Source organism: Hoplias malabaricus, chromosome 8, assembly GCF_029633855.1.
Source record: "Hoplias malabaricus isolate fHopMal1 chromosome 8, fHopMal1.hap1, whole genome shotgun sequence".
NCBI classification, from domain to species: Eukaryota; Metazoa; Chordata; class Actinopteri; order Characiformes; family Erythrinidae; genus Hoplias; species Hoplias malabaricus.
Genome location: NC_089807.1, coordinates 45,492,115 through 45,563,452, shown reverse-complemented (window position 1 = coordinate 45,563,452; position 71,338 = coordinate 45,492,115). Strand labels below are relative to the sequence as shown.

The following is a 71,338-nucleotide window of genomic DNA, read 5'->3' as shown; positions in this document are numbered from 1 at the left end:
GGCTGAAAATAATCACACCTTTGTGTAAGTCAGGACTTGCCTAATCAACACCGTGAGTTTGGAAGAAATCTGAGACGGTCAAAAATTTAGTCTAAAAAACACAAATGGGTACCCCTTAGTGTTTTTTTTGGGTGAAATATGTGACCTCCTCAGCTCTTCTTCAAACCCACACCGTGTGTCAGAGAGGTCCTGACGAAGACAGTGGTGTGGTAATTATTGCCCTACCACATCCCAAAGCTAAGATATAGGGACATGCTGTGCTGCATAAAATGTATAACTGTAAATTTCATGATGGGATTCCTACTTTCAGTGAAGCTACGTAAACACAAGAGTAGAAGGGTGCGATCAGAAAAGCCTAGGCAGTCCAATATATCCTACATTGCATCTGTATTTTGCTTTATTGGACATATAACAAGCTCATAAATTTAATTCCAATATATTCAACACCAATAAACCTATTGAGAGAAAATCCCAGTTATGTTTGTCTTCATATCTCAGCTTTGGGATGAGATAGGCTGAAAATAATCACACCTTTGTGTAAGTCAGGACCTGCCTAATCAACACCGTGAGTTTGGAAGAAATCTGAGACGGTCAAAAATTGAGTCTAAAAAACACAAAGGGGTACCCCTTAGTGTGTTTTTTGGGTGAAATATGTGACCTCCTCAGCTCTTCTTCAAACCCACACCATGTGTCAGAGAGGTCCTGACGAAGACAGTGGTGTGGTAAATTTTGCCCTACCACATCCCAAAGCTGAGATATAGGGACATGTTTTGCTGCATAAAATGTATAACTGTAAATTTCATGATGGAATTCCTACTTCCAGTGAAGCTAGGTAAACACAAGAGTAGATGGGTGCGATCAGAAAAGCCTAGTCAGTCCAATATATCCTACATTGCATCTGTATTTTGCTTTATTGGACGTATAAAAAGCTCATAAATTTAATGCCAAGATATTCAACACCAATAAACCTATTGAGAGAAATTCCCAGTTAAGTTTGTCCTCATATCTCAGCTTTGGGATGAGATAGGCTGAAAATAATCACACCTTTGTGTAAGTCAGGACTTGCCTAATCAACACCGTGAGTTTGGAAGAAATCTGAGACGGTCAAAAATTTAGTCTAAAAAACACAAATGGGTACCCCTTAGTGTTTTTTTTTTGGGTGAAATATGTGACCTCCTCAGCTCTTCTTCAAACCCACACCGTGTGTCAGAGAGGTCCTGACAAAGACAGTGGTGTGGTAATTGTTGCCCTACCACATCCCAAAGCTAAGATATAGGGACATGTTGTGCTGCATAAAATGTAGAACTGTAAATTTCATGATGGGATTCCTACTTCCAGTGAAGCTAGGTAAACACAAGAGTAGATGGGTGCGATCAGAAAAGCCTAGTCAGTCCAATATATCCTACATTGCATCTGTATTTTGCTTTATTGGACGTATAAAAAGCTCATAAATTTAATGCCAATATATTCAACACCAATAAACCTATTGAGAGAAATTCCCAGTTAAGTTTGTCCTCATATCTCAGCTTTGGGATGAGATAGGCTGAAAATAATCACACCTTTGTGTAAGTCAGGACCTGCCTAATCAACACCGTGAGTTTGGAAGAAATCTGAGACGGTCAAAAATTGAGTCTAAAAAAACACAAAGGGGTACCCCTTAGTGTTTTTTTGGGTGAAATATGTGACCTCCTCAGATCTTCTTCAAACCCACACCGTGTGTCAGAGAGGTCCTGACAAAGACAGTGGTGTGGTAATTGTTGCCCTACCACATCCCAAAGCTAAGATATAGGGACATGCTGTGCTGCATAAAATGTATAACTGTAAATTTCATGATGGGATTCCTACTTTCAGTGAAGCTAGGTAAACACAAGAGTAGAAGGGTGCGATCAGAAAAGCCTAGGCAGTCCAATATATCCTACATTTCATCTGTATTTTGCTTTATTGGACGTATAAAAATCTCATAAATTTAATTCCAATATATTCAACACCAATAAACCTATTGAGAGAAAATCCCAGTTAAGTTTGTCCTCATATCTCAGCTTTGGGATGAGATAGGCTGAAAATAATCACACCTTTGTGTAAGTCAGGACCTGCCTAATCAACACCGTGAGTTTGGAAGAAATCTGAGACGGTCAAAAATTGAGTCTAAAAAAACACAAAGGGGTACCCCTTAGTGTTTTTTTGGGTGAAATATGTGACCTCCTCAGATCTTCTTCAAACCCACACCGTGTGTCAGAGAGGTCCTGACAAAGACAGTGGTGTGGTAATTGTTGCCCTACCACATCCCAAAGCTAAGATATAGGGACATGTTGTGCTGCATAAAATGTAGAACTGTAAATTTCATGATGGGATTCCTACTTCCAGTGAAGCTAGGTAAACACATGAGTAGAAGGGTGCGATCAGAAAAGCCTAGTCAGTCCAACATATCCTACATTGCATCTGTATTTTGCTTTATTGGACATATAACAAGCTCATAAATTTAATTCCAATATATTCAACACCAATAAACCTATTGAGAGAAAATCCCAGTTAAGTTTGTCCTCATATCTCAGCTTTGGGATGAGATAGGCTGAAAATAATCACACCTTTGTGTAAGTCAGGACCTGCCTAATCAACACCGTGAGTTTGGAAGAAATCTGAGACGGTCAAAAATTGAGTCTAAAAAACACAAAGGGGTACCCCTTAGTGTGTTTTTTGGGTGAAATATGTGACCTCCTCAGCTCTTCTTCAAACCCACACCATGTGTTAGAGAGGTCCTGACGAAGACAGTGGTGTGGTAAATTTTGCCCTACCACATCCCAAAGCTGAGATATAGGGACATGTTTTGCTGCATAAAATGTATAACTGTAAATTTCATGATGGAATTCCTACTTCCAGTGAAGCTAGGTAAACACAAGAGTAGATGGGTGCGATCAGAAAAGCCTAGTCAGTCCAATATATCCTACATTGCATCTGTATTTTGCTTTATTGGACGTATAAAAAGCTCATAAATTTAATGCCAATATATTCAACACCAATAAACCTATTGAGAGAAATTCCCAGTTAAGTTTGTCCTTATATCTCAGCTTTGGGATGAGATAGGCTGAAAATAATCACACCTTTGTGTAAGTCAGGACTTGCCTAATCAACACCGTGAGTTTGGAAGAAATCTGAGACGGTCAAAAATTTAGTCTAAAAAACACAAATGGGTACCCCTTAGTGTGTTTTTTGGGTGAAATATGTGACCTCCTCAGCTCTTCTTCAAACCCACACCATGTGTCAGAGAGGTCCTGACGAAGACAGTGGTGTGGTAAATTTTGCCCTACCACATCCCAAAGCTGAGATATAGGGACATGTTTTGCTGCATAAAATGTATAACTGTAAATTTCATGATGGAATTCCTACTTCCAGTGAAGCTAGGTAAACACAAGAGTAGATGGGTGCGATCAGAAAAGCCTAGTCAGTCCAATATATCCTACATTGCATCTGTATTTTGCTTTATTGGACGTATAAAAAGCTCATAAATTTAATGCCAATATATTCAACACCAATAAACCTATTGAGAGAAATTCCCAGTTAAGTTTGTCCTCATATCTCAGCTTTGGGATGAGATAGGCTGAAAATAATCACACCTTTGTGTAAGTCAGGACCTGCCTAATCAACACCGTGAGTTTGGAAGAAATCTGAGACGGTCAAAAATTGAGTCTAAAAAAACACAAAGGGGTACCCCTTAGTGTTTTTTTGGGTGAAATATGTGACCTCCTCAGATCTTCTTCAAACCCACACCGTGTGTCAGAGAGGTCCTGACAAAGACAGTGGTGTGGTAATTGTTGCCCTACCACATCCCAAAGCTAAGATATAGGGACATGCTGTGCTGCATAAAATGTATAACTGTAAATTTCATGATGGGATTCCTACTTTCAGTGAAGCTAGGTAAACACAAGAGTAGAAGGGTGCGATCAGAAAAGCCTAGGCAGTCCAATATATCCTACATTTCATCTGTATTTTGCTTTATTGGACGTATAAAAATCTCATAAATTTAATTCCAATATATTCAACACCAATAAACCTATTGAGAGAAAATCCCAGTTAAGTTTGTCCTCATATCTCAGCTTTGGGATGAGATAGGCTGAAAATAATCACACCTTTGTGTAAGTCAGGACCTGCCTAATCAACACCGTGAGTTTGGAAGAAATCTGAGACGGTCAAAAATTGAGTCTAAAAAAACACAAAGGGGTACCCCTTAGTGTTTTTTTGGGTGAAATATGTGACCTCCTCAGATCTTCTTCAAACCCACACCGTGTGTCAGAGAGGTCCTGACAAAGACAGTGGTGTGGTAATTGTTGCCCTACCACATCCCAAAGCTAAGATATAGGGACATGCTGTGCTGCAGAAAATGTATAACTGTAAATTTCATGATGGGATTCCTACTTTCAGTGAAGCTAGGTAAACACAAGAGTAGAAGGGTGCGATCAGAAAAGCCTAGGCAGTCCAATATATCCTACATTTCATCTGTATTTTGCTTTATTGGACGTATAAAAATCTCATAAATTTAATTCCAATATATTCAACACCAATAAACCTATTGAGAGAAAATCCCAGTTAAGTTTGTCCTCATATCTCAGTTTTGGGATGAGATAGGCTGAAAATAATCACACCTTTGTGTAAGTCAGGACCTGCCTAATCAACACCGTGAGTTTGGAAGAAATCTGAGATGGTCAAAAATTGAGACTAAAAAACACAAAGGGGTACCCCTTAGTGTTTTTTTGGGTGAAATATGTGACCTCCTCAGATCTTCTTCAAACCCACACCATGTGTCAGAGAGGTCCTGACAAAGACAGTGGTGTGGTAATTGTTGCCCTACCACATCCCAAAGCTAAGATATAGGGACATGTTTTGCTGCATAAAATGTAGAACTGTAAATTTCATGATGGGATTCCTACTTCCAGTGAAGCTAGGTAAACACATGAGTAGAAGGGTGCGATCAGAAAAGCCTAGTCAGTCCAACATATCCTACATTGCATCTGTATTTTGCTTTATTGGACATATAACAAGCTCATAAATTTAATTCCAATATATTCAACACCAATAAACCTATTGAGAGAAAATCCCAGTTAAGTTTGTCCTCATATCTCAGCTTTGGGATGAGATAGGCTGAAAATAATCACACCTTTGTGTAAGTCAGGACCTGCCTAATCAACACCGTGAGTTTGGAAGAAATCTGAGACGGTCAAAAATTGAGTCTAAAAAACACAAAGGGGTACCCCTTAGTGTGTTTTTTGGGTGAAATATGTGACCTCCTCAGCTCTTCTTCAAACCCACACCATGTGTCAGAGAGGTCCTGACGAAGACAGTGGTGTGGTAAATTTTGCCCTACCACATCCCAAAGCTGAGATATAGGGACATGTTTTGCTGCATAAAATGTATAACTGTAAATTTCATGATGGAATTCCTACTTCCAGTGAAGCTAGGTAAACACAAGAGTAGATGGGTGCGATCAGAAAAGCCTAGTCAGTCCAATATATCCTACATTGCATCTGTATTTTGCTTTATTGGACGTATAAAAAGCTCATAAATTTAATGCCAATATATTCAACACCAATAAACCTATTGAGAGAAATTCCCAGTTAAGTTTGTCCTCATATCTCAGCTTTGGGATGAGATAGGCTGAAAATAATCACACCTTTGTGTAATTCAGGACTTGCCTAATCAACACCGTGAGTTTGGAAGAAATCTGAGACGGTCAAAAATTTAGTCTAAAAAACACAAATGGGTACCCCTTAGTGTTTTTTTTGGGTGAAATATGTGACCTCCTCAGCTCTTCTTCAAACCCACACCGTGTGTCAGAGAGGTCCTGACGAAGACAGTGGTGTGGTAATTATTGCCCTACCACATCCCAAAGCTAAGATATAGGGACATGTTTTGCTGCATAAAATGTAGAACTGTAAATTTCATGATGGGATTCCTACTTCCAGTGAAGCTAGGTAAACACATGAGTAGAAGGGTGCGATCAGAAAAGCCTAGTCAGTCCAACATATCCTACATTGCATCTGTATTTTGCTTTATTGGACATATAACAAGCTCATAAATTTAATTCCAATATATTCAACACCAATAAACCTATTGAGAGAAAATCCCAGTTAAGTTTGTCCTCATATCTCAGCTTTGGGATGAGATAGGCTGAAAATAATCACACCTTTGTGTAAGTCAGGACCTGCCTAATCAACACCGTGAGTTTGGAAGAAATCTGAGACGGTCAAAAATTGAGTCTAAAAAACACAAAGGGGTACCCCTTAGTGTGTTTTTTGGGTGAAATATGTGACCTCCTCAGCTCTTCTTCAAACCCACACCATGTGTTAGAGAGGTCCTGACGAAGACAGTGGTGTGGTAAATTTTGCCCTACCACATCCCAAAGCTGAGATATAGGGACATGTTTTGCTGCATAAAATGTATAACTGTAAATTTCATGATGGAATTCCTACTTCCAGTGAAGCTAGGTAAACACAAGAGTAGATGGGTGCGATCAGAAAAGCCTAGTCAGTCCAAGATATCCTACATTGCATCTGTATTTTGCTTTATTGGACGTATAAAAAGCTCATAAATTTAATGCCAATATATTCAACACCAATAAACCTATTGAGAGAAATTCCCAGTTAAGTTTGTCCTTATATCTCAGCTTTGGGATGAGATAGGCTGAAAATAATCACACCTTTGTGTAAGTCAGGACCTGCCTAATCAACACCGTGAGTTTGGAAGAAATCTGAGACGGTCAAAAATTTAGTCTAAAAAACACAAATGGGTACCCCTTAGTGTTTTTTTTGGGTGAAATATGTGACCTCCTCAGCTCTTCTTCAAACCCACACCGTGTGTCAGAGAGGTCCTGACAAAGACAGTGGTGTGGTAATTGTTGCCCTACCACATCCCAAAGCTGAGATAGAGGGACATGTTTTGCTGCATAAAATGTATAACTGTAAATTTCATGATGGGATTCCTACTTCCAGTGAAGCTAGGTAAACACATGAGTAGAAGGGTGCGATCAGAAAAGCCTAGTCAGTCCAATATATCCTACATTGCATCTGTATTTTGCTTTATTGGACATATAACAAGCTCATAAATTTAATTCCAATATATTCAACACCAATAAACCTATTGAGAGAAAATCCCAGTTAAGTTTGTCCTCATATCTCAGCTTTGGGATGAGATAGGCTGAAAATAATCACACCTTTGTGTAAGTCAGGACCTGCCTAATCAACACCGTGAGTTTAGAAGAAATCTGAGACGGTCAAAAATTGAGTCTAAAAAAACACAAAGGGGTACCCCTTAGTGTTTTTTTGGGTGAAATATATGACCTCCTCAGATCTTCTTCAAACCCACACCGTGTGTCAGAGAGGTCCTGACAAAGACAGTGGTGTGGTAATTGTTGCCCTACCACATCCCAAAGCTAAGATATAGGGACATGTTGTGCTGCATAAAATGTAGAACTGTAAATTTCATGATGGGATTCCTACTTCCAGTGAAGCTAGGTAAACACATGAGTAGAAGGGTGCGATCAGAAAAGCCTAGTCAGTCCAACATATCCTACATTGCATCTGTATTTTGCTTTATTGGACATATAACAAGCTCATAAATTTAATTCCAATATATTCAACACCAATAAACCTATTGAGAGAAAATCCCAGTTAAGTTTGTCCTCATATCTCAGCTTTGGGATGAGATAGGCTGAAAATAATCACACCTTTGTGTAAGTCAGGACCTGCCTAATCAACACCGTGAGTTTGGAAGAAATCTGAGACGGTCAAAAATTGAGTCTAAAAAACACAAAGGGGTACCCCTTAATGTGTTTTTTGGGTGAAATATGTGACCTCCTCAGCTCTTCTTCAAACCCACACCATGTGTTAGAGAGGTCCTGACGAAGACAGTGGTGTGGTAAATTTTGCCCTACCACATCCCAAAGCTGAGATATAGGGACATGTTTTGCTGCATAAAATGTATAACTGTAAATTTCATGATGGAATTCCTACTTCCAGTGAAGCTAGGTAAACACAAGAGTAGATGGGTGCGATCAGAAAAGCCTAGTCAGTCCAATATATCCTACATTGCATCTGTATTTTGCTTTATTGGACGTATAAAAAGCTCATAAATTTAATGCCAATATATTCAACACCAATAAACCTATTGAGAGAAATTCCCAGTTAAGTTTGTCCTTATATCTCAGCTTTGGGATGAGATAGGCTGAAAATAATCACACCTTTGTGTAAGTCAGGACTTGCCTAATCAACACCGTGAGTTTGGAAGAAATCTGAGACGGTCAAAAATTTAGTCTAAAAAACACAAATGGGTACCCCTTAGTGTTTTTTTTGGGTGAAATATGTGACCTCCTCAGCTCTTCTTCAAACCCACACCGTGTGTCAGAGAGGTCCTGACGAAGACAGTGGTGTGGTAATTATTGCCCTACCACATCCCAAAGCTAAGATATAGGGACATGCTGTGCTGCATAAAATGTATAACTGTAAATTTCATGATGGGATTCCTACTTTCAGTGAAGCTACGTAAACACAAGAGTAGAAGGGTGCGATCAGAAAAGCCTAGGCAGTCCAATATATCCTACATTGCATCTGTATTTTGCTTTATTGGACATATAACAAGCTCATAAATTTAATTCCAATATATTCAACACCAATAAACCTATTGAGAGAAAATCCCAGTTATGTTTGTCTTCATATCTCAGCTTTGGGATGAGATAGGCTGAAAATAATCACACCTTTGTGTAAGTCAGGACCTGCCTAATCAACACCGTGAGTTTGGAAGAAATCTGAGACGGTCAAAAATTGAGTCTAAAAAAACACAAAGGGGTACCCCTTAGTGTTTTTTTGGGTGAAATATGTGACCTCCTCAGCTCTTCTTCAAACCCACACCGTGTGTCAGGGAGGTCCTGACAAAGACAGTGGTGTGGTAATTGTTGCCCTACCACATCCCAAAGCTGAGATATAGGGACATGTTTTGCTGCATAAAATGTATAACTGTAAATTTCATGATGGGATTCCTACTTCCAGTGAAGCTAGGTAAACACATGAGTAGAAGGGTGCGATCAGAAAAGCCTAGTCAGTCCAATATATCCTACATTGCATCTGTATTTTGCTTTATTGGACATATAACAAGCTCATAAATTTAATTCCAATATATTCAACACCAATAAACCTATTGAGAGAAAATCCCAGTTAAGTTTGTCCTCATATCTCAGCTTTGGGATGAGATAGGCTGAAAATAATCACACCTTTGTGTAAGTCAGGACCTGCCTAATCAACACCGTGAGTTTAGAAGAAATCTGAGATGGTCAAAAATTGAGTCTAAAAAAACACAAAGGGGTACCCCTTAGTGTTTTTTTGGGTGAAATATGTGACCTCCTCAGATCTTCTTCAAACCCACACCGTGTGTCAGAGAGGTCCTGACAAAGACAGTGGTGTGGTAATTGTTGCCCTACCACATCCCAAAGCTAAGATATAGGGACATGTTGTGCTGCATGAAATGTAGAACTGTAAATTTCATGATGGGATTCCTACTTCCAGTGAAGCTAGGTAAACACATGAGTAGAAGGGTGCGATCAGAAAAGCCTAGTCAGTCCAACATATCCTACATTGCATCTGTATTTTGCTTTATTGGACGTATAAAAAGCTCATAAATTTAATTCGAATATATTCAACACCAATAAACCTATTGAGAGATATTCCCAGTTAAGTTTGTCCTCATATCTCAGCTTTGGTATGAGATAGGCTGAAAATAATCACACCTTTGTGTAAGTCAGGACCTGCTTAATCAACACCGTGAGTTTGGAAGAAATCTGAGACGGTCAAAAATTGAGTCTAAAAAAACACAAAGGGGTACCCCTTAGTGTTTTTTGGGTGAAATATGTGACCTCCTCAGATCTTCTTCAAACCTACACCGTGTGTCAGAGAGGTCCTGTCAAAGACAGTGGTGTGGTAATTGTTGCCCTACCACATCCCAAAGCTAAGATATAGGGACATGCTGTGCTGCATAAAATGTATAACTGTAAATTTCATGATGGGATTCCTACTTTCAGTGAAGCTAGGTAAACACAAGAGTAGAAGGTTGCGATCAGAAAAGCCTAGTCAGTCCAATATATCCTACATTGCATCTGTATTTTGCTTTATTGGACGTATAACAAGCTCATAAATTTAATTCCAATATATTCAACACCAATAAACCTATTGAGAGAAATTCCCAGTTAAGTTTGTCCTCATATCTCAGCTTTGGGATGAGATAGGCTGAAAATAATCACACCCCTGTGTAAGTCAGGACCTGCTTAATCAATATCGTGAGTTTGGAAGAAATCTGAGATGGTCAAAAATTTTGTCTAAAAAAACACAAAGGGGTACCCCTTAGTGATTTTTTGGGTGAAAAAAGTGACCTCCTCAGATCTTCTTCAAACCCACACCGTGTATCAGCGAGGTCCTGACGAAGAGAGTGGTGTGGTAATTTTTGCCCTACCACATCCCAAAGCTGAGACATAGGAACATGTTGTGCTGCATAAAATGTATAACTGTAAATTTAATCAAGGGATTCCTACTTCCAGTGAAGCTAGGTAAACCCATGAGTAGAAGGGTGAGATAAGAAAAGCCTAGTCAGTCCAATTTACTCTACACTGCATCTTTAATTTGCTTTATTGGACGTATAACAAGTTCATACATTTAATTCCAATATATTCAACACCAATAAACCTATTGAGAGAAAATCCCAGTTAGGTAAGTCCTCATATCTCAGCTTTGGGATGTGGTAGGGCAAAAATTACCACACCACTCTCTTCGTCAGGCCCTCGTTGATACATGGTGTGGGTTCGAAGAAGATCTGAGGAGGTCACTTTTTTAACCCAAAAAACACTAAGGGGTACCCCTTTGTGTTTTTTTAGACTAAATTTTTGACCATCTCAGATTTCTTCCAAACTCACGATGTTGATTAAGCAGGTCCTGACTTACACAGGGGTGTTATTATTTTCAGTCTATCTCATCCCAAATCTGAGATATGAGGACTTACGTAAATGGGATTTTCTCTCAATAGGTTTATTGGTGTTGAATATATTGGAATTAAATGTATGAACTTTTTATATGTCCAATAAAGCAAAATAAAGATGCAGTGTAGAGTATATTGGACTGACTAGGCTTTTCTTATCTCACCCTTGTACTCATTGGTTTACCTAGCTTCACTGGAAGTAGGAATCCCATCATGAAATTTACAGTTATACATTTTATGCAGCACAACATGTCCCTATATCTCAGCTTTGGGATGTGGTAGGGCAAAAATTACCACACCACTCTCTTCGTCAGGCCCTCGTTGATACATGGTGTGGGTTCGAAGAAGATCTGAGGAGGTCACTTTTTTCACCCAAAAAAACACTAAGGGGTACCCCTTTGTGTTTTTTTAGACAAAATTTTTGACCATCTCAGATTTCTTCCAAACTCACGATATTGATTAAGCAGGTCCTGACTTACACAGGGGTGTGATTATTTTCAGCCTATCTCATCCCAAAGCTAAGATATGAGGACTAATGTAACTGGGATTTTCTCTCAATAGGTTTATTGGAATTTAATTTATGAACTTGTTATACGTCCAATAAAGCAAAATACAGATGCAGTGTAGAATATATTGGACTGACTAGGATTTTCTGATCGCACCCTTCTACTCATGGGTTTACCTAGCTTCACTGGAAGTAGGAATCCCATCATGAAATTTACAGTTATACATTTTATGCAGCAAAACATGTCCCTATATCTCAGCTTTGGGATGTGGTAGGGCAAAAATTACCACACCACTCTCTTCGTCAGGACCTCGCTGATACACGGTGTGGGTTTGAAGCAGATCTGAGGAGGTCACTTTTTTCACCCAAAAAAACACTAACACTAACCTTTTGTGTTTCTTTAGACTAAATTTTTGACCGTCTCAGATTTCTTCCAAACTCACGATGTTGATTAAGCAGGTCCTGACTTACACAGGGGTGTGATTATTTTCAGTCTATCTCAGCCCAAAGCTGAGATATGAGGACTTACCTAACTGGGATTTTCTCTCAATAGGTTTATTGGTGTTGAATATCCATCCATTATCTGTAACCGCTTATCCAATTTAGGGTCGCGGGGGGTCCAGAGCCTACCTGGAATCATCGGGCGCAAGGCGGGAATACACCCTGGAGGGGACGCCAGTCCTTCACAGGGCAACACAGACACACACACATTCACTCACACACTCACACCTTTGGACACTTTCGAGTCACCAATCCACCTGCAACGTGTGTTTTTGGACTGTGGGAGGAAGCCGGAGTACCCGGAGGAAACCCACGCAGACACGGGGAGAACACACCAACTCCTCACAGACAGTCACCCGGAGCGGGAATCGAACCCACAACCTCCAGGCCCCTGGAGCTGTGTGACTGCGACACTACCTGCTGCGCCACCGTGCCGCCCCGGTGTTGAATATATTGGAATTAAATGTATGAACTTGTTATACGTCCAATAAAGCAAAATAAAGATGCAGTGTAGAGTATATTGGACTGACTAGGCTTTTCTTATCTCACCCTTCTACTCATGGGTTTACCTAGCTTCACTGGAAGTAGGAATCCCATCATGAAATTTACAGTTATACATTTTATGCAGCACAACATGTCCCTATATCTCAGCTTTGGGATGTGATAGGGCAAAAATTACCACACCACTCTCTTCGTCAGGACCTCCCTGACACACGGTGTGAGTTTGAAGAAGATCTGAGGAGGTCACTTTTTTCATCCAAAAAAAAACTAAGGGGTACCTCTTTGTGTTTTTTTAGACTACATTTTTGACCATCTCAGATTTCTTCCAAACTCACGATGTTGATTAAGCAGGTCCTGACTTACACAGGGGTGTTATTATTTTCAGCCTATCTCATCCCAAACCTGAGATATGAGGACTTATGTAACTGGGATTTTCTCTCAATAGGTTTATTGGTGTTGAATATATTGGAATTAAATTTCTGAACTTGTTATACGTCCAATAAAGCAAAATACAGATGCAGTGTAGAGTATATTGGACTGACTAGACTTTTCTTATCTCACCGTTCTACTCATGGGTTTACCTAGCTTCACTGGAAGTAGGAATCCCATCATGAAATTTACAGTTATACATTTTATGCAGCACAACATGTTCCTATGTCTCAGCTTTGGGATGTGGTAGGCCAAATATTACCACACCACTCTCTTCGTCAGGATCTCGCTGATCCACAGTGTGGGTTTGAAGAAGATCTGAGGAGGTCACTTTTTTCATCCAAAAAAACACTTTTTGTTTTTTTAGACTAAACTTTTGACCGTCTCAGATTTCTTCCAAACTCACGATGTTGATTAAGCAGGTCCTGACTTACACAGGGGTGTTATTATTTTCAGCCTATCTCATCCCAAACCTGAGATATGAGGACTTATGTAACTGGGATTTTCTCTCAATAGGTTTATTGGTGTTGAATATATTGGAATTAAATTTCTGAACTTGTTATACGTCCAATAAAGCAAAATACAGATGCAGTGTAGAGTATATTGGACTGACTAGACTTTTCTTATCTCACCGTTCTACTCATGGGTTTACCTAGCTTCACTGGAAGTAGGAATCCCATCATGAAATTTACAGTTATACATTTTATGCAGCACATTATGTCCCTATATCTCAGCTTTGGGATGTGATAGGGCAAAAATTACCACACCACTCTCTTCGTCAGGACCTCCCTGACACACGGTGTGAGTTTGAAGAAGATCTGAGGAGGTCACTTTTTTCACCCAAAAAAACACTAAGGGGTACCCAGACAAGATCAGTAAAGTGGCGGAATGGAAAAGGCCAGAAAACTAACAAGAGCTCCTGCAGTTCCTGGGCTTTGTGGGTTATTACCGCCGATTCATTGAAGGCTATGCGTCAATAGCACCACCACTGTATCGACTTACCTCAGGTGACCCAAGAAAGAAACAAAGAAGCAGGAAGGTGCTTCCATCAACTGTGCTGCCATTGGTCAGAGGAGTGTGAGAGTGCCTTTCAGACCTTAAAGATTAAGCTCACTACAGCTCCAGTGCTTGGCTATGCAGATTATAGTTTACCCTTTGTGCTGCAGACCGATGCATCCTTAGCAGGCTTGAGAGCAGAGTCGGCTCAAGTTCAGAATGGCCAGGGAAGAGTGATTGCATATGCCAGCCGCTGCTTAAACCCTGCTGAAACAAGGTACCCTGCATCTAATTTTATTCAGTGGGGTCACTGACTGCTGTCTTCATATGCCAGAGCTATGAAGTAGCGCCCTCTAGGGTCAAAGAAATGGAAGCAAACACCTTTTTTTTTAAAAAAAGCTGAGCAGTAATAATATTAATACATTTTATTCATATAGCACTTTTCAAGATACTCAAAATCAAACAATAAATTGACAAACTGACGAAAGTGAACAACATTAGCTCATATATTAAAAGCAGATCTGAAAATGTGAGTTTTGAGGAGAGATTTAAAGACGACCAGGTCAGTGCAGTGTGGTTCTGTCCCCCCAGGTCCAGGGCTTAGTCCTAGGAGGTACTGACAGGAGTTTGGCATCAGAGGAGCGAAGGTTCTGTGATGGTGAAGCAGGTCAGTGAGAGAGGAAGGGGCCTGGCTGTGGAGGGCTTTGTGAGTGAATTGATAGAAGAATTTTGAACTGAATCCAGTGTGAAACAGGAAGCCAGTGAAGTTTCTGAAGTGTGTAAGTGTGTGTGTGTGTGTGTGTGTGTGTGTGTGTGTGTGTGTGTGTGTGTGTGGTGTGTGTGTGTGTGAATTGCGAGGGGGAGATGGGGGTGTAAAAATGCTAAAAAGCAGATAAAGAGCCTACATTTGCTTTATTGATTTGTGGCGCCCTCTACTGTCTGAACACTACTTTACAACAAACTTGCTGTGACCCACTATTTTGGGTTGTAGTAGTGTGAGAAAACATAGTGGACAATTTTCAGTGCACACAAACAATCCCACAATGCACTGCAAAGTGTAGTGTACAACCCATGTACACTAAAAAATATCAGATTACTCATAATCCACTGCGTTGTTTGGTAATAACGCACATGAGGTACTATCTGTAATCATTCACTACCGCCCTGAATTCAGTTCTCTATAATAGTGCACTATATAGTGAATATAGGGACAATATTTATATTCTTCATATTTACAAATTACTACAATTCATACAGTAGCTCATCTGTCACTGCACAGTGTGTGTCGGTCGTCCTCTAGTCCTTCATCAGTGACACAGGACGCTGTTGGCTGGATGTTTTTGGTCGGTGGACTGTTCTCAGTCCAGACACTGAGGGGTTTAAATAATAGTATACTTGTTTGGCCAGTTCACTCAGTGCCATCATTATCATAATAAAAGTTCCGACCAGGGCATCTCTTCTTGGATGTTTAAGACCATTTGCTTTAAATCTAACATGAAAGATTAATTCAGAGAAAGGCCACCACTGCCCCTTTGGTGTGGCTTTGAGACAGTCAGAGTATGTATATGACTAGGTCTTTAAGATTAGGCCACTGCAGGCTAAGACTTCTGCTTTTATCTTCACTAATATTGGTCTTTATTTGGCTGAATTGCCACTGCCTTAAATAAAGTCAGACTCTGCTGGACCTGGACCCTCAAGCCCTTCTTTACAGTGAAGTATATTAAGCATGGACAAGGGATCATATATGTGCATGGTATTGAGTGTGTATGATGTATGAAAGCCTAACTGTTCTGGGTCTCTAGCTTCTGAGTCTTTGGGAATGGCATGTTAAGTACAATATATCGGAAAAGTAAGTATAAGCTGAAAGTTTGGACTAAAGGGAAAGAGAAGAATGAGATTGGCACTCTCTTTCCAGGTTCTTTGAGCTTGTAAAGTAGCTGATCTTCATGTAATAAATTTAAATTTTGTTTCATTTAGTTCAAGAGATGTCTTTTTTACAGTACTAGTCAGCTGTTACTGCAACTCACTGTGGATTAGCTGGCACTACTACTGCTACTGAGTGCTTTTTTGTAGCATTACTGCTACTGAGTGGTTTTTTAGCATTACTGCTACTGAGTGTTTTTTAGAATTACTGTTACTGAGTGCTTTTTTAGCATTACTGCTACTGAGTGCTTTTTAGCATTACTGTTACTGAGGGCTTTTTTTGCCATTACTGCTACTGAGTGCTTTTTGTTAGCATTACTGATACTGAGTGCTTTTTGTTAGCATTACTGCTACTGAGTGTTTTTAGCATTATTGCTGTTGAGTACTTTTTGTTAGCATTACTGCTACTGAGTGTTTTTTTTAGCATTACTGCTGCTGAGTCCTTTATGTTAGCATTACTGCTACTGAGTGTTTTTTAGCATTACTGTTACTGAGGGCTTTTTTTGCCATTACTGCTACTGAGTGCTTTTTGTTAGCATTACTGATACTGAGTGCTTTTTGTTAGCATTACTGCTACTGAGTGTTTTTAGCATTATTGCTGTTGAGTACTTTTTGTTAGCATTACTGCTACTGAGTGTTTTTTTTAGCATTACTGCTGCTGAGTCCTTTATGTTAGCATTACTGCTACTGAGTGCTTTTTGTTAGCATTACTGCTACTGAGTTCTTTTTGTTAGCATTACTGCTACTGGGTGCTTTTTTTAGCATTACTGCTACTGAGTGCTTTTTGTTAGCATTACTGCTACTGAGTGCTTTTTGTTAGCATTACTGCTACTGACTGCTTTTTGTTAGCATTACTGCTACTGAGTGTTTGTTTTAGCATTACTGCTGCTGAGTACTTTTTTTTTCGCATTTCTGCTACTGAGTGTTTTTTTAGCATTACTGCTGCTGAGTACTTTTTGTTAGCATTACTGCTACTGAGTGCTTTTTGTTAGCATTACTGTTACTGAGTGGTTTTTTTAGCATTACTGCTGCTGAGTGCTTTTTGTTAGCATTACTGCTACTGAGTGCTTTTTGTTAGCATTACTGCTACTGAGTGCTTTTTGTTAGCATTACTGCTGCTGAGTACTTTTTGTTAGCATTACTGCTACTGAGTGCTTTTTGTTAGCATTACTGCTACTGCGTGCTTTTTTTAGCATTACTGCTGCTGAGTGCTTTTTGTTAGCATTACTGCTACTGAGTGCTTTTTGTTAGCATTACTGTTACTGAGTGGTTTTTTTAGCATTACTGCTGCTGAGTGCTTTTTGTTAGCATTACTGCTACTGAGTGCTTTTTGTTAGCATTACTGCTACTGAGTGCTTTTTTGCTAGTATTACTGCTACTGAGTGCTGAATGGTTACTGTGCTGATTGGGTAACACTGAGAGTGTGTCCTTACTGGCAGTAACAGTTTATTTTTAACCCAAGTGTTTTGTTAGTTTCCTCTTCTTTTTCTGTCCGTGGTCCAGATAAACCACAGGCAGCACGTCGGGGCAGAGTGTGATTTGTGTGGTAAATAGTGAAACTAACTAGACGAGCTAAAGGCATCACTGCACTAACAACTCAGACTTGTTTCAGCAACAGCATTTTACAGCCATTACATTGAAATAAATACACATTTTGAGAATAAAGTCAGAACTTTTAAGAACAAAGTCAAATTCTTTCAGTCTGATTCTCTCTTCTGATTATATGCAGTTTCCTGCACAGTTTTAGGGCTCTAATATCATTCTGGCCCTGATGTAAACTGAGGGTTTATTTATTTGTGAAACTTGTACGAAATTATAACTTCACCAAATCTTCATCGTTCCTCATATTCAATCAGATGACTGTGTCCGCCCCCTGATATTTATATTTTAAATATTTCTTATCTTATTTCTTTTTTTTAATGCTGCATACAGTTAAACATATGTTCAAATATTTTAAAGAAACACATTTATAACTATTCCCATTTTTTCAAAAGAACCATAATTAAATCTGACAGGAGAATGTGCTTCTCATAATTATTAGGCTATTTTATATAAACAGAGTAGGCTACAGGCACATTTTAGAAAAACGATGTGAGGTCGGAGAGTTTCAAAATAATATTCAAATATCGTCGCGGGTGTTGTGTTGTGTGAACACTCCCAGCACGTTAAATGTGCGCAGCGTGAATCTGCGTGAACACATTCTCCTGTTTGATTTCGAAATACCGAGCGTAAGAACAGCACTGCGTGTACTCTTACCGTCATTCCGAGATTTAACTGGAATATTACACACACACACACAGTTCTTGTTTCCGCGTGAACCACATACAAACTGAAAGTAACATGGACGCAGCAGCTCCTTCACCTGACAAACTGCATTAAAACCAAGTCGACGGATTAACACACAAGGTAACGATAAACTAATACAAAAACACCATTAACATACAGATACATTAACACGCATACAGCTTTTAATACGTTTAATACAACCAGCTTAAACGTAGCCTTTAATTTGCTCTTGTTTCAGGCTTAATTTCTGGGATTTTCTCTTCCACCTTAAATAGGCAGTAGTGGCGTTCTGGTGCCTCAGCGCTAGAATGGAAGCGCTGCCTGTTTAAGGTGGAACGGAAAATACCAAATATTAGAAACCAAACTTAAGCTCTCAAGTGTTCGCTGCTTTATTTACACTGTTTTAACATCCGTTCACTACAATGTTATTAAATATTCTGAACTGTTAGAGATTTAAGCACTCGGTAACATTTAACGTTAGGTTTGTTTTGATACTATTACCACCGATACTGAAGGAATCTATTTTAAATTAGTGATGTTTGTGTGTGTGTGTGTGTGTGTGTGTGTGTGTGTGATTAAATACGACTAACAGGAATGTCAGAGATTTTATGAAGGGTTTGTACTGAGCTTTTCTCACAGTCTCCTTTTGAACTAGAAACATTACATTAAACTGTACACATTTCTTCTGAGAGCGTTAAAAGCGGGTTGTTTGACAGAACATAGTTAGTGAGCACATATTTATTCTGAAATAAAGGATTTTAATGTAGAGTCTGTGTTGTTTTAGAGCAGTGACTCCCTCTGATCTTCTGAGAAGGCTGTAGTCGAAATGTGTGAACACTGCTTTTAGAATTTGTTGGTATTCTGCCACATGAACGTTAGTGAGGTGAGGTGCTGATGGTGACTGAATGTGAGAAAATTGTCCACAGGTGTGTGTGTGTGTGTGTGTGTGTGTGTGTGTGTGAGTGAGACCGTTATGTTTATTATTATTTTGCTCACTTTTCTGTGCCAGGTGAAGATGCCTGTGGACCGGCAGCGGATGAGGCCATGGCTGGAGGAGCAGATAAACAGCGAGAAAATCCAGGGCCTTCAATGGGTTAATGAGGTGAATATCTCAGATAACTACAGTATTTCATAATCACAGTATGACTGTGCCATGCATCGTTATCAGTGGATTAATAGGTTTAACTTCACTAAAATAACTCAAGCATGCTTTGACACACATTCACACTTATACAGCTCACAGTAGACGTTTGTGGGATGCTATTATTGTAACAGCGTGCAACATGTAAATGATCTCTTTGACATGTGACTATAAAGTTCTTTGTGTGCTGTGAGCGTCTTGAACATCTTCAAACATAACCACGTGCAAACCAACCATCTCCAGAACGGGGAACTCAACGGAGAAGAATACAACAATCCTCATTTTTAACTGTGTCCTAAAATCGGCCAGAATACTGTTAATGTATCTCCGTTTCTGTTAATTATACTACAGCCTTTGAACACAGCAGCTGTCCTTCACACGTTGTGAAAAATTAATGAAGAATAGATCAATAGAAAAGCTCTGAAACCACTTGGAATAAAACGGGTGGCCAACCCATGGCTCGCGATTTGCATGCGGCTCTTTTCCTGCACAAGCGCGGCTCTTCCATTTATACAACTGAAAGGTAGCTGTGTGTGTGTGTGTGTGTGTGTGTGTGTGTGTGTGTGTGTGTGTGTGCGCGCGCATGTGCCTTTAGGCAAATCTTTATTAATTTTCAAATGGCAAACAACCTATTTCTGATTTGTAAACAGTAAATCACAAGGAAATGAAAGAGGAAAACAGTCTTTCCGGAGCTGTGGTCAGGGAGACTCACTTTCACCTATTCCCACGGCTCTCTCTGTTCTGCTTTTCATCTGCTGCTGAGCCACAGGACAGTGGGGAAGAGAGAGAGTTTTTCTTGAAATACCCTCTCTCCAGATGTTGCTCTGAAATATCCAGCGTTACTTTCCGAGTGTTTTCCCGCTGCAGTGTCTTTGTTCACGGCCCGAGTGGCACAGTAAAGTCACCGTAAACAGACGTATTGAAGCGGAGTCAACTCCCAGAGATTAGATTCTTCCAGCGTCTGGGATTGAAACTCTTGGAGTGGACTGTTATACGCAGTTACTGTTGCTGTAGGATGGTAATTGTACACATGCATATTTATTTGCATAAATACATAGACCGAGGCTCCTGGGACAAATGTGTTTCTGACTCTTTGCATCTGATAATTTGGCCACACTTTTTTTTTTTTACATAGACTTTCATTGAAAGTTACGAAGGTGTTATCCTTTGTACAGTTTTCTCCTGTCCTGTATTTTGCAGATGAATGTTTTTCTTCAGTCAGCGATGATATTAAAGTGTAGATTATCTGTGTAGTTTATTTGTACGTTTTTCTGTTGAAGCCAGTGCAATGTTGAGTCGATACAAACGCAGTCTAAACACACTCTCACTTTCACTGCACAGGAGGAGAAGATTTTCCAAATTCCCTGGATGCATGCGGCGAGACACGGCTGGGAACTGGATAAAGACGCTCCTCTCTTTATGAACTGGGCCATTCACACAGGTAACACCCGCTTTATTACCTGTTACTTCTGCTCAAAGGGCAACTCCACCAGCGTTTCAGAGTTTCTGAATAATAAAGTGATTGAGATGTAAAGTGGTGGTTAAGAGTGGTTTGGTTGGACACCTTTACATTTTAAGGGCTGCTTACTTGTGAGATCAAATCTAAAAAAAAAAGGCTAAAGCTGGGATTTAATCTGTAATTTTACACATGGGGGAGGGGGAATAGGTAATGTTTCCTTCTACTGTTTTGCAAAGAAGCTTCAGATGTTTGAGTGGCATCAAAACAATCAGGATGGAGAGGTTTGAGTGTGGTTTTTGTATCTTGCAAAATCATTTTTACAGCCACTTGTGTACATGTGTGCATGTTTTAATGTGTCTTACTCTCTATCTCTCTCTCTGTGTCTCTGTCTGTCTCTCTCTCTCTCTCTCTCTGTCTCTCTCTCACACACACACACACACACACGCTCTGTTCTTATGGCTTTAAATGTCATCCCTTATTTGAAAAACCTTTTTTTGTATTTAGTTTTTAGTGATATTCCAGCTGCTCCACATCGCCCTAAAATTGAAATATTATTGTTTATTTATTTATTTATTTTAATTTGGGCTTTTTTAATTTCAGGGATTTGTGCATTTTCACATTAAACTCTCAGAACCTGGTGAAGAGTAAACCTCTCCTGTAGTTTTTAATTTAAAACCCTGAAGACTGACGTGGAGACGTCTGGTTCCCATCACCACCATTAAGTCTCTACAATGAACCATTGTCATGGCTCTGAATCAACTACTGAATTATGCAGAAACGTTGCAAATTCTGCTTCTGGGCTGAAGGTTGTGCAGGACATATTTCCTCATTGTGAATCATCATTTGTCCTGCAGGAAAATTCCGTCCTGGAGTGGACAAACCCGACCCCAAGACGTGGAAGGCAAACTTTCGCTGCGCAATGAACTCTCTGCCGGACATTGAGGAAGTTAAAGATATGAGCATGAAAAGAGGATATAACGCTTTCAGAATGTACCGTATGCTTTCACCTGCTGAAAAAGCTGCTAAAAAAGGTACAGGGTACTAATCTGCACAGATGCATGCTGAGTCTGTGTATTTTTAACACTCCTTACAACGAGGGAGTGAGTGCGTGAATTCAGCCACTTTAAGTTAAGTTTAAGTTTAACACATCGGAGCGCCAGAATTAATCAGATCCTAACCTCACTTTCAGATCATTGGCCGCATGCTATCACACCCTAATCTCAGAAGAGTAGAAGCTGCAGCAAAGAGCAAAAACAAACTCCTGATTAACAAACACGCTTCAGCACAGGGCTGGACGATAATTCAATATAAGTATTTATTGCAATATAAAATGTTTCAATAATAATGATGATTTTTAAACACATTTTCAGTATTTCATTATTTACAGCACCTCTCACTGACTTACGGTCATTAGAGGGCGCTGTCATCAGTTCAGCACTCAGTTTAAAAGTTAGTTTAAAAATATTAAAGTAGACAAAGCCAATAGCTTCATGTTTGATGGTAATGTCATGTTTCTTTGTTCTTGGAAGTTATTCAGGTCGTATTTTATACTGTTTATTTCGATATCAGAATTGTATATTATCGACTAAAATGAGGAAATATATCATGATATTATATTGGCCGTATCATTCAGCCGTACTTCAGCATTAAACTAATATAGCAGTGTAATATAATCATAATATAATAATAATAATAATAATAATAATAATAATAATGGTTAAAAATTGTGCTGTCTTGGTTTTTGTTTTGTTTTTAAATAACGCTTCTGATTTTTCAGGGAAGAAAAAAGTGGACCGGGAGCCAAAAACAAGAGTAAGAATACTTCCACCTAAATCCATTCAGATGTTCTGGGTTTTAGTAGTTTTTAGGTTTCAGTGAATGCATGGTTTCTATTTTAAAGTAACACTAAGTAAGATCTGTTATTTTTACTCCTGGGCCCCCCCTGCATTTGGAGAGTGTAATTCACTTTTACAGCACTGTCCTGAAATCAAGGTGAAGGGGTGAGGGAGTGAGAAGTGGTTTCCTACCCACCTTCAACAATTACATAGTGCTGTTTCTGCAGTGCTGAGCACAGAGTAGCGATGACAGAGGCTCTGTTCTCACTGTTACAGCTCAGTGGAGCGTCACAATGATTTTGAAGCTGTGATTATTAAGGTAAAGATATTATTTAGTGTTCCTTTAAAAGAGGAATGACATTGAAATGTGGCTGTAATTTAGAAAGTCAGGTTGAGGCTTGCTTGTCTTGTTTCATCATGTCTAGTAGAATTCCTAGTTCTGTATCATTTTAAAATATAAAATCCTTGCTTTGTTGTTATCTTTACGTTAAATTCCAGTTAATATAGTGTCGCAGTCACACAGCTCCAGGGGCCTGGAGGTTGTGGGTTCGATTCCCGCTCCGGGTGACTGTCTGTGAGGAGGGTGTGTTCTCTCTGTGTCTGCATGGTTTTCCTCCGGGTGACTGTCTGTGAGGAGTGTGGTGTGTTCTCCCTGTGTCTCCATTGGTTTCCTCCGGGTGACTGTCTGTGAGGAGTGTGGTGTGTTCTCTCTGTGTCTGCGTGGGTTTCCTCCGGGTGACTGTCTGTGAGGAGTGCGGTGTGTTCTCCCTGTGTCTGCGTGGGTTTCCTCCGGGTGACTGTCTGTAAGGAGTGCGGTGTGTTCTCCCTGTGTCTGCGTGGGGTTTCCTCCGGGTGACTGTCTGTGAGGAGTGTGATGTGTTCTCCCTGTGTCTGCATGGGTTTCCTCCGGGTGACTGTCTGTGAGGAGTGCGGTGTGTTCTCCCTGTGTCTGCGTGGGTTTCCTCCGGGTGACTGTCTGTGAGGAGTGTGGTGTGTTCTCTCTGTGTCTGCGTGGGTTTCCTCCGGGTGACTGTCTGTGAGGAGTGCGGTGTGTTCTCCCTGTGTCTGCGTGGGTTTCCTCCGGGTGACTGTCTGTAAGGAGTGCGGTGTGTTCTCCCTGTGTCTGCGTGGGGTTTCCTCCGGGTGACTGTCTGTGAGGAGTGTGATGTGTTCTCCCTGTGTCTGCATGGGTTTCCTCCGGGTGACTGTCTGTGAGGAGTGCGGTGTGTTCTCCCTGTGTCTGCGTGGGTTTCCTCCGGGTGACTGTCTGTAAGGAGTGCGGTGTGTTCTCCCTGTGTCTGCATGGGTTTCCTCCGGGTGACTGTCTGTGAGGAGTGCGGTGTGTTCTCCCTGTGTCTGCGTGGGTTTCCTCCGGGTGACTGTCTGTGAGGAGTGTGGTGTGTTCTCCCTGTGTCTGCGGGGGTTTCCTCCGGGTGACTGTCTGTGAGGAGTGCGGTGTGTTCTCCCTGTGTCTGCGTGGGTTTCCTCCGGGTGACTGTCTGTGAGGAGTGGGGTGTGTTCTCCCTGTGTCTGCATGGGTTTCCTCCGGGTGACTGTCTGTGAGGAGTGGGGTGTGTTCTCCCTGTGTCTGCATGGGTTTCCTCCGGGTGACTGTCTGTGAGGAGTGTGGTGTGTTCTCCCTGTGTCCTCCTGGTGCTCCGGTTTCCTCCCACTGTCCAAAAACACACGTTGGTAGGTGGATTGGCGATTCTAAAGTGTCCGTAGGTGTGAGTGTGTGAATGAATGTGTGTGTGTGTTTCCCTGTGAAGGACTGGCGCCCCCTCCAGGGTGTATTCCTGCCTTGCGCCCAATAATTCCAGGTAGGCTCTGGACCCACCGCGACCCTGAACTGGTTAAGTGGTTACAGATAATGAATGAATGAATGCGGTGAATATTGTTTTCCTGTAAAGCACTTTCTGGAGTGTGATTTCCAAGGTGAGAACCCGTGGGCGTTAATTATATCAACCACCATCACACCATACTTTAACTATCCAATCAAATCCCGATGGATGAAGTCATTGTCCCGCCAGTTGTCCTGATTTACTTGGAAATACATCACTTTATGGAAGTTAAATGTCTTCTGATTTCCAGAGACGGAAAGTTAAGAACGCTGAGCCTGATCCAGCGTCGAAGGACGACACACTGCCGGACAGCACCGTCTTACTCGCAGGTGAGGGGCATTATAGGTTTAATCACAGTCTCACCTTCATTTCGAGGAGCAATCAGTCATTTTCTCCTGTGGTCCTTCCACAGCACATTAAACATCCATTATACTGACACCTAGTGGCCTGGATGTGTTAGAGATGTGTAGAAAACCTGTTTAAAACCTGGCACCCACTCTGTGGAACTTTACCCATGACATTTGTAAAAATAATAAATAATCACGGTCATAAGCATTGTTTGCTACTTTTTGATTGCCAGAATGACTGACTACTCCTTTAAGTGTGTGTTTGGTGTTTTTCTTCTCGTTAGCAGAGCCTGGTCGACGCCGCAAGCCCATCAATCCAAACAAGCTGCTGGGCAGTGACCCTCTGGACGTGTGTGCGGTCGTGGAGATCACCACAGAGAACGAGGAGTCGACTGTCAGCTCCACTCAGCTTTCATTTCCTCTACAGCTCTCCCCCATTTCCTCCTGGAATGGTATGGTCCATCGACACACACTGTGGGCAGCAGAGGAAACAACTTCTTTTTATTTTATACATTTTACACACTCGAAAAAAACCTACACAAATGTGGACCACATTAAAACCAGCATTGTCTAATTTCAGGGGTCTGAGAGAGGACTTTTATTGTTTGCAGAGTTTTCTAATGTATTTATCTCAGGATACAAACAGAAATTCTGTAATCCACTTTTGAAAAATTTGTCGTTTTATGTACCATAGTATTTTCGGAAGTTTGAAGCATCAAATAGTAAATTAAATGATGTACAAAAGTTGTCATATTTAATTAATTAATTAAGATATTTCTGAACTATTTCCCATCAGACGTAGAGAACCTGCATCTTGTTTATTTTTCAGTTTTGTATCAGTTTAAAAAAAGGAAGCAGAAATTAAAGATAAACATCAAGCTTTTGAACATCTAGCTTGTTTTACCCTTGAATCAGATATATTTCATAGAAAATGTTTTGTAAACACCACCACTTCACAAACTCACCGTGTCCAAACTCTCTCTAAACTAGAAACACACGCTGGGTTTAAAACAGGCGCTTACCCTTTGGGAATTTATCTACCAGACTGGACTGGGTCCTTCCTCGGCTTAAGTTTCAGGCCATTAATAAGGAGAAGACTAAGTCTTCAGGGATTTAAAGTTGTTCAGAAGTATTACGATGAAATATTAAGAAGTTAATAGCTGTCTTTTTGTTTTAAAGTAAATATTTGAATAGCTTTCAAGTAATGGCTTAAAATAAACCAAAACTCATTATTTATGACTGTTTTTCCAACCTCTTTTTATTCCTTAGGGTTAGGCTTTCTTTGATGTGTAACTGTGCTGTTAAATTTGATATATTTAAATGAAGTGTTTTCTGATTGGCTGGCCACGTTCGAAAACCTGAAACACGCCTTAAAGCTCCGGAGTGTGAGGGGTTAAACTGCCAGATGTGTTCTGTATGCAGAGGGTGATGCAAGCGCTCTAATCTCTAATACACTTCTTTAAGTGGTGTCTGATATTGTTTGACATAAAAACGGTTAAATAACTGCATCTCAAACTGAAATCTGCTCCTTGTGCTCTCTTACTTCAGCAGGTAGTGGAGATGAGAGCACAGAGACGGATGAAGACAGCACAGAGGTATGTATCATCAATAAATAAAAACACAGCCAACAGCTGGAAGTCCTCCACAGAGGTTGGACCTGAGTTTCATTGAAACCAGTCGTCAGCAGTTATCTGGAGCTGCACACGTGGTTTTATATTTTTAAATTGAGGTTTTTTTCCCCTGTGAGCAGTGATGGGGGCTGAGACATCACCTGAGATCAAACCAGTGATGGAGACGATGCTTAGACCCCTGCACCAATCAGGAGCATCTTTATCTATATTTTAAAAGTGACATATCTGTGCAGTAGGGTGGTGCGATATCATATCGTTCACGATACTATTGTCATAATGACGTCGTGCAGTTACTCATAATACGTCCTTTACATGAGTCGATCAGGCGACAGTGAGGTATGGAGCAGAGTTTGCTGTTAATATGCACACACTTTCACTGCGCTGTGGTTGTGAGGTAGATTTCTATTCTACATTTATTTTAAACAAAATCAGAACCTTGGTAAGTTACTGCTGTTTACAAAATAAGCAAATGTTTACAGATATTTTTTTTGGTCACTTGTGAATGTTTGAAACTTTTATATTTGTAGTAAAATTAAACTTTTTAGTAAATAAAATAATTGTGTATTTTTGTTATTATATTAAATATGTTTAACATTCTTAATATTTATATAACATTTTAATTTGTTGCAATAGTGTGTTTTTGAAATGAATAAAAATATTTGTCGTATCGCAAAGAATATCGTTATCATCAAAACACCATGAAAAATCATGATGTTATTTTAGGGGCATATCGCCCGCCCCCTACCGTGCAGTTGTTTCCATTGTGTTTCCTGTAGGAAATGTGTGATTTGACCAGGTGGGGTCAGCGTTCGCATGTGACAGGGTTTGATCACCCAACACCAAACAAATCCCTTTTGTGTCTTGTTCCCTGCAGGATGTCCATCCTCAGGATTTATCGTCCTGTTCCTCTGAGAATTTGTCAACATCTTCTTCCATCTTGAGGATTCCCTCGTTCCCTCCGGACAGAACCTTTAAAACATCTGGAAAGACGAACTTCTCAGTGACGTGTTGCAGGGAGGAGTCCCCTCTGGTTTCGTACGAGGAGCCGCCATGGCGCCCCTTCCTCGCCTCGTTTCCGTTCGAGGCTGCGGTGGATTTGAGCTGCAGTAGCTCGACCTCCCGGGCCTCGGTCATCCTTCAGGCCATCGACCTGTCCTCGACAGCAGGGAAGAGAGAGTAAAAACTCACATCAGAGCATTAGAACTAACAGCTGCACTCTGGAAAGAGATGTGATTAATAACAAAGCAATTTTTAATTCTAACACTGACCATGGACTGTGTTAAAGTTAAAGGAACAATCAGTTATTTTTACCACCAAACTGTCTCAGGCAAAAATTTATGGAGGAGATCATTAATTATATTTACAAGTTGCAATAACAGCTGTAACATCAAGAAGAATCACAGGAGAAAGTGACAGCTTCTTTAGCGCAAAACGTCCATGTGTCGAGTTAAAGGTACCTTGTGTAGTATTCAACACATCTGTTTTCAGAGTGTACACATCTGCAAGGAGGATTATTTTTGTCTCTGATGACCACCACCAGCCTGGAGGAGATTTAAAGGTGTTACGTCTGAGCTGCGCTCTTTTAAAGCTCAGTCCTTTATTATATTCTTCGTACATTTTTTTTTTTTTTAGAAATATATTAAGAAGCACATGTTTAAAGAGTTAATTTGACAAAAATCAATCACGGTTTCACTAAAAACAAAATGTAGTGGATTGGCGGAGACATGCTTGGCTCTTTGGTTTTAGCTCTGGGACTAAGAGGCTTTTGTAAATTGATAAAATTACTGATTTATTTAATGATTTAATTAACAATTTAAGCCATAATTGGAGTTTCCAGAGGGGTGTGGTTTATTAACCTCCCACACATTTATTTTCATGGTGAAGTTTGTCATATTTTGGCTGTTTTAATATTTAACAGCTGTCTATATTTAACCCAAATCGCCATTAAAGGCAGCTAACGTTGAAAGTGTTTAAAGAAAGGAAAGCCAAAGGATCAAACGTGTCTCGGCTGATCGACTCGATCTGGTGTGAGGAGTGAAGCGGTGGAGATTTGATTTAGTGCTGGACTGTCACTTTAAGGCCATGCAGAGTTCAGTACTTCAACAAAAATGTAGGCAGCCACAAAAAGAAGCTGATCTCCTTTGTAGCCTGTGAAATATAATCTAAAGCGTCTTCGTCAGGATAAAAGCTCACATCTCCAACAGGAATATTTCACAGAGGAAGGAAGCTTTTCCTTTTGGGTCGTTTCCGTTGGTTGGTTCGGTAGTTGTCAGATTTTGACATTGTGTAAATAGCAGGGGCTGTTTATAATAAGGAACCAAAATGGAGATAGGATTAATCCCTAACACAGATGACATTTTGTTAGTGTTTTGTTTAATACTGAATCGCGTAGCTGGTCATTTCCGTTAAGAGATATTGCTGCATTCTTCATTAACTTTATTTTTCATTACTGTTATTGTTTTCCCTGCACACTTAAAAATGATGGTTCTACAAGGGTTCTTTATTAAAGGAAATGGTTCTGTATAGTTATTTGCATTGTGAACGGGTTCCTCAGTATGTGTTATAGATGGTTCTGTACAGCACCTTTTAGATAAGGGTTCTATACAGCACTAAAAACACTTCCTCTACTGAACCATTATAGAATCTATAACACGTTCTCCATCAATTGGAAGAACCCCTTCGTGATGCAGGTTTCTACATAGAACCTTTTCCTTTAATAAAAAACCCCTGTAGAGCCCTCATTTTTAAGTGTTTAGAGCTGAAGTATTTAATTTTGTACAGTTTTAATGGATGAAAAAAAAAATACCTCATATTCCCAGGACATTTCCTAAAATGTGTGGAATTACCTCAGAGACTGTTCCTGATCTTTGCACTTCACTTTAACATTAAATCCCAGTTAAAAACAGGCACAGAAAGGAGTTCCTAACACTGACCGGTGAAGTCATGATGTTTTACTGTAGTCAGTGTCGTGCCCATGTAAGTCATTCCAGGTCTGAGATGGAACGTAGGGCTGGGCAATAATTCAATATCAATATATATCACAATATAAAATGATTTAATAACAGCAATATGATTTTTAAACACATTTCATTTTACATTATTTACAGCGTCTGTCACTGACTGGCGGTGATTACAGGGCACTGTCAACAGTTCAGCACTCGATTTAAAGTTTAGTTTAAAAATATTAACATTGGCAAAGCCAGGAGGTTGTTGTTTCATGGTGATGTCGTGTTGCTTTTGGTTCTTGGCAGATTTTTCTGTGGCTTTTTTGTTGTTTATATCGATATCTGAATTATATTGTATCAACAGAAATCAAGAATTATATTGTTTTGCTCGTATCGTCCAGCCCTACAGGACCTCTAAGATACCGAGCCCCGCCCCAAACTTACCACATTTTGTCCCACGGTCTTCTTTTACGGGATTTTTAAGTTAGTCATGCACAAATGTTTGGCCACCCCTGGTCACATGACCTGGTTTTGTTGATTGTGGGAGTGAAAATAAGTGAAACATGGTCTATGCAGTAATTACTGAATTTAAAGCAACGCTAGGTATATTTTACCTTTAAATTACAGCTTCAATCATTGTGGTTCTCCACTGAACTGTGATGGGGAGCATAGAGCCTCTGTTGTTTCTACTCTGGGATCAGCACTGCAGAAACAGCGCTATGTAACCTTCGTCCCTCATCCTCCTCGATTTCAGGACAGTGCTGTAAAAGTAAATTACTGCCCAGGGGTGAAAATAAAATACTAAATCCTACCTAGTGTTGCTTTAATATGTGACAACATTAATATTCTGATTCCGGGCTGCATTTGGAACTGTTTTAAAAAAAAATCCCGCTCATGTTTGTCATAGAGAAGTGACGTTAGACCTGGATTTCCTTATATGGGCATCTACAGAGAAACTTCAGTGGTCTGCGATTCTTCAAACACAACTCGTACAGATTTTTAGGTAATAATTCATACTTGTTTCAGTGTTTTCTCTGATGTGTTAGTGACGTAATGAAGTCTCCCCATAACCCTTCATCATAGGCTCAACACTAAACTGCAGCTGGAAACACATCGTCACGAATCTGATGAGGTTTCGCTTTGTTTTGTCTGATGGACGCAGTCTGGTATAAGTTCGTCCTGCTTTAAACAGGCTTTATTTATGGTGTTTAGTCCTTTATTGTCATGTCACTGCTGCTGAAACCACTTCGTGACTCTCCACAAGATGCAAAATACCTTCTTAACTTTGCATGGACGTTAATTTAGTACCACTTCTAAAGGTCAGTTCATCAAGATTTTTAACACAATGTAAAGTGCAAATGGACCTCAGAAAAATGTAAATAAATGGAATAAATCTACAAAAGAAGCTCCAGGATATGGGAACTTTAGAACATAAATATACACTGTTTAAAGTTTTCAGACAGCCCTCGGTGTTCAGTGGCTTATCGTTGGTGGAGCTGTGTTCTCTGGAGTGATGGAGCTCCATCCGGTTCCTCTGGGTTGAGTTGGAGTGGTGTTTGTGACCCTCCAACATCAGATCCTGACCTCAGTGGTGTTTACGTGGCTGAACGCCATCAGATCCTGAAGTGATGATGAGGAATGGTGAAAGTCATGAAGCGAAACAAAGTGAAATCTCGTGAGATCCAGAGTGGCTAGTTTGAAGGCGTGTCTTAAGGTTTACAAAGCAGTAGATGGCATCATACCATGTTTTAGAAGCTTATTAAAGGTACGTTATGGATTTTTAAGTTACAGTCATGCACAGATGTTTTGCCTCCTCTGGTCACATGACCTGGCTTTATTGATTGTGAGAGTGAAAATAAGTGACACACGGTCTACACCGTTTTTCACGTTTACTGTTTAGTTACTGAATTTATAGCAACACTAGGTAATCAGTGTGATGCTCCACTGAGCTGTAGTAGGGAGAAAAGCGCCTTTGTCTTTGCTTTCCTGAGCTCAGCACTGCAGAAACGGCACTGTGTAGCTTTTGGAGGAGGGTAGGAAACCACAACCCCTACCTCCTCCCTCCCCCTTCATTTCAGAACAGTGCTGCACTGGTGAATTACACTCTGCAACTGTAGGAGGAGCCACGGAGCAAAAAAAAATCTGATAAAATCTTACACAGTGTTGCTTTAATACACTGTGATATATATATGGTTTTGTTGTTTTATTCAATATTTTCAACAAGTGTTTAAGCAAACAAATAGACATTACACCCAACTGTGATAAAAGATGCCAAAATGTAGATCAAATGTCACATATTTTCTCTTAGAAATAATAAACATGTCACTGGACCCGGGGCCTGTTCCACAACGCAGGATTCCTCGGTGTAGCCAGATAACTTAAGCCCAAACAACTTGAATTTATCGGGCTAAAGAGAGAAGTCTGCTCTGTGTTGAAACGTATGAACAGGGTCCTTCTGTCAGAACAAAACCTTGTATCTACCAAAGAATAACATTGAGGAAGAAAGGGAATAAAAAAAAAAACCTTGTTAATATTTAATGTAATTCAATGTGAAGTGATTTTGCAGCATTTCTATTGGTCCGTTCATCATGAAACTTGAGGCTGTTTTCAGATTATTAAAAAAAACAAAAAACTGGAGATACAAGGTTTCAGTCCGACAGCGATGTACGATGCGTTATCTCATGCAGAATGAATGTTTGTCTTACAGTTGCACAACTCCAACTGATTAAGCTCCTGAGAGAAGAGTTTAATCAACTGTGAAAATGAACTAGACCAATCAGCCACAACATTAGAACCATTCTCTCAGCTCCACAGACCACACAGTCACTGTGTAGTTCTACGATTACAGACTGAAGTCCATACACAAGGTGGACCAACAAGGGAGGAGTGTCTCACAGAGTGGACAGAGAGTGGACACAGGGGTTAAAAACTCCAGCAGCACTGCTGTGTCTGATCCACTCTACACCAGCACAACACACACTAACACACCACCACCACGTCAGTGTCACTGCAGCGCTGAGAATGATCCACCACCACATCACACCTGCTCTGTGGGGGTCCTGAGCGCTGAGGAACAGGGGGGTAATAAAGTATGCAGAGCCACAGATGGACTACAGTCTGTAAATGTAGAAATACAAAGTGCTCCTGTGTGGTCAGTGCAGCTGAGAGAATATACATCAATTGTGGAAACAAGATGGCGGCATTAATGTTATGGCTGATGTGGGTAATTCACAGCAGAGTGATTTATAAATCTGATGTATTCCACAGATACGGCTCTGTGCAAGTGTCTCGGGCAGCTGTGAAAGTTGTGGATATAACACTAATTAACATTAGAATCATTAAACATAAGCATGAAAACAGGGCTGAAAGGTTTTATATGGTCATTGCAGTTTGTGTTACATCCTTTATTCATTTGGAAAATCTTGCCCAATAACACAGCTCTTAAACGTCCCGCAGAGTTCAACCAATCAAAAGCAAGCAAATACTCGCAGGCTGTGACATCACAACCATGACCCAAAACACAGGCCTGAAACTAAAAGTAAACACAGTTTATATTTAGTGTCTTGGTCCATACATTTGCAACTGTGTATCGCCACAACTTTAATAACTTTACAGAAGCAGGAAAATCCTTCTTAACTTTCAGTGGAAGTCAATGTAAAAGGACTTTATTCAGAGTCATTTTGGAGCGTTTCTATTGGTCCGTTCATCACGACATGATTTTTGTTCTTTAAATAAAACCCACAAATAAATAAATAAATAAGCACTACCCTGAAAAGTAGCCTCCCACCCCCAGATTAAATAAAATACGATGAATTATAGTAAATCAGTTAATTCTACACTGAAGTAGCTTTATGTCACGTTCTCAGGTGTCCTACAACTTTTGCACAGTGCTGAAGGGAACAGATGCCTGGTTTTGTCGAGTGGTGCCTGTGTTTGTGAATGAATGAATGAGTGAATATTGTAGAATGAATTTTTGTGCAGGATTTCTAATAAAATTAAACAGTGGCATGTATAATGTCCCAGTGAATAAAATAAGTGCTGTGCCTCTGACTTTTGGGACTGAAGCTGGGTTGTAACACACACACATTTAAGAAAAGCTCCAGTATGAAGAGAGCTGCAGAGACACCGCAGCCCAGAAGGAGTTCACACCATTAACAGACTTTGTAAAGTTTTTACATCTGAAAAATGTATTTGTTTCAGTGTTTTTTTTCCCCTCAGTGTTTTTCTTTTTTGGCACAAATCTGATTCCATGAACTCAACCAGGCTCCGAGCTTCGAGAGCAGAACGAGTGATGGCACCTTTAAAAGCAACATATAAAAACAAGTTTATTGTAGTGTCACAATGATTAAAAAAAAATTACAAAACATGAACAACACCTCTTCCACACTTCCGTCGACTGGAAGAGCGCTGAGATTTTACAGTGGTTCAAAATATTAGTGGTATTAGTTCATTAAAGAAAATAACAGTGCAGGAAAAATATATTTTGATGGAGATTTCATCTGTGATTTGGCTTCAGAAAAAACGAGGCTGTCACTCTGCATTTACCTGATATCACCGTCTGAACAAAACCGTCTCCAAAAAACAACCTTCAATCTCTCTGTTAATGAAATCAGATTTTCTTTAAAAGGAGCCTTTTTGTCCAGTGATTCTTACTTGCGTCACCCAGCAGCCGTAGTACTGACACCTACTGGCCCGGATGTGTCTGAGATTCTGTGCGGAGCGTAATCTGCTTCATTCAGAGACAACAAAAGTATTTGGTTCCTTTTCATAAATGTGTGTTTAGACCGATGGCTCCTTTACGTCGCTCTGGAGCAGTGTGAACACCAGCAGGGTTTACACATCAGGTACACAAATGGAGACGGAACGTTTTGTTCAGACAACGGCATGCGTTAAGATCATTAACCTCACTGTATCATGAAGGAGATTTATGTGAGAGATGATTATTTTCATTTACTGCTATAAAAACTGCTCAAGATTTAAGGTCAATAGCGTCAGTATTTTCATCTATGCGTTAAAGTGAAAAAACTACTGAAAACTGAGGTGAAATAAAAACTAAATCAGTCAAAGAAATTCAGACTCAGCTTCACAGCTGCCTTGTAAAAGTGGAAATAAATGAACCGAAATGAATAAACCGCCCTTAAGGCTGTTTACGGACTCACAATCCATTCATGTGCAAATTAAATGTCTGTATCCTGAAATCCACGGACTTGGACAGGCATTGCTCAAAGGATTCAGCTCACAACATTTCCAGAATCACACAGGCTTCAAAACTCACTCAAAACTGAGACTGTACACATAAAGCTCTCCATACTTCATATCATCTCTGCTTTTTTTGGCGTCCAAAAATGTACAAAAGGCCAATCGGTGGCCTCCGTTTTCCCTGATGAAAAAAAAAAAGCGGCTCATCACTTCTCAAAATACGGCAAATAAAAAAACTTGAATCCTCGCCGTCCCCTGACAGCACAGCTTATATAGATCACATGGTAAACTGAGAGAGAGAGAGAGAAGGGAAGAAAGTTATTTAAATATTATACATGACAATTTAAATGGCATTTTTATCCTAATATCTGTACAGCTTTGTATCAGAAATGAAGTCAGCAAAATTTAACACTGCAATGGGGGAGTTAGCTAGGGTTAGGGTTAGGGAGAGTTAGCTCTTAACTTCTAAATGCAACACACACACATTTTATACACACACACACAGGGGTTGGACAATGACAGTGAAACACCTGGTTTTAGACCACAGTAATGTATTAGTCTGGTGTAGGGCCTCCTTTTGCGGCCGATACAGCGTCAGTTGGTCTTGGGAATGACATACACAAGTCCTGCACAGTGGTCAGAGGGATTTGAAGCCATTCTTCTTGCAGGATAGTGGCCAGGTCTCTACGTGATGCTGGTGGAGGAAAACGTTTCCTGACTCGCTCCTCCACAACACCCCAAAGTGGCTCAATAATATTTAGATCTGGTGACTGTGCAGGCCATGGGAGATGTTCAACTTCACTTTCATGTTCATCAAACCAGTCTTTCACCAGTCTCGCTGTGTGTATTGGTGCGTTGTCGTCCTGATACACGGCACCGCCTTCAGGACACAGTGTTTGAACCATTGGATGCACATGGTCTTACTGGTGCAGTGTGGAGTTAATGAAGATTGTCCACCAGGCTGCTCCAGTTTAGCCATGAGACCTCCCACACTACAATGACAGGGGGTTCACTTTCACTGTCCAACCCCTGTGTGTATAAATATATTCATTCATTCATTATCTGTAACCCTTATCCAGTTCAGGGTCACGGTGGGTCCAGAGAAATATATATAGAATTTTTTAAATAACTTGAAATGGAAGATCTGGACCAAAGCAGGTCCTCGACATTTCATTAAGAAACAGAACTGTGTTCCACTGTGGAGACGAGAGACAAACGAGAGAAGAACGTACCACCAGGAATAAAGAGGAGAAATCCAGAGACAAAGAAAATTGCACTTGAAACATCTGTCAAGAAAAAAAAAATAAAACAGTTGAGTTGTCTCACTCACACACACACACACACACACACACACACATCATAAGCAGGTGTGTTTAAAGCTGCCCCTGACGCTCACTCCAGTTTTCTTAGGAGGATGAAAAACAGTGCTGGACTCATTCCTGAGGCTGAGCTGAGAAATCTGTGCATCGTTACTGCAACTCATACACTTATTAAATATGCATAATCTTATAGACATAAATGTAAAAGAGCTGATTTCCCTGGAATAGGTTTAAACCCGGCTGGAGAAACCAGTCCAAAAATAATTACTATTAAAAATATTCTGAAAATACTGCTCACTCGCATTCGGTAATTAATATTCAGTCTCACCTGCACTTGGGTTCAACTCCACAACAATGCCTGTGAAAATGAGGGCTGAGAAAGAGAGAGAGTGGTTGTTAATTAACTTATCACAGCAGGGGCAGTCATGTGAGTTCAGGGACAAAGTTGAAGTCAATAAAAAAAAACTAAATCAATAAAATGACGTCAATAAAACCAGGTTGTTCCTGAACGGCTGCTGAGTTACTGAAACCTCGTCCTGAAGGAGGAGGAGGAGGAACCGTCTTTAGGTTTTCTCTGATATTAATCTGTAGCTTCAGCTCTGACCTCTTTAAATGATCTACATGTAAAAACACATTCAAAACCATGAACACGCTGGAGACACTCTTGTACACCACAGAAAACAACATTGGGACGGAAAGATTTTAAAGAACAGTTGTTCTTTAAGCGAATGCTTTGCTACACCACCGAATCCCAGGGGCTCAACACGCTCAGAGGAGAACACTAACTGCGCAGCATTGTTGTGCCACACTGAGAACTGTGGCTTATTATCATATAAACAGCAGGCGATGAAAGGGCTGTTTACACAGGGGGAGAACACTGCTGTGGGGCTCGTGGGGTTTGGACCAAACAACACAGACGTTTCATTAAGAAACACAAATTGTGTTCCACTGTGGAGACGTGGGGGAACATCCATCCATCCATTATCTGTAACCGCTTATCCAATTTAGGGTCGCGGGGGGTCCAGAGCCTACCTGGAATCATCGGGCGCAAGGCGGGAATACACCCTGGAGGGGACGCCAGTCGTGGGGGAACATGTAACTTTTAAAACTGTGCACAGTTGGCTTTATACAGGCCATTAAATTAACATTAAATTAAAATGAAAGGCCCCAGAAACAAAATACAGATGTGTAAAACAGACATGAAATCTTACCGACTCCAGTGATGAGGAGGAGAAATGAGGCCAGCACCACTCTCCTGTTCTTCTTTATTAAAGGATGAGATGTCCACCTGAAAACAGGCGCACACACACACACACACACACACATTCAGCACAAGACCAAACTCCAAGTACTAAGACGTGTGCTTTACAGAAGCAATCATGTGGGGATGTGGGCATCTTACAGCTAATAGGTATCCTAATTTAGATAGAGACCCCTTTATAATCAGTGAACACAGCTGTTTTAAGGTTTATCCACTGAGGAGGAGGATGATGTGCATGCACTTTAGAATAGCATTAAAATAATTGGGGACGCTGGAGCAGCTGCACAAGGCCAAGCCCACCATCCCCAACGGCAGGGGTGAGCCAAAGCGGTATAAAGCCGCCAGCACTGTGCAGTGACACTCAATCAAAAGCCCTTTGGGAGGAGTCTGCCATGCACTTTTTCTCTGCAGGGCCCCCACTCGACTTGACTCTGCTTTCCTCCTCCTCCACCAGGTGAATCAGGTTCTGGTTCTGGAGGCGGGTTCTTGTTCAGTGGCTGTTCTCTCGTGGTTCAGAGCGAGTCGAGTAGGGACTAAACCGTGGCGTGTAAACCTTGCAGAGCGCTGATCGTCCAGAGAGAGTCGTCACTCTACGCCACGCAACGCAGACGACCAGCACCAACTCTCCATCTGTAAAATCTCCAGCTGCAGCACAGATCACGTTTGTTTTTATCCGACTCACGACGGTAACTCGTAAAATGACGCCGTGGTCTTTTGAAGAGGCTCAAACGCTCCTTGGATCGGTGGCCGAAGAAAGAATCCAGCGAGAGCTGGACGCTGCAACAAGGAAGGAACAAACTCTATTGATCTGTCTGAACTGATGACGGAGCTGTGTTCAGTCCCAAACAACAACAACACGCCGATACACCATGAGTAAACACCGCTTAACGTTACCACCGCCGTTGTTGTGGTTTCCAAAGCCCACTGTTCCCCTTAGAGACGGGGTTAGAGACGACACTGATACATTTCAGGGGGGAGCTGTGGAAAACCAACCAGGGACCAGAGCAGAGTAGAGCAGGTATAATGCAGTGGAAATGTGCCATAAATATAAAGGGTTTCTACACACCTTTATAGAGTGCACATTAATGTGTGTGTGTGTGTGTGTGTGTGTGTTTACCCGCAGCATCGTGCAGACAGTTGTGTGACGGAGCTGAGCGTGCTGAAGGACCACTGAGAGCTGCAGTAGGACAAAGTGGCCGGGTCACTGCAACACAGCATTGATCAGGATCAGAAAAACAAAACAACAGACAAAAGAGTTTCAGCTGTAAACAAATATAAACAAACACAGGTAAATAACTTTCATTCAGACCTGATTTTGAAAAAGTTATTAAAGGTGGAGTTCACGGGGCTGCCCAGGGCCTCTTCGTTTTCCAGGTTCTGTGAATCAAAACAAGTCAAAGTATGTAAAACTGTGCGGAGGGTGACACAGCAACACTGCAGCTACAAACTACCCGAGATACAACAGCAGCCACCTAGCAGCAGCATAACAACCACCTGGGAACTGTTGGATTGTCTGATGCTACTTCTACTCTTTCTGCCTCATAAAACATCACCAACATCAAGCAGACCTCAGCAGAATTAATTAAATAAAGTTGTGTAAATTTCCAAGGTATGGACCCTTTCATGCCCGTCCTCTACCTGGTATTTCAGGTTGCTGTGGTCGTTGGAGTTTCCCGACGCTGAAGGAAGACTCTGAGGTTTGGTGAAGGAGAGCGGCCCGAACGTCATCTCTCCGTCTCGCTCTTTCTCTCGACCCTTCCATCCGTCCAGACCTCCCTCTGGACCCACCCCCTCATCATCCCCCTCCAATGAGAACGCATCATCGATGGTGAACTGCGTCGCCATGGTTACGGACCCTCAGACGCTCACTGCGTGACGACCAGCGATCACTGAGTTTGAAAGACAAAATAATTACGTTAATTAACTTAAAGGTTCAAGATGTTGTTTTGTTGTGACTCCTGGTTCCCATCATCACCTCTGTAAAGAAATTCCACGCAGCTACAGAAAATCCCTGCGTCACAGTGTTTCAAACTGCGCAGAGACCCGGTGAACTGGAGAACCCAAGATGAGTTTGGTTACCCTTTGTGCTGCACTGCAACATATGAGCGGAGTTAGTCAGCTCTAGTCAAACTACACAGACAGCTCTGATTGGTCGGCTGCAGAGGGATTTCTCAGCATGGAACGGGGTTCCAACGTTCCGCTAAACACCGCCTCTGTTTATTTCAATAAACTCAGATTCTGAGAAGATGGGGCAGAACCTGTAGCTCATGCTACTACTGCTCTGTTTCGTTTACATCAGCATCACATGACACACTGTCCAGATGCTCCGCCCACTTTCAGGGTTCTGTTTGGCCATGGGGAATGGACACAGGTTCTGGAAGAGGGTGAAGACATTTCTGGGACTAATAACACAAGCCCTGGGAGCTGTTCCACAAACTGATGATGTAGCTAGATCATTTAGGGTGTGTTCAGGTTTGAAATTAAAAAGAACCTTGGTGCCATTGCTTTTTTAGTGCAGTTTGTTAGATTAAGTGTGAACGCACCCTTTCGGGAAAAAAAAGGCGGCCCGGGAAAACCAGAGCAGGCAGGTGTCATCCTGTTTCTAAACATACTCTGGTGTGGTTTGTTTCAAGTGTGAACACAGTATGAACCAAAGGCATCTAATGAATACAAACAGTGCGAGATGTTCTAAGACATGACAATAGTCACAGCACAAGAGAACACAGTTTGTTACAAACACTGAGCAGAAGACAAATCTTTGCCAAATCTTCTCTTGGCAGCGGAGGAATTTCTGCATCTGTTTTGAATCCGTTTTCCATTTGACCATTTCTCACTGTGTTTCCAGGCTGTAAAAACACCACCAGGTAAACACACACATCCCCGTACACACACATGTAATAAGCCCAGTTTATTATTATTATTACTACATTTGTTCGACTGCATATTGGTGAGCGTGAACTCCCGTGTGCTGTTCTTCATGTCTGTGATCTTCAGGAAAAGTAGGGATAGGCGTGAGGAATGAGGTCAGGAGAAACGATCTTTTAACGAATCCTTATCTCTGAGTCCGAGGAGGAGCTCCTCAGTTCCAAATCCTGACTGAGCTGGACTATTCATTTGCTCTGTTTATCGCCCCTGGTCTCTGACTTTTCAGCAAATCCTCTCTGAAGTGTTTTGTGTATTTACCTTTCTGATTAACGTCACAATTAAACACACCACTACTTCAAAACAACCGTACAGGAGCGACGTGTAGTTCTACAATTACACTCGCTCTGAATGATTCATTAGCCTCTTTTCACCCTGTTCTTCAAATGTTCAGGACCACTGACGTGGTGGTGGATCATTCTCAGCGCTGCAGTGACACTGACGTGGTGGTGGTGTGTTAGTGTGTGTTGTGCTGGTGTAGAGTGGATCAGACACAGCAGTGCTGCTGGAGTTTTTAAACCCCTCAGTGTCTGGACTGAGAACAGTCCACCGACCAAAAACATCCAGCCGACAGCGTCCTGAGGGCAGTGAAGGCCACTGAATTATTTTAATAAACACATTTTAATGTCAAATATTATGGAAACCTGCTCATGACATTACTTTAAAATAAATGGAATTACCTACAAAATGTGGGGACAATTAACAACATGGGAATTACTATATAATATATGTTGGGAAATTAATTCTTAATTAATCTCATTATATGCCTTAAGTCGTTTCCAAAGTTAAAATATCTCGTTCTCACGCATTACATATAATATTCCAAAGCATGATTAAATGATTGGGAACGATTTAAAAAGGCCCGGAGGTAATATAGGTACACATCTCGTGCCCATGTGTTAAATATGTATTTCCCCCGCATTATTAAGTATTAGTGTGTTTTTAAAAGGATATCTGGCAGAGCCGTGTCTGCTGTGTGCTGAGACTGTGCGGTATTTAGCTGTTGTTGTTGAAGACTGAGTCGATTCAGCTGTTTATTAAATTAGTTCCGTTATTTACAGCTATGAGGATATTAAGAGCGTTAAAACTACATTTAACAACACTGAACTGCGCTCAAATGAACCTAGTTCTACAATAACGAATGTTAAAAAACAAAACTGTAAGGCATTGTTTATAACTCCGGTAAACTCCGTCATTTTGGACATTTTAATCCGTCCGGAGTTCAGCGCTTCACCGAGTTACTTACTGCCGACGTGTCGTCGTTTCTCGGGCGGGTTTCCCAGGGTTAGGCCATTTCTCTGCTCCTAATCTTCTAAACCGGAGTTTAAAAAACACTCTATAAAACAACTGTATATAAACTAAGAGATTTAAAAGAGTTTTAAACTCCGAACTCAGGGAAGGACTTCTCTAAAACTCGTCTCCTCTCTCCATGTAGAGCTCTCATTAGAGCGCCCCCCAGTGGAGCGGAGGAGTACAAAATGATACACGGGTGTAACGTGCACGGAAATCATACTGAGGACTTTCTTGAGGGGCTTGTTGCTAAAATACTTCGTTTTTTTAAGAAACCGTGGAGAGTTTCACAAACTCACCCAGTCACTCACACACTCACTCTCTCTCTCTCACACACACACACACACCCGTGGACAGTCTCACACACTCACCCAGTCCATCCACACACACCTGTGGACAGTTTCACACACTCACACAGTCTCTCTCACACACACTCACCCTGTCACTCACACACACAACTGTGGACAGATTCACACACTCACCCAGTCACTCACACACACACACATCCCTGTGGACAGTCTCACACACTCACCCAGTCACTCACACACCCAGTCTCTCACACACTCACACAGTCTCTCACACACTCACCTGTGGACAGATTCACACACTCATTCCCTCTCACACACTCACCTGTGGACAGATTCACACACTCATTCCCTCTCACACACTCACCTGTGGACAGATTCACACACTCACACAGTTTCTCACACACTCCCCTGTGGACAGATTCACACACTCACACAGTCTCTCACACACTCACCTGTGGACAGATTCACACACTCACACAGTTTCTCACACACTCCCCTGTGGACAGATTCACACACTCACACAGTCTCTCACACACTCACCTGTGGACAGATTCACACACTCACACAGTTTCTCACACACTCCCCTGTGGACAGATTCACACACTCACACAGTCTCTCACACACTCACCTGTGGACAGATTCACACACTCACACAGTTTCTCACACACTCCCCTGTGGACAGATTCACACACTCACACAGTCTCTCACACACTCACCTGTGGACAGATTCACACACTCACACAGTTTCTCACACACTCCCCTGTGGACAGATTCACACACTCACACAGTCTCTCACACACTCACCTGTGGACAGATTCACACACTCACACAGTTTCTCACACACTCCCCTGTGGACAGATTCACACACTCACACAGTCTCTCACACACTCACCTGTGGACAGATTCACACACTCACACAGTTTCTCACACACTCACCTGTGGACAGATTCACACACTCACTCCCTCGCACACACTCACCTGTGGACAGATTCACACACTCACACACAGACATTTCTGGGTGGAGTGGGTGGTGAATATGTTTGTTTTGCAAAATAAAGGGACCCCTGTTATTCAAGGGATGAATGTGGGACAGAAATGTGTGCTTTTGTGGCAGTGATAAAGATTTCAAAATCTAATTAAAATGTTCCCAGTTTATTTACTCAGTAAGTGGAAGAAAACATTGAAAAGCACTGAATAGTTTCTGCTTGCATTTGAGGATCTCCATAATAGACACAGAACAACTCTAGTTACAACATGAAATAAAATTACTTGCTCCTTTAACAAGAGAATTTTTCATTTTTACCCTTTTCCTTTTAATTATTCATAACTGAGGATTAAATGAAAGATATTAAAGTCCTTTCATTCACACTCTCTCTCTCTTTTGTATGTTTGTGTGTGTTTCTCAGTCTTGCCACTGCAGGACTTTTAATACATATTAAGTGTAGCCAATAGCAGCGCTTTATTCGGTGACGCGACGTACTTTATTTGCATAACCGCCGCGCGTTTGGGAAACGGGCGCTAAAAGCACAGAAATAAACAAAAATCCTTAAATAAATACACCTGTATTAGCATAACCCTCAACAATATTTTAAATTAAGTAACTACTGAAAAAGAACATTTTGCCTCACCATCTTTTAAACACATAGATTTTCCTTGGCTTTTAAATAAAGTGTATACAAACCGTACAATCTGCGCATGTCTGAATTCCTGCGATCTAAGCTACTCACTGAGAACTCAGTTTCTCCAACTGATGCTTAGGGGAAAGTCCCCGGACACCGAGCAGAGATGCACCGCCCATACGCGGAAAGCGCGCTGTAGAGTGAATACCGCTGAGACGTGCTCTCTCCTCGGAGAGTGGACCGAGCAGGGCTCAACAGCGCCGCATTCGTCATAGTTAGAGAAATAGCGGGTAGTGTAATAACACTCCAACAGAACGGGGCTCAATCTCAGACTGCGCACACTTTTTTTGTGAGGTGTGAAACTCTGTCTGTCTGAATTTGTGTTGAAAACGCTGAAGTTTCAAAGCAGCAATGTTCAGCCACGGGGCTTAATCGCATATTCACTCAGTTTATGCTTATGCTAAAAAGGCTAAACACCACCACACACACAAGAAGAAGATTAAAATCTGGATTTACACGGAAGGGCTTTTTAAAATAATCCCCCAATCTCAGGATGTGCACATGTAATATTTACAAAGCCAAGTATTGAGAAGAATTGGAGTGGCGTTTTTTCAGTACATGACCTCACTTATGCTCTTGTGGCTGAATGCCATCAAACCTTCACAAAATGGCATCAATCTCAGGAGAAAATAATTCTTTTGATATAGTGAGGGTCCTGAGTATGCTCTGGACCCCTCAACCCTGACCTGGATGGGTGAATAAAACACAACTACCCCGTCAGTTTCACTGCAGCACTTAGAATGACCCACCACCGTCATCCTCTGCTTTATGGGGGGTCCATACCATTAAATAACAGGATGAACGTGGGCAAACAAAGTATTCAGAGCAACTACAGTCTGTAACTGTAGAACTACGGAGTGCTGCTGTGTGGTCAGTGCAGCTGAAGGAATGAACAGTGAGAGTAGAAACCGAAAGGTGGTAATGATCGATGTACACACAGCCACTTTTCCATTGATGTTCCCAGCATTGACTGCGCGTTTGTAGCCAATCACAGCAGAGGACGCGGGACGCTTTAGCCAATCACAGATAAACGTTTGAGATACTGTCCAGTCAGAGAGCTGGAAAGGCGGGAATAGTCTGGAAACGGGTGTGGAATGAAAATAAAATAAAAGGCGGGCGCGCCATTTAGTGCTTTGGCTTTGAATGGCTGCTGTGGCGCATGCGCAGTGGGTTGAGTTTTGTTTTAAGGGAGTTCATGGCAGCTGGGAAAGCCGGAGAGTGGGTTTAATTTAATTTGTTTCGATTAAAACCCCCTCAGATCGCTTCGTATCTAATTTCCTTTGTCTTTTGCGACCCGCTGCGGTGTTGAATGCCTTATTATCACGATGTTAGGGCACTATGCAAGCGTGGAGAAATCGCAGCTGGTCAGCTACGTGGAGGATTATTTGGAGTGTGTGGAGTCTCTTCCTTTGGATATCCAGAGAAACGTCTCACTGCTGAGAGAGATAGACACCAAATATCAAGGTATGCGGTCTTTTGAGGGAACCTGTGTCTTAAATGTGTCAGAAACACCCTCCAGATTCTGTCTTTACTGCTCCGTTGTTAGCCCTGGCACCACATTCTCCAACGCCTGCAGACCGACTACAGATTTAAGTCGACTTTCTTAACCTTGTCCTCGTTTTTCTTATCTAGTTCTACATTTAAAACCTTTCCCTTCTTTCCTCCTCTCAGTCAGCCATTTTGCCTCTTTTGCCTCCTGAGTCCACCTTCTGCTTTTACTGTGGTTTTTCGTTGTTGTTATAACGACTCGTGTTAATATAACGTGGAAAATACAAACTTAAAAAGACTTCGTTTTTTGAAACCGTTAAAGTAACTCCGCTATGAACGTCTTAATTAACGACAGAAGCGGGAATCGGAACTGTGGGATGAGCTGAAGTTATAACTCTCTGTTCCGCCTTAAATAACGCGCTGCTAGAATAGGAGCCTCTGCACCATTTTAAGGTGGAACGGAGAATTCCAACGAGAAGCTGATTTCGTGTAATGTAGACTTGATTCCTGAGTAATAAACTACTTTAATGATGTTTATAATCTAATAAACACAACTTATATTTACTTATCACAGATTGTAAATGGTGTTTATGTATTTTATATGTGGCATAAAATGTTTCTGTGATTTTCCAGAGCTCTAGATTGTACTGGAAGAAGAGTTTAAAGTAAATAACAAAAGATATTGAGTAATCCTGATCTAGATGAGCTTTGTGTGTGATGAAGCTGTACAAATGCTTTATATTGTATCCTGTTAGCCCCCCCCCCCCCCCCCCCCCCCCCCAGAAATGTGTAATAAATTGTTAAAAACACTCCATTCAGAACAAACTGTTTCTTTAAAACTCGATCAGTGCTTCTTTACTGACTCTGTTAAAGCTGTCAATCATTAGCTGATAATATGACATTGTGCTGTTGCTTTGACTGTGTGGTAATGTTGAACTACACTGTAAAAAAGTCAACAAACGTAGCAGGCAGAGACACTTTGGCCAAAATTTCAAATATAATAATTGATAAATCTGTTTTTAAGAGTTCCTGGTTTAAAGAGCAAGAAAACCCACTTCTGATGATGAGCCTAGAAGTTACAAACTCGAAACCCCCCTCCTACTGTGTTCTCCGTCTCTCTCTTCTATTTAGTCTCTTCTCAACTCTGTCATTCTGTCGCCATTCTTTCCATCTTTCTCTCACTCTCTCTCCATTTCCTTCCCTCAAGTCCCTCACTGCTTTCTTTTATTTATTTTTGTATTAGGTTGACATTATAGGTTGGCCTAACAAAATGAATTGTCTCTCTCTCTCTCTCTCTCTCTCTCTCACACACACACAGAGATCCTGAAGGAGGTGGACGAGGTGTTTGAGAGGTATAAAAAGGAGTCGGATGGAGGCCAGAAGAAGCGCCTCCAGCTGCAGTTGCAACGAGCGCTGATCAGCAGCCAGGAGCTCGGCGATGAGAAGATCACGGTGGTCACGCAGATGGCCGAACTGGTAGAGAACCGCTCAAGGCAGATGGAGGCGCACTCGCCGTGTTTCCTCGAGGCCGGAGAGGCGGAGAGATCGGCCGAAAAGCCTCGGCACGAGACGGGAGGAGCCTCTGCTAACGTGGCTCCCGAGCGCTCGTCTTCCCGGAGACCTCGGAGACACAGGAACAGCGAGAGCCGAGACTCGTGCCTCGGGGCCAACGGAGCTTTGGAGGATCTCTGCGACGAAGCCTCTCAGCAGCAACCGCCTCGAGAGAAGAAGTCCAAGTCTGCAAAGAAGAAAAAGAGATCCAAGGCTAAGCAGGAGCGTGAGGCCTCGCCAGTGGAGTTCACCATCGACCCGAACGAGCCCACGTACTGCCTTTGCGAGCAGGTCTCTTACGGAGAGATGATTGGCTGTGACAACGAGCAGTGCCCAATCGAGTGGTTCCACTTCTCTTGTGTCGGACTCACCTACAAACCCAAGGGCAAGTGGTACTGCCCCAAATGTCGGGGAGACAGCGAAAAGACCATGGACAAGAGCGCAGAGCGGCCCAAGAAGGACCGCAGGTCCAGGTAGTGCCCTGGAGAACCTGGAAAGACACTCTTAGAAAAGACAGGCCTCTTCTGGTTCACTTGGAACGGGTCGGATGAGAAGGTTTTGGCGCCTCAGGGTTAAATTGTGCGGCTAGTTTGCTTTATTTTTGACATAATACACACCTTCTGGGAATATTACACTCATGTTGTATCATGTGGGAAGACTTTAATGCACAAGGTATACAGAGTATTTGCTGAATTTAACAAAGTCACTGTCAAAACACAACCCTTTTATCCCTTTTTTTAAACATTTATCCTTTTTCCTCCAATTATTAGTTATTTTTAATTCCATCTTTTTCAGTGAGTCTCCTTGAGCGCTCACTGAGGTGCCTGTCCTACCCACACAGAGAGTGGGGTCATTTCGAACCTGTGATCTCCAGGAGACAATAGCCGATGTATAGACCCCTTATTCTCATTTGTAATATTTGTCATAGTTCAAAAACCTCAGCTGTTCTTAATGTAAAAATTTCACAAGTCCAAGATCGGAGCTAATTTTACAAATGAACTACGGAAAATGTCCAGAGAATCAGGTCCGGATTTTTTCCAGAGTTGCCCTTTTACATATGTAGGGTACAGCTGGAGATTCTCAGTGTCAGACAGGTTCTTACAGCTGGAGTTGTTTGGTGTGGTTTGGACAGGGGCCTGTACATTTGTTTGCAGGAGGCATGGCATGAATTCACTGTGAAGTCTCTGGAACATTACCGGCTCTGTTCACACGGGTGCATTCTGAATTCACCCGGACTGTGTATGAGTAACGGGTAATGTTCGGTACAAATGATTCAAACATTTGTGTTTGCAAATGGGCTTTGGATTTAACATTGTTCCTCTAAGCTCCATTTACATTTTTCTTCTTCTGTAATTTTTGGGTGTAATTCCCTGACTGTGAAAATAAGATGTTGCCTGTTTTTGTGTGTCACATGTCCCCTGCTCTGTTAAACTCAGCAAATAGGCAGAGACTGTGCACTTCAGGTCTCCCTCTCGAGGATGTGTTAACTTGTGGTGTAAGGTTGGAAAATGTACAGTTTAATTTGATCAGAGGTGTGTAAACTTGTGCAAGTGACCGTGCCACACTAGGGCTGCACAATATGGACAGAAAATGCTGGGTGTTTTAAAACATGGCTGAGTCAGTCAGAGGCGTTGGATGGAGCTCCATCGCTCCTGAAAACGGTTCCAGTTTTACAGAGCGCAGTGTTGTGAGGGAGTTTAAACCACTTTGGTGGACTCTTGTCATTAGAAATGGTGATTTTAGGCTCATGTCCAACTGTAGTGTGTCCACATTGGCTGGAGTTTAAAGTAGCTGAGTTTATTAATAATAAATGGTGTTTACGCACTTTCTGACACCGCCATATTGGCCACTCCTCCTGTAATAAGTGTGATGAAGGTCGGTGCAGTGATAGTGATGAAATGCCATGTTGTGCAGCTGTAGTGGAAATCCTCCTGGATCTTAGGCTTTCACTCATCTGCATTTACAAGTGCAGCTCAGTGTCAAGGAAACAGACTCTGGACCGGACTGAGGTTTTCTTTTTGACTCCTCTGCCTTCTATTCCCACGTTTATTTATTGTCAGCGCTCCCTGAGTGTGATTTAAATGTTGTGTTGAAAGTCTTTAGATTGATCTTCTCAAGGCTCCACCCTCAAATGCATTCTTTCATAGAAGACTGTAGATAGAAGTTTCACAGAACGTTAGAGGAATCCAGTTTGTGGTTTTTTTTTTTATTATTATTATTTTTTATTTTATTTTAGACCTACTGTGAAGGCCTGCAAAAGCCTCGCACTCAAAGCAGAAACACTGTTTTTACGTGCATGGTTCTGCTTTGGTTTGTGTTTTGGACCGTTTCAAGTTCCATACACTTTAAAGGAACAGTAAATAATATTTACCTCCCAAAAATAACCAATATTCATGAAATTGATCATTTATTTTCACTTTTTTCTTTTAAATAAAGTCCAACTCTGGAGATGCTTTGAGTGAACCAGATTATCCTCCGTAAAGTGGTACTATGGATTTTCACTCAGGCCACTAGGTGGAAGTATAACAGCTCTCCCATATGGTGAAAAAAAAGGAGCTTTTGTCGATCGTTTTGAGAAGATAACGAAGCAGTTTCTCGGAGTGGTTAAAAAGCTTGTAAAAACCTGATGGTTGCTATGAAAGCATGTTTTGGGGCGGAGCTTGTGTAGGTCAGTCTTGAGGAAGATGGAGGGAGTAAAGACAAAGCAAAAGCCACTGAGATTCCGTTAGAATTTGTTTTTCCAGGCTCTGTGTAAAACTGGGCATTGTGCCGACGACACTGGACCAGATTTCAGAAGTGAGTCTCCTTCGAAGTTTTCCTAATGCACTTCACCCAGTGGTTAACGTTTTACTGTAGACCATCGTTCATGAGGCTGCGCAAGCATCTTGTTCATGACATTCGCATAAATAAACATTTATAGAGGCTTTTTTTTTATCAAGTGTCAGTCTTCAACACTTTCTAAAGTGACTCTGACAAGCACAACTTATAACTATAATGACTACATGACAGCTGAAATAAGGCTAGAAAAATATCGTTATCCTGATTGTGATTTATTACAACAAATCCTATTTTTAATAGTTTAATCAGCCAGAACATTTTAAAAAAGAACACAAATTATTCAGTGTTAGCAATTCATTATACCAAGTGTAGAGAGAGATTTATTTGCAAAATGAAATAAGATAAATCTTTTCAAAATCATCCAGATGCCTGTGGAAGCTCCTGGTGTCTCTGTCTGTGCCCACAGTGGGTTCATGTCAATTAAAGAGGGTCCTGTTTTCACACAGGCCTTTATGCTTTTAGCTGTTGTTGGTCACAGCCATAAGAAATCTTTTCAAGCAACTCCTTCCCTGACCCAGCTCACGTTTTCCCATTCTCTGTGAACGAATAAGCTAAAAAATGATCTGAACATGTGAGATTATAATATATAACATAGTCTGAGTCAATGTCACTGGATAAGGAGACCATGGAAGACGGTGTAGTGTCAGTCAGATCGTCATATTGCACAAGCCACATCTATAGAAACATCTATCTATATTATTAGTTATTTTCATCTTAGAAAGTGTTAACGACAACTGGCACTCTGACTAATCCTCTGGACATGTTTCTGCATGCGTTTGTCAGATGTGACGTCAGGTTTATGAACACAGTAAAACGTTCCCACACCGATGTGATCCTCCAGGTGCTTTTTCTGGCTTCAGGGCGAATGAGGGACATTGAAAAAGACCCTGAACACTGCCATCAATGTTTGTAAGATATTGGAAAAGATATTTTTCAAACTTTATTTTTTCATGGAGTTGTGTGCTGTGTAGCGGGAGGAGCGCAGTGAGGGGGAGAGGGAGTAACGGCACATGATCGACGCGCACAGGGTTTGATGATTGTTATATCAACGTTCTGTTGTTTTTGTTTTCTGTTTTGATTTAATTTCACGTGTTGACAAAAATATGGACACGTCATTTCTCCGAATGTCTTCCAGCGAGAGAAGGACTCTTAGTTTGACGTTGTCTCGTGTAATGTTTTGTTAAAGACTGACTTTTTTTTTTGTTTGTTTTTATTTTTTTCATATATTTAAATAAACCTGTGCCTAAGTCTCTAATCACGGTTTATTTGTGTGTAATTGTTGATGACTCCTTAAACTTAACCCTGTCTTACTGGATTATTTTAACATCAGCCAGCGAGTGAAGAGCTGGAAGCAGGAGGTCAGAGTAAGGAACTGCGGTTCACAGTGTGATGGTGATGATCTACCTGCAGTTTTTAAATTAAAATTATTGTTTACTACTGTCCCCCTGTGAGTCTTGGTTTCTCCCGAGGTTCTTCCTCCAGGTTTGAGGGAGTTTACTGGTACTGTCACCAATTCATTATTTTAATATGAATTATTTTTTTCAATGTTTTTGAAGCTGCTTTGTGACACCAACAGGTTGTGTTTTTTTTTTTTGTTTTGTTTTGGTTTTTTTTAAAGGCACTGTAGTAATTAATTGAAATTGACTAATGTTTTGGTCGGAGCTTCACCAAAACTCTTGGGGCCCCTGGGGCCTGAGTCTCACAGATGGAGGAGGGAGTGACGGTCTGGTCCCATCCCACAGAAGAGCTACTGCAGCACACACTGCTGAAGGGGTTAATACTTCTCTGATAGAACCGGGTCAGAACACATCTCGCTGAAAGTGTTTATAAAACGTCACCACCACAGTTTGGCTCAGATCCTGACGCTCACCCACTTCTGTTTCCATCATCAACTGATTGTTTACTCGGTGCCTGATACACCCACTCCCCTCCAGCAGGGGGCACTGTGACCAGACCATCTGTGTTTATCTCGTGGCTAATGCTGTGGTCAGGCGTTGGAGCTGAGGCAATCTTCTGCTTCCTGCAGATGGCAGTGAAGAGTAAGTTCTAGTGAGGTTTTGTTTACAGTCCATTATTCATTCGTTCACCTTTAAACACTTGATTCTGATTAGGGTCCGGAGCTAACCCAGAATCACTGTGGTCAAACGGGAACACACCCAGAACACAGGGCTTCACACACTCACCCAATCACTGTCACACACATCTTTGGACAGTTTTACACACACACACACACACACACCTGTGGACAATTTCAAACACTCATAATCTCTCGCTCACACACCTCTGGACAGGTTCACTCACTCACCACAACAAATCATATCATTTCACTGAGGCGCCCAAACTTTGGCATCGAACAGTTTGTCTTCATTTGTTTGGATTGTTCCGCTAATCCCCATCAGTCTGAAAAAGAAAGACCTCCCTCTCCCTCTATTCACTCGCTCTAAAAGCCTCTCTCCCCTGAGGAGCCTCTGGGATCGTGTGACGTTTGTGTTGCTCCGAAACTGCTGTAACCCTGTAATCGTGGGGTCAGTGATCAGAGCCTCGAAGGTCAGCGATGCACTCGGAGAGACGGGACCCTGGGGAAGAGGACGCCCAACACACACAGCAAACCGGGGAGGTGGATAGATACTCTCAAAGCGTGCCCATCTTAGAGAAAATGGAAGGAGAAAAACAAGTATGCAGAGCAACAGTTGCAATGCAGTCTGTAATTGTACAACTAAAAAGTGCACCAATATGGACGGGGAGTGTGTAAACAATGAGTCATTTTAATGTTTTGGCTCATTGCTGTATGTATGTCCAAACGGTATTTTTATTTTTTCAATCTGTTTATATTTGGCCCTGAGCCTTATTCCTCCCTTCCTCAGGAGCCTTTATTGTGCACTATGAAGGGAGTAGGGCGCATAGACCTATTTTGGAACGCAACCCAAGGCAGCAAGGTGGAAGTGTTTCTGTTAAAATGGCCACTGAGCGTACGGTCCAAAGGCATCTCCATGGCAACCGATTTCTCAGAGTTGCCAATGAGATTAAGCGGGAGGGCAGAGGGGCGGGGCCTGTGTGTTTTGGGCGGGAAAAAAGCTGAGGGAAGGTAACGCAGGGAAACTGCAGTGGAGGGTGCAGTTAAAGTCCATAAATAAAACAAAGAATCAAACAAACGAATACATTTAAACGTATTTAATATAAGAGATGTGCTTTTACACGCCTGTCTGTTCCAAAAATGTGGACATAAATAGCTCTTAGATATTTTTTTGGGATCAACTGAAGAAACTTTTGGTGACTCTGTGACTTCCATGTCTGTAACATTCTATGAACACATTAATAACTCGTTATAAAGTATTCATAATGATTTTAAAAACATGGCTAGGTATAATAATAAGTAAATGACAGTAAATATTATCATATAACCTAATAATAGAATAATTGTTTTAAATATATTAAAATATAATAAATATATTGGCACCTTCCTTATATAAATGCACCTCATAGTGCTTTACAGACGCTCTATTTAAAAGTTCATAAAACACTAAATGGTAAACTAACTGCAATTAAAATTTTTATTATTTTGTAAAATATTTAAAATGTGTGAGAGTGTGTTTTCCAGTTATGAACTGGTGTCCCCTCCAGGGCATGCCCAGTGATAAGCTCCACAGACCATTTTTGATCCTTCACAGGGCGACACACACACACACACCTACGGAGACTTTTTGAGTTGCCCATTCACATACCAAGGGAGAACACACCACACTCCTCAAAGACAGTCACCCGGAGGAAACCCACGCAGGCACAGGGAGAACACACCACACTCCTCACAGACAGTCACCCGGAGGAAACCCACGCAGGCACAGAGAGAACACACCACACTCCTCACAGACAGTCACCCGGAGGAAACCCACGCAGGCACAGGGAGAACACACCACACTCCTCACAGACAGTCACCCGGAGGAAACCCACGCAGACACAGAGAGAACACACCACACTCCTCACAGACAGTCACCCGGAGGAAACCCACGCAGGCACAGGGAGAACACACCACACTCCTCACAGACAGTCACCCGGAGGAAACCCACGCAGGCACAGGGAGAACACACCACACTCCTCACAGACAGTCACCCAGAGTGGGACTCAAACCCACAACCTCCAGGACCCTGGAGCTGTGACAAAGACACAACCTGTTGCACCACCGCACCAACCATGAATTAATTAATAAAAAAAATATATTGTATTTCAGGCAGTGTTGCTGAAGGTCACTGTGAAGAAAAAGTGAAATGTTCTTCACACACACACAGAGAGAGAGAGAGAGAGAGAGAAAGAAATGAAGCAGCAGGTAGCCACCTCGGCACCCAGGGGTGGGTTCAGTGCCTTGTTAAAGAGTATGTCAGCCGTGGATGTTGAAGGAGGAGACAGTGCTGTTCCTTCACTCCCCCTCTCCCACTTTTTCTGTCGGTCCTGTGGATTGAACCTGTTCCAAGACCTCTCCTCTAATTAAGCCGCAGCAGACGTTGAAGGAATAAATGAATGATTGAATAATAGTCAGTAATCAGTCTCTTTTTTAGTCTCTCTCTCTCTCTCGGTCTATTATGTCACATAATAAACAGATTCATGCTTCACCGCTGCTCGTTTGGCTCCGCCCCATATGGTGCTTCTATCCAATCACAGAGCTATTGGGCGTGGTACACGTGTATACTGGCGTGTAGGCCCCGCCCCCTCCGCAGCCTGCCCGATTGCGGTGCTCGGTGAGCGCGCGCTGATCCGCATAATGCTCGCGCTATAAACGCGCTGTTAGATTTCTGTTTGTGTTTTTGTTTTTTTGTTTTTCTGCACGAGAGACAGCGCGCCGGGCGTGGGAATGGTGGCTCACGCACGGACCTGACGGAGGACAGGCACATGAGTTGTCACAGAGGAGCGCGAGAGGCCCCGCGGAGAGGAACAGGAGAACCGAGGGACGCGCGCGGAGAGAGAACCGCGCGCTTCACGGACCGGCAGCTTCTGAAGATCACCGCCACGGGTCGCGCTCCAATCCGCGTGCTCTCCTCCTAAACATCCGCGCACTTGCGTTCTAGGACCCTTCACTGAAACGCGTTGAGAGTGTGTGCGTTCTAGAACCATTGGCTCGTAAGTGTTTATTGTTTTAGAACCCTTGGCTTGGAGCTTATCACTCTAGAACGCTTGACTTAGACATGTTCTAGAACCATTATGTTAGATGTTTTTGTAGTTCTAGAAACGTAGGTTTATGTGCCCATCCATCTAGAACCTTAGGCTTTGATGTGCTAGCTTTCTAGAACCCTTGGCTTAAATGCCCTTATCATTGTAGAACCCTTGGCTTAGAAGGACTGGCGTTCTAGAGTTACTGACTGATTTGCTTCAGCGTTCTAGAATGTTTGGCTTCTGTGCTTAGAGCACTGTAGAACACTTGGCCTGTGTGTTCTCACACATGGTTCTTCTTATGTTCTTGAATTCCTGTGCTAGCGCCTGTGTGCGCTGTGGAACATTTGGAGAACACTCAGCAAGTGCGCAGTTGCGTACTACAAACTACTTTGCCTGGAGTTTTCTTACGTCGTACATGAATTGCTTTGCTAGTGTGTACTTTTGTTCTAGAATTTTGGCCGGCGCTTCTGGTGAGTTCTGGATCTTGACGGTCGCGGCGCGAACTGTGACCGTTACGATAAATGAGTTCTCTGGGCACAGGACGTGAAAATATCTGCGGTTTTAGAAGCGTAAAGTGTCTTTGTGCGTCTTCTTTGCAGATTTTTCCAGCTCGTTTACTTTAGCATTTGAATGTAAATATTCTCTTTAAATGAAGACTTACCTTAATTTTTCAATCTTGAGACATCAGCATTTTGTCACTGCAGAGACGTTGGTTCACACTTTGCTTTATTAGGTTACAATTGTCTATTTACAACTTAAGGAAAAAAAGAACAATTAATCGCTTTCAATTAGCTGCTGTTACCATTTTGCTTATAAACACTAACCTGTGTTTAAAGAGTGCACTACAAAGTACACAAGGGTCTAGATCGCAAGTGTGTGAGCTGGAGCTGGAGCCATGAGGAGGAGCCGGAGCTGTGGGAGGTTGAAGGTGATCTAGAACAGCGGGTGATGGAGCATTGGTGAAGGTTTTTTTAACGTGTGTGAATGGTCACCACTGCCAGCGTCGGTCATGGAGAGGTTCCTGCAGATCGCTCCTCACTCGCTGGCCATCGTCCTGCGGCGAGACGGGACGCTGCCGGACGAGACGCAGCACAGACACACGGGATACGAGATCTTCGCCGACTTCAAGGCTGAGAACATGCAGCACTTCTGGAACAAGAAGGTGACCGAGGCCGTGGAGGAGACCTTCTTCCTCGGCTGGATCGACGAGCACGTTCTGCTCATCCAGGGGAAAGAGGAGCACCTCGAGGTTCTGAGGGAGAGCTGGACACGACGGGCTCTTAAAGCACCTCGCGGATTTGAGATCCAGTGTATTGGTGAGTCTGTCAGGACACTGATATCTTCTTAACCTCTAGGGGGTGCTATGTTTGGGGGATGATTAAAAGAGCCCTAGAGGTGGGAGAGAATTGTAAATACAAAGGGTGACTTCGAGATCCACTGCATCAGAGAGACTTTAAAAGTGCAAATATCTCCCCACCACTAGGGGGTGCTATGTTGGGGCACGAGATGCTTAGATATGCACTCTTAAAGCACCTTGCAGATTTTGGATCCAGTGCATCTAGCCTCTTAAAGCCTTAACAAGGAAGATGGATGAATGAATGAATGAATTATGCAAATAAAAAAAAAAAAAAAAAACAACAACAGCAAGTTGTCAGCGTGAGGAGAAAAACACACACAAAAACAGGGAAACACTGACGAATATCAAATCCTTAAAGAGACCGTAAGCCAGTTAATGATTAGCACATTCCACTGAGTGTTAACTGGGAAAATGGATTTTTGGGAGGAAGGTTTTCCGTAAACAAATTCCTGCCAAAATAAAAAAAGAAAGATGTAAACCAGTAAAGTTGTATTAACATGGATTTAAATTTGTTTATCAGACACTCACCCTGTCACTCACACACTTACAGCTGTGGACTGTTCTTGTTTAAACGCTGGTGAAAGTGCACACACGAGAGAGACCTCAGAGTCTGTGTTCTCAGTGTTTCTCCTGAAAGTTTTGTCTGGGAGTTCAGGACTCGGTCAACAAAGGGTTAATGTGTAGTGGACAAATGGAGCGTCTCAAGGGTGAGAAAGCGCTGAAATGGACGTCCCAGCGCTGATAAGATGCAGACTATGCAGACATGTAAATACACACACACACACACACACACGGCTTGTTTCTGTGAATTGTGGGGACATTACGTAGACTTTTCTAAAGACACTGAGAGCCTAACACTAATCCTAATCCCAACCCTAACTCTTACACCATCACCCTAACCTTAACCCCTACACCAAACCTAACATTAACCCTTACACCAACCTCAAATCTAACCCTAAGGGTAGAGATATACGCACTGTTTGGCCATGCCTTCGCGTAGACAACCGTATCTGTGTCGTAAACATAACTGTTCACACACTCTATGAGCAGCCCTCGACTTTGTGCTTATATGTGCTATGCTTATAACTGGAAGCTCCCACTAGAGGGCAGACTAGAGAAACATGTGGGTAATTGCAGACTTGGCTCTGACACTGCCTTTTTCAAAACTTGCTGATATAGTGATGTGGTTTTTGCCTGCACAGCCCCCTACATGTGTACTGCACCTAGCATTGAATTTCTGAGGATGTGCACAACCTACACGCAATTACAGTGGAACCTCTACCTACGAACTTGATCCGTTCCGTGATCCGGTTCGTAAGTTGAAAAGTTTGTTTCTCGAGTCAATGCCCACCCACAAAAAAATACATGTAGCGTTACTAAAAATAAAACAGAGATACAGTGGTAACAGTAATAAAAAGAAATAATAAAGTTGTAAGTGGTTACACAGCGCTACCTTGAAGACGTGACGACTGGCTGGAGCAGTAACACAGGCACTGGCTGTATGACGGGAGGTGGGGGGTGGGGGTGGAATAACGGAGAGTAGGCGGTGAATGTGGGGAGACGAAGCATAGATACGGATTAACTTAGCACGAGTTTCGATGTCTGCTATTTACACTAATGCTAAATTGCTAAAGCTACAATGTGCTAATCTTAAAAGCTCACTCAAGTCTGGGGGCGCTGGGAGACTCACCTATTGGGGTCAGTGGCCATTTCCAGCCGCCGGCTCGGAGGAGGCTCGGGTTCGTTTCTAGAGTCGTGGTTCGTTGGTGGAGGCAAAAAATATTCAAATGCTTGGTTCGTATCTTGGAAAGTTCGTTAGTATAGGCGTTCGTTAGTAGAGGTTCCACTGTACGTGAGGCAGCCATGATGCGTAGTTACCATTAAATATATCTCTATCCTGACACCAGCTGTAATCCTTAAGCTACCGTCACACTCGTTTTTTGTCTGTGAATTTTCGAGTGTGAAATTCCAGTAATTCCAGTGAGATTCTCAGCATCAGGCAAATTTCACATCCACAGCCGTGTGGAGAATACACATCGCATCCAACTTTTCGCATGAACTCCAACTTTGGTGAACTTTGAAATGGAAATACGACCAAAAGCGCCGCTGCTCTGTCTGTGACCTCAGACGCTCCACAGCGTCTCTGCTCTTTCTGAGATTACATAGAGGGAGCGGGTTCAGAACTGGAGATGTTATACAAGCCTTTTGTGCTGATTACAACACACAACACAAGCAACAGTCACAATAAAGTAGAGCTAACAAAACTCTTCTCAGAGAACTCCTCATTTTCGCCGCTGCTGCTACAACTCCAAGTGTACAGATGCAAAACTGTTCACAGCTCACAGCCACTTCACCAGCCGGCGCAACAACCCGAGGCTTAAACACTAAACCTACCAGCTCTAAACCTAACCCTAACACCAACTCTAACCTTTGCCAGGTTTTAATTCCCACACTGTGATATATACTTGGTACACACACACACACACACACACGGAGCTCTTATCCATTCTCCTCTGCTGTGGAATGTGCTGTTGGTGGGGGTCAGTTCAGGTTCTCTGCTTTCAGTAGGTCACAGACTTTGAAAAAAAGCCCTGATTAGCTGTTGAACGCTTAAAGAAAATTCCTCACTGAGAGATTTGCAGCAGCGTGGAGCACTTTCAGTGTGAGCTGTTGGATCCTTTAGAGGGATGAACTGGTTTATATTAACATCTGCTATTTGTGAATATATTTGTGGATTAATAGCCGGTCCAGACTTCACAGGGGCCCTAAGCAAAATTTTGATAAGGGGCCGCCCTACCTGAGCTCTGTGAGCCAAAATGTGACCATTTTTTGACAGTTGCACCTAGTTTTCTCCCTTCTTTTTTGGCTAATTTTGTAACAGCTGCAGCACTTAAGGTGGAATAGAAGAAAAAGAAGCAAACATAGCTAACTTTTTATTATCCAGCTGGCAGCTGTGTGTCTCTTTAAATAGTGCAGTAGTTTTGTCCAGGTGCCCGTAACTGCTTCACTGTTTAAGGTGTAACTGAATATTTGAAGAACTCAACTATATAACTACGTAAAATGTTTTAATGTGGAATGGAATTACAAGTCATTTTTAAAGTGTACTTGTGTGTTTTGGAAAGTTTAAACGAGAACAACAGTATATCTTCACTTTTCAGCTTCAAAGTTTGGTTCACTGTGGCCCTGTGAGGCTTTTAAGGTCGTAAACATATCCCCATGGTTATGTTCGTAGACTAATATTTAGACTGAAAACTTTTCAAGATGGGTGGTGACCATGGCGGCCATTTTGAAGTCAGCCATTTTGGATCCAACTTTTGTTTTTTCAATGGGAAGAGTGTCATGTGACACATCAAACTTATTGGGAATTTCACAAGAAAAACAACATAACACTGGTTTTAACATAACTTTATTCTTTCATGAGTTATTTACACATCACATCCTGTATAATGAAACAAAGGAAGCAATATCGCCCCCTACATTTCCTGTACTGTATTACAATCTGTCAGAATTACTGTGTGGTGCGAGTCCTATGAAGATCATAAGTGAACAGCGTATCAGCACATAAACTTCTCTTTGCACATTTTGTCTGACGTTGGTGAGAAGTTGTCGCTGGTCTGTGACTGTGTTGGGGAAGGTGTTGTGTTTTGGTTTCCATGGTTTGGCCAGAGGCCTTTGAAGACTATGCTGAAATGATCTGTTTCTGTCCACATTTTGAGGAGATACATCACAAATTTCTGTAGCCAAATAACCGAAGCCCAGTGTTAAGCAATAAGAGAAGTGTTGTGAGACGAACCTGAACATTGGGCTTTGGTGATTTGGCTGAGACTGAGAAATCCTGCTTTGTGAAAGACCCAGAGCTCACACAGACATCGATAACTATGGCTTTTAGCTGTAGCACTGCAGCCATGAGCTGAGGTTTGATGTTGTTCTGGAGTTTTATGAGCCATAACTGGTTTCAGTCCAGGCCCAGGCTTTCTGTGAAGCAGAGGGAAAGAAGGCCGTTGTTGAAGAGTGTGTTGTTCTTTGACACTCAGTGTGGATAGTTTGCAGCGGATCAGAAGCTAGCAGCCCTCAACAAATTTGACACACTAACCCAGAACACACACACACTCAAAAAATATGGTTCCACGAGGGTTATTTATTAAAATAAATGGTTCCGTACTGGAACCCTGAACACTTTTAGAACATGATCATGAATGGGGTTCCTCAGGTTGATGGAGAATATGCTGTAGATGGTTCTATACAGCACCTTTTAGAAAAGCGTTCTATACACCACCAGAAACAGTTCCTCTGTTGTAACAAACTTGACATTGTAACAGTAGAGGAACCCTTTCTGGTGCCGCATAGAACCCTACTATAAAAGGTGCTGTATAGAGCCATCTACAGCACATTCTCCATCAATTCTCTCACAAAAGGTTCTTCAAGGGTTCTGTACAGAGCCATTTCCTTTAATAAAGAACCCTTGTAGAACCGTCATTATTAAGCGTGAAAGAGGAAAACATCCACTAGAACGCTCTGCTGCTTTGTCCCTGACCAACCTGACTCTTATTATAACTGTAAACACATAACAGACAGAGGAGATCCAGACAGACACAGCGCAGACTCTTCATACCCATCTGGCTGACACTTGGCACTGGGCACATTGACCTGCGCATGGCTGCTCCTGAGTGGAGTGGCACCTCCTTCCTCCGCTCCTCAGCTCTGTGCAGGGCTCCTGTGATTTACAGCCGTGAGTCATTAAGGCGAGAGGATTAATCACCATCTCCAGACCTCGGCTTTGTGTATGAACACGCAGCAGACTCCAAAACTCTGTAAAACAGGGATTAGGGACTTTCTGGGATTGAAACAAGAGCTCTTATTACGTCTGGGTACTGAACGTAGGTTTAAAACCCTGTTCTGTTTTAAAACACCAACTGCACCGTTCCTTTCTTCAGACCATCCACATGGATACATTCATTCATTCATTCATTCATTCATTGTCTGTAACCCTTATCCAGTTCAGGGCGGCGGTGGGTCCGGAGCCTACCCAGAATCACTGGGCACCAGGTGGTAGGTGGATTGGTGACTCAAAAGTGTCCGTAGGTGTGAGTGTGTGTCGCCCAGGGAAGGACTGGCGCCCCCTCCAGTGATTCCAGGTAGGCTCCAGACCCACCCCCACCCTGAACTGGATAAGGGTTACAGACAATGAATGAATGAATGGATCCCTGTTGAGGAAAATAAAGAAGAGACATTTTTAAAAATATCCTGATCCGTGTGGAGCATCAATATCTCTGCATCGACTGGCTGTGTGTTCACGGTTCAAATCAAATCAAATCAAATTGATTTATATAGCGCTTTTCACAACTGATGTTGTCACAAAGCAGCTTCACAGAATTCCAGTAAGACAAGATTTGACATGAAATGTAAAGACAAATGTAAAACCCTCAAGTGAGCAAGCCAGGGGCGACAGTGGCAAGGAAAAACTCCCCCAGCTGAGGAAGAAACCTTGGGAGGAACCAAGGCTCACAAGGGGTGACCCATCCTCCTCTGGTCAATCTACTGGTGATGATAGTTAGTGGTCCATGAGAACTTCAGTGTAGGGACAGCTTCAAGGCACTTGGTGGTTGCTGGAGCGTGGGCAGCTGGTCTGAAGCGTGGAGGAGGATCTCGACAGTCATCCATCAGTGTCCAGACAGACAGGTGGGCAGTCGTTTACTCGGAAAGATGTAAAGGGATGGAATTAGTTTTGAACTGTTTTGTGTTTGTAAAGTAGAAAATATGAAAATTTCCAGAGTGTGGCTAATGACTCCGGCAGATCTGACTATGACAGCATTAACTAAAAGGAGAGAACCAGAAGGACACACAGACACGGGAGCATCCTGAAACACTGGCATCCCTCCGCTCCACCGTCAACAAACCTGAGTGATCGCGAGAAGCGGCGGGACGACAGCACCAGCGTCTCAGTATACTATAATTCCCTGTGTCCATGGACCCCCCGGATCTGCCGCCTTTATCTATGGGGGAGCATTAGCTACCAAATGATAAACTAAACAAATGAGTTTTTAGCCTACATTTGAAGATTGCGACTGTGTCTGAGTCCCGAACATTTTTTGGAAGATCATTCCAGAGTTGGGGGGCTTTATAAGAAAAGGCTCTTCCCCCAGCTGAGGCCTTCTGAATTCTGGGAACATTTAAAAATCCAGTATTCTGTGATCTGAGTGAACGTGGAGGCTCATAATAGGAAATTGTATCTTGAAGATATTCAGGAGCAAGCCCATGTAGAGCTTTATATGTTAATAACAAAATTTTGTAGTCAATGCGGAATTTAACAGGCAGCCAATGAAGTGATGATAAAACTGGGCTGATATGTTCAAATTTTCTAGTTTTAGTGAGGACCCTAGCTGCAGCATTTTGAACTAGTTGAAGTTTTCTTAAATTGCTGCTGGTGCATCCTGACAGTAGTGCGTTACAGTAGTCAAGCCTTGAAGTAATAAAGGCATGTACTAATGTTTCTGCGTCCTGGAGGGATAAGGCATTTCTAATCTTAGCAATATTGCGAAGATGTAAAAAAGCTGTCCTAGTGATACTACCTATGTGTTGATCAAATGATAAATCCGGGTCAATTATGACACCAAGATTTTTTGCTGCTGAACCAGGTTTAACTGAAAAGTTAGCTAGATCTAAAATTAAATCTGATAATTTATTTCTTGTCACTTTTGGACCCAAAAGCAGGACCTCTGTTTTGTTGCTGTTTAGAAGGAGGAAGTTACGCAACATCCAGCCTTTCACGTCTTTTACACAGTCCTCTATTTTCTTTAATCTGTGTTTGTCATCGGGCTTGGCTGAAATATACAATTGTGTGTCGTCTGCGTAACAGTGAAAGTTAATGTCATGGTTTCTTATAACTGTGCCTAGCGGTAACATGTATAATGTAAATAATAATGGTCCTAAAATAGAGCCTTGTGGAATTCCAAATCTTACTTTAGAATAATTTGAATTTAGATTGTTTACTTTTACGAATTGATAACGTTCCGTTAAGTAAGATTTGAACCATAATAGGGCTGTCCCTGTGATTCCAACCATGTTTTCTAACCTTTCTATGAGAATATTGTGGTCTATTGTATCGAAGGCTGCGCTTAGGTCAAGAAGCACCAACAGGGATACGTGGCCTTGATCAGAGGCAAGAAGAAGATCATTTGTTATCTTGACTAGAGCTGTCTCTGTACTATGATGTTGCCTGAATCCAGATTGGAATTTTTCATATATATGATTCTTATGTAGATATGAACTAAGTTGTTGGGCCACAGCTCTTTCTAAGATCTTAGACAGAAATGGCAAATTAGAAATAGGCCTGTAATTAGACAGTGTACTAGCATCAAGATTTGGTTTCTTGATCATAGGTTTAATAACTGCTAGTTTAAAAGCTTTGGGTACATGGCCCAGACTAAGCGATGAGTTTACTATAGTTAAAAGAGGATCAATAATAGCTGGTAGTACTTCTTTGAGCAACTTTGTGGGAATTGCGTCAAGTGTGCAAGTTGTACAGTTCGCGGAGGTGATAATCTTCTCTAGTTCTAATTGTGGGAGTGGGTAAAAGGTTTCAAGTCTTTCTTTTACAGTTATATTATGTTTTATTTCATTCACATCAGGTGGCAGCCAGGATGGATTTGATCCTGTGGCTAGAGTTTGTTGTCTAATATTCTCAATTTTATTATTAAAAAAAGTCCATAAAATCTTTACTGGTGAGAGTTGCTGGAATTAGTTGTTCAGAACCTGCTTGATTTTTTGTAATTCTAGAAAACACACTAAACAGTGCTCTCGGATTATTTTTATTATTGGAGATCAGCGAGGCCAGATATGCTGAGCGAGCTTTAGTGAGGGCATTTCTATACTCTATAAGGCTGTCCTTCCAGGCAGAATGAAACACTTCAAGCTTGGTTGATCGCCATTTCCGCTCTAGTTTTCGTAATGTTTGTTTTAAAGTACGGGTCTTACCGTTATACCATGGTGCGAGCTTTTTCTGTCTTATACTTTTATGTTTAAGTGGTGCTACCTTTTCTAAAGTAGATCGACAGGTATTTTCTAGGTAGTCAGTTAGTACATCTAGGTCCATTGGGTCTGATGGAGTTGGAACTGGGGTCGATAGTTCTGGTAGGTTTTCTATAAATTGTAGGGCGGTAGATGGTTTTATTATACGCCTTGTAGAATAGCGAGGGTTCTTACATATATTATGGATAAAACGTAGCTCATATGAAATTAAGTAATGATCGGAGATTGCTGAGGATTGCGGTAAGATATTAATTTTGTCAATGTTAAGACCTAGTGTCAGAACTAAGTCTAAAGTGTGGCTGCAGTAGTGTGTAGGCCCTGTTACATTTTGAGTAATACCAATAGAGTCTAAGATTGAGGTAAATGCCTTTTTTAGTGGGTCACTTTCCTTCTCGAAATGGATATTGAAATCTCCTACAATTATAACTTTATGATTGCACACCGCTAGGTTTGTAGCAAAATCGCTGAATTCTTTCAGAAATTCTAAGTAAGGCCCTGGTGGTCTGTAAATGTTGCATAATAAAAATGCGTCCTTTTTTGTGACCGGATTTGTAATAATAGTGGAGAGAACCTCAAAAGAAGAAAAGGTGTCACATTGTTTAAGACTAATTTCTAGGGTATTTTGGTAAATTACACATACTCCACCTCCTTTGCCTGATATTCTTGGGCTATGTGCATAATTATAGCCTAGGGGGGTGGCTTCATTTAGTGCTAAATATTCATTTGGTTTAACCCACGTTTCCGTGAGACAGAAAACATTGAATTTATGATCACTTATAATATCATTTACGATGAGTGCTTTTGAGTTTAGCGATCTTATGTTGAGTAACCCAAATTTTAGTTCTGAGGTGTTGCTGCTAGGTGTTGTGTATGATTTAATATTGATTAGGTTGCTGAAACAGGCTGATTTTGTTTTTCTACTTTTACATTTAGTTCGGGGGAAAGACACAGTCTCAATACAGTTGAACCTGGGTGACGCCTCAAGACAGTTCGCAGACGGTCGGTTTAGCCTGTCTGTCTGCGGCCTGGTCCCGGCTCTGGATTGTCAGCAGCTATCTACACTACTCTGCCGACTAACTAAAAGACTATGTGCTATACTGCAAGAAAGTAAGGCAGCACCCTCCCGCGTGGGGTGGATACCATCCCTACCTATAAGACCAGGCTTGCCCTCAAAACGTAACCAATTGTCTATAAAGCCCACTTGATTTTCGGAACACCACTTGGACATCCAGCAGTTTAACGCCCAAAGTCTGCTGTAAGCTTCGTCGCCACGCCGCATTGGTATGGGACCAGAGCAGATTACGGCATCGGACATCGTCTGGGCCAGTTTAATCACCTCTGTAATATTACCCTTAGTTACCTCAGACTGCCGCAGACGAATATCATTGGCCCCTACATGAATGACTACCCTCGAATATCTCCTATTAGCTAACAGTCTAAGGTTGCCACTAATATCCGGCGCTCTGGCTCCCGATAAACAGCTAACTGTTACTGCCGGCGCCCCTAAAGGAGTAGCTAATTTCACGTGCCGAACAATAGAGTCTCCTATAACCAGAGCACTCTTAACAGGCTCCTCAGCGGGTGCTTCGCTGAGCAGGGCAAACCTGTTTGACACGCGAATCGGAGGAGCGTGGTGTCCCGGTGGGCTAGCTTTGGCCTCAGCGTTAGCATCAGCCTTAGCTTTCCGGCTATGACGCCGAGACGTCACCCATTCACCCCGCTGTGAGGGCTCTAACGCCGGAGTCGTGGGGGTGCTAACTCTCCCTAAGGCACCCGGAGTTGCTAACACTGAATCTCGCTGTTTATCCCTCAACAATAATAAGCTCCGGATGCGCACTTCTAGCTGGTCCACTTTATCCACCAGAGAGCTAACTAGCTGACACTTACTACAAATACAACCACTATCTTTATCGCTAGAGGTGGAAAAGGGCGTTAAACTAAACATGCCACACTCTGAACAGGCAAAACAGCCAGTAGTAGCCATGGAATTGCAGGTACTTACCGCTTTTAGTGAATTTTAGTAACTTACACCAAGAACGTTACTCCAGGGTCCGGTGGCAGTTTTAGTGCCTCTGTAATGAATATTCCTGCGGAGACAATCTAAAAGATAGATCTATGGATGGTTAGTAGGTTATAAAAACAGATATAAATATAGAAATAACAATGGAAACGATTAAACAGGAAAACCCGAGCGATCAAAACAGCTTCCAAACGGGTACAGAAACAGCCAAACGGGTTGCCAGCAGTGGTTCTATACAGAACCACTGTGTTCTTTCAAGAACTAGCTTTTCAAAGTGTAAATAACTTTAAAAATGGTAGTGTATGCAGTGTACACAATGTCCAGTGTAACCTCTGTGTATAAACCAAACTATAATCCCTCTGAATAAGGACTGTCCCCACTCTCCTCTAATGCAGTGCCTTGTTGCGAATATCAATTTTAATATAGGTATATTTACACATTAATTAATACTGTGTGCATCTCCAGATGTTTTTAAATGTTTACAAGTACTCCGAAGACACACAGAAGTACCCATAAGACACCACACTTAATAAAAAGGTACATTATTTTAAATAATAATAATAAACCTATGTGGCGAAGACCTTTGCAGAGCACCGTGTGTCAGAGTAAGGGCTTAAACTAAGGGCTAAACCTCCTCAAAGGTTCAGGTTTGTTGTGTTTTGTGTTTTTACTGACGTTGTGATTCAGTCAGTGCCACGTCTCGTAGCTTCTGCATCTGACAGACACCTCCCTGTTTTACACTCGCTGTTGAATCTGATTTCTTCATCAGCCGCCGCAGGACAGAAGTAAACTCCCAAACTCTGCCACGTTTACAGAGAATAAAGACTTTATTACTCATCATCCCACACACACAGCGTACACACACACACACACACACACAGGTGTAAGTATACACAAACACAAAATTATGTCTGAGATACAGGTTCAATCTGAGCCTGAGGCTCCATCCCGTGCCTCTGGGATGAGTTGGAGTGGTGTGTGATCCTGAACTAATCACCAACACCAGCCCCTGACCTCACTTGTGCTCTCAAGGATAAATGCCATCAAATCCTCACATAAATGTTGTCTTTTTAGTGTTATAACTACTTCAGACTGATGTTAGTGTTGTGCTTGAAGTTCAGGTTAAGTTAAGGATGAGGATATAGCTGAGGCTGAGGTTGACGTTGAGGTTTAATTGCTGATTGAAGGTGAGGTAGACATTATGGCTGAGGTTGAGGTTGAGGGTGAGTTTGAGGGGAGATTATTTCCTCAGTATAAAGTGAACCTAGTGACAGTGGGTGGGTTTTTCCTCACAGAGTCGAGTGGAGAGCTTCCCCCGAACCCTGCACCGTTTCTGGCGGATCTTCAGAAGCCAACACTGAGGCTTTGAAGTGATCTGCCTCTGTGTTTGTGTTGGAAACATGGAGCTGGATGTGTTTAGGTCATACCTTTGAAACAGAGTGAATGATGACAGAGCTTCAGTGTGTAATTCAGTTTTAAAGCTTGGGAGACCCCAAGGTCTTGTTTGAGAGGAAATATTTCTCTAAACGGCATCAATAAACACAATTTCCTTTAAGATTACTGCATGTAATTAAGTGTCTGAAGAGTTTAGGTGTTAGACTTTCCTGTCTGCTGTAAACGCTGGAGACGTTCAGTTCTTTCTTTTTAAACGTGCCGTAAAATACGTCCTAGTCTTCTTTAGATTTCTTGGTCTTTGCATAAATCTCTCATGTCATTGTTTCAGATGCTTAAACAAAGTTTAATATCAGACGTAGGTGATCGGAGTAAAACCAAAATACCACCTTTAAATGACTGGAGTGGTGTTTGAGATGCATAAAATCCTCACAGCAATGCTTTCTGTTATAACTACTTTGCCTACTTTTATTGTGGTTGAGACTGAGTTTTGGCCTCTGGCTGAGATTAAATTGCAGGTTTAATTTGAGATCAAGTTAAAGTTGAAGTTTAATTGCTGACGGAAACTGAGGTGTTAAGATCTGACTTTTTGAGGATAAAGTTGATGCTGAGGTTTTTGCTGCTGATTGAGGTGAGGTGGAAATTAAGGTGGAGCCTGAGGTTGAGGATAAATTTGAGGTTGAGATTTAATTGATGTTAAGGTGAGGCAGAATCTGAGGTTGAGGTTTAATTGATAATTGAGGTGAGGTTGTAATTTATAGAGAGGCTGAGGTTTAATTGTTTACTGTAAATGAGGTAGATGTTAAGTTTGAAGCCAAATTTGAATTGAGGATAAAGTTGATTCTGCTGTTTTTGCTGCTGATGTTAAGATGAGGTAGAATTAAGGTAGAATCTGATGTTGAGGTTTAATTGATAATTGGGGCGAGGTGGTAATTTATACAGAGGCTGAGGTTTAATTGTTTACTGAAAATGAGGTAAGTGTTACGATTGAAGCCGAATTTGAGGTTGAGGATAAAGTTGATGCTGAGGTTTTTGCTGCTGATGTTAAGGTGAGGTAGAATTAAGGTGGAATCTGACGTTGAGGTTTAATTGCTCATTGAGGTCAGGTAGAAGTTAAGATAGAGGCTGAAGTTGAGGTTAAGAATAAAGAGGAAAATCTTTATTCCATTCACCATTGACCACAATTAAACAAACTTACATTTTACAGGCACTGGGTTTTCTTATGTTTATGAACTCCCTGAACTCCCTTTTTCATCAGAGCACCTTACCTTTCAGGTGTGAGAGTCTCACAGAGTCTGTCATCATCTCTTTAGACTGAGTGAAACAAGAGACGTGCTCCTCCAGGTTCTCGGGAACAAGAAGGTGCTGAAGGTTCTGATGGATGCTGCAGCCTTTGTTTTGTTGAAGTTCTCCAAACTCTGAGAGGTTTCAGATTCCTTTAAGGGTCAGAAAGCAGGTATTCAGGAGCTCGGATATCAGCGACCACACAAAGTAGAGCGGAAAGAGGTGTGTGGCTTTAATTTGGGAAAACCTGCACCTGGCTCTGTGCTTTATGTCCAGATTAAATGTTCAAAAGTTTGTTTCTGCTCAAACAACCTCCACAGAAAAGCACTGAAAAGCTGTGGAGCAGCGAAACTGTGTTCTCCAGAATGATCCAACTACATCCAGTACCTCTGGGATAAGTTGGACTGGTGTTTGTGATCCGAAATTAATCAGCCATGCTCATTAATCATCTCATGTTCTTGTTGCTAAGTGCCATCAGATCCTCACAGAAATTGAAGGTGCAAATCTCTGTAATTAACTGTCAAAAGTGTGCATGCACATACAGAACCCTTTAATCATGCAAAAGTTTTTTCAAGTGTTCAGGGTTCTAAACAGAACCAATCTCTTTACTAAAGAACCCTTGTAGAACCATCATTTTGAAGTGTGTAGCTGTAAAAGCATCCCGTGCGAGAGTAAAAGCGGCCCACGCCTCTGATGCTGAGGGCTGTGACGTCATCGTACACAGCCGACCGAGAGGAGTGTGTTTAAAGCGCCAGAGTGTGTTTCGGCTGAAAAAACCGAGGTGTGGACGGAGGGAGGAAGGAGGAAGGAAAGTGAGGGGACAGGAAAAGGAACCGAGTCCCAAACAGAGTGGCAGAGAACAGCATGAATGGCAGGAAAGGGAGGAGAACGGTGGGAGAGAATAGAAGGAAACAAACGGAGGAACAGCAGATCAGCGCCAGCGCGGTGATGTATCGTCTGGACCTCGGGGCCGATGTAAACGCTGCACAACAACAATGACTTTTAGTCACAGAGTTATTGAAATATGGCTTAAAAATAAACGGGGAAAGCTTATAGAGATAAACAGTGTGTGTGCCCTTCAATGAAAAGAGCCTATCAGCTCAGAACTGTGGAGATATGCAAATTAGTCCCAGGTTTAAAGGGCTTTCCTCATTCGAAGAGATAAGATTCATTCATTCATTTTCTGTAAGCACTTCATGTTCAGGGCAAAGGATCAGAAAAACAATAGCGTTGATGATTGTGTACCTCTGTGATGAGCAGATGAACTGTTACAGTGAGAGAGTAACTCTGTGTGTGTGTGCATGCACACCAGTTTCTAAGTGTTTTTTGGCTCCTGGACGCTCGCCCTCAGGTGCTGAAGTTTACGAGCTGTGTCATCAAAGTGAGCTGAGTACCAGGCAGGTGTGTGTGTGTTTGTGCGTGTGCGGGGTGTGTGTGTGCGTGTGTGTGTGTGTGAATGGTGTGTGTGTGAGAATGATGTGTGTGTGTGTGGGCGTGTGTGTGAACTTTGTGTGGGTGTGTGGTTGGGCTTAAAAGAGGGCAGTTGTAAATCAGTTTGTAAATGAAAAATGTAAAGAAACAAATTTGTATATAAGTTTCAAGATATGGTTCTGGGCATATATGTGTGTGGTATGTGTGAGTGTGGTGTGTGTGTGTGTGTGTGTGTGTGGTGAGTGTGTGTGGGGTGTGTGTGTGTGTGTGTGTGTGTGTGGTATGTGTGGTGTGTGTGTGAGTGTGGTGTGTGTGTGTGTGTGTGTGTGTGTGTGTGGTATGTGTGAGTGTGGTGTGTGTGTGTGTGTGGTGTGTGTGTGGGGTGTGTGTGTGTGTGTGTGTGTGGTATGTGTGATGTGTATGTGTGGTGAGTGTGGTGTGTGTGTGAGTGTGTGTGGTGTGTGTGTGTGGTATGTGTGAGTGTGGTGTGTATGTGTGTGTGTGTGGGGGGGGGGGTGGTTCTGTTAACTCTGTGGCCTATAGTTAGATATAATTTTCCAGCCTCGTCTGTGTCAGCTCTGACCCGTTTGGCCTGCTGTTTGTCTTTGGTTTGAGAGTGACTCTTACTCAGGGCTTTTCCTCACAGTAACACACTGGAATCTGGTGAAATTTCTCCCTCTGGACTACTGTATTGTACACATATTTACTGTTACCTGATATTACTCCACACACACACACACACACAAACACACACACACAGAGAGCTGACGGAGTCTCTCTGGAATTCAGCTTTCCCTTTTCTCTCTTCATCATCATCTTCCGTTCGGAACCAAACTCTTTTCCCTTTTAAAGTTTATAAAGTGAGTGAGATTTAAAGACATTTAAAGTTTACAAAGTGGTCTGTTTCTTTGTGTGTAAACTCTACATTTAATCCACTTATTTAAAGTCGTTATTTTGAGATACTAACTCACTTTAACGTCCACATATTTTGTGGAAATATCTCAGTATTTGTGGATATTGAAGGGACTGGGCTTCTGTGTTTCTGTTTGAGACTCGGTTGCCAGATCTGAGAGGCTGGGTTGCCAGTTCCGACCACATGCGTCCTTTCTTTCCTAAATGAGGTTTTGGTAAATGAATACCGGCTTTGTCAAACCTCTACTGTGTGTGTGTGTGTTTGTGTGTGTTTCTGGATTGCTTTTGCACACCTGGTCCTTCTTTATTAGGCAGATAGGCGTTTGATTGATTTGGCCTGTGGAGAGGCCAGCTGTGCCTTTGATCATAGCTGAGTGAGGATGATCTCTGTGATCTGTTGAGCGTGTCTGCCTTCTCTCCTGTAGCCTGCAGCTCCACCTGCACTCCTCACCTTCAGCTTTCTTCACATAGCTCCTCCCACAGCTCCACCCATGGACATAGAGTTTGCCCATAGATACCCCTACATACTGAGGCGCCACCCACTGTTCTATCCACTCAGCCCACACCAACCTC

General features: G+C 41.9%; 4 protein-coding genes across 6 annotated transcripts; 3 read left to right on the top strand and 1 right to left on the bottom strand.

The window, feature by feature from the left end:
* The first annotated feature begins 18,080 nt into the window (after window positions 1-18,080).
* On the top strand, window positions 18,081-32,939 carry irf2a (interferon regulatory factor 2a). 3 transcript variants are annotated; one of them, XM_066678240.1, is made up of 9 exons: window positions 18,081-18,265; window positions 19,155-19,247; window positions 20,628-20,727; window positions 21,600-21,776; window positions 22,523-22,557; window positions 24,672-24,750; window positions 25,056-25,220; window positions 26,317-26,363; window positions 27,274-32,939. In XM_066678240.1, the coding sequence occupies exons 2-9, from the start codon at window positions 19,161-19,163 to the stop codon at window positions 27,577-27,579; spliced, it is 996 nt and encodes a 331-aa protein (XP_066534337.1). In that variant the 5' UTR covers window positions 18,081-18,265; window positions 19,155-19,160; the 3' UTR covers window positions 27,580-32,939. The 3 variants fall into 3 exon arrangements, with proteins under 3 accessions (XP_066534337.1, XP_066534336.1, XP_066534339.1); XM_066678239.1 differs by having other exon boundaries at window positions 25,053-25,220; XM_066678242.1 differs by lacking the exon at window positions 27,274-32,939 and adding an exon at window positions 26,519-26,884 and having other exon boundaries at window positions 25,053-25,220.
* Window positions 32,940-33,497: 558 nt separating this feature from the next.
* Window positions 33,498-41,488, bottom strand: tmem134 (transmembrane protein 134). Its single transcript, XM_066678243.1, has 8 exons — window positions 41,292-41,488; window positions 38,762-39,012; window positions 38,433-38,500; window positions 38,241-38,327; window positions 37,074-37,150; window positions 36,191-36,235; window positions 35,776-35,829; window positions 33,498-34,832 (listed from the first exon to the last, which is right to left on the bottom strand). Exons 2-8 carry the CDS (start codon window positions 38,966-38,968, stop codon window positions 34,750-34,752), a joined length of 621 nt encoding a protein of 206 aa, XP_066534340.1. The 5' UTR covers window positions 38,969-39,012; window positions 41,292-41,488; the 3' UTR covers window positions 33,498-34,749.
* A 2,985-nt stretch (window positions 41,489-44,473) lies between these two features.
* On the top strand, window positions 44,474-50,615 carry ing2 (inhibitor of growth family, member 2). Its single transcript, XM_066679639.1, has 2 exons — window positions 44,474-44,786; window positions 46,129-50,615. The coding sequence occupies exons 1-2, from the start codon at window positions 44,648-44,650 to the stop codon at window positions 46,836-46,838; spliced, it is 849 nt and encodes a 282-aa protein (XP_066535736.1). The 5' UTR covers window positions 44,474-44,647; the 3' UTR covers window positions 46,839-50,615.
* Window positions 50,616-54,900: 4,285 nt separating this feature from the next.
* Window positions 54,901-55,712, top strand: LOC136705433 (storkhead-box protein 1-like). The gene has a single exon (XM_066679000.1). It carries the CDS (start codon window positions 55,351-55,353, stop codon window positions 55,687-55,689), a length of 339 nt encoding a protein of 112 aa, XP_066535097.1. The 5' UTR covers window positions 54,901-55,350; the 3' UTR covers window positions 55,690-55,712.
* Window positions 55,713-71,338: the final 15,626 nt, after the last annotated feature.

What these genes read in the sequence shown, in the direction of transcription:
- irf2a (XM_066678239.1), top strand. Translation starts at nt 19,161, where the DNA reads ATGCCTGTGGACCGGCAGCGGATGAGGCCATGGCTGGAGGAGCAGATA. An exon ending in TGAAAAAGCTGCTAAAAAAG is followed by an intron (nt 21,777 to 22,522) that starts GTACAGGGTACT and finishes CTGATTTTTCAG; the next exon opens with GGAAGAAAAAAGTGGACCGG. An exon ending in ACCGGGAGCCAAAAACAAGA is followed by an intron (nt 22,558 to 24,671) that starts GTAAGAATACTT and finishes TCTGATTTCCAG; the next exon opens with AGACGGAAAGTTAAGAACGC.
- tmem134 (XM_066678243.1), bottom strand. Translation starts at nt 38,968, where the DNA reads ATGGCGACGCAGTTCACCATCGATGATGCGTTCTCATTGGAGGGGGAT. An exon ending in CTGTCTGCACGATGCTGCGG is followed by an intron (nt 37,151 to 38,240) that starts GTAAACACACAC and finishes GCCTGTTTTCAG; the next exon opens with GTGGACATCTCATCCTTTAA. An exon ending in GGAGTTGAACCCAAGTGCAG is followed by an intron (nt 35,830 to 36,190) that starts GTGAGACTGAAT and finishes TTTTCTTGACAG; the next exon opens with ATGTTTCAAGTGCAATTTTC.
- ing2 (XM_066679639.1), top strand. Translation starts at nt 44,648, where the DNA reads ATGTTAGGGCACTATGCAAGCGTGGAGAAATCGCAGCTGGTCAGCTAC. An exon ending in GATAGACACCAAATATCAAG is followed by an intron (nt 44,787 to 46,128) that starts GTATGCGGTCTT and finishes ACACACACACAG; the next exon opens with AGATCCTGAAGGAGGTGGAC.
- LOC136705433 (XM_066679000.1), top strand. Translation starts at nt 55,351, where the DNA reads ATGGAGAGGTTCCTGCAGATCGCTCCTCACTCGCTGGCCATCGTCCTG.